Raw genomic sequence first — 72,089 nt, forward strand, 5'->3', positions numbered from 1 at the left:
GAGACCGAAATTATGTTGTTCGAATTAAAAGCTAAAAGGAAGGCCCATTTCAAGAAAAGGAAGTAAAAAGCTTATTCCTGGCTTAATGACAAAAGAAGGCAATTTTTCATCATAATCTTAAAACTGGTAAAAACTTACAAAAGAATAGTCTGAGGAAACAAATGAAAAATGATTTGAATTTCTCACAAAATTAAATTACTACAAAACATCCTTAAAATTAATTTTGTAAAATTTATAAAAATTTAACATTTTACGGAAATATAATTTAATAATAAAAAGGTCATTTTTAATTTTTAAAAGGGTGTCAAAATTATTTTCCATAATATTTTCAAAAGATGTAGCAGTTAAATCTCAAAACCTTTTTTTAAATTTATTTATACTTTTTTTTATTAACTTTTAGATTTTCAAAGGTTGATTTATTTTGAGCATGTGTAATAATGTCCATCAAGATGGAGCGAATTATTTGATTTGTTTAAAAAGACATACACACATTCATCTTTATGTATTTAAGATATTTTTCACTAAACATGTTTTATAGAGAAATTCCGTATTAATAAAATCAACAAAAATATTAATTTTTATCTTAAATTTTTTAGTACTACTCTACAACAGGAAAATATAATATTCTTTTTAGCAAAAACATTTCAAAAATATTATTATAGCATTATATTAAAAATGTTTTCAAGGAAACCAAGTACCATGACATTCAGATTAGTGAAATAAGATATTCGATAAAAGAATTGAACATTTTTTATATTTAAGCAGTTCCAAAAAAAATCTTTTAAAATATTTCTGTTCTTAATGAATGTATTTCAGTATTTTTTCAATTTTGATATTCAACATTTCTGTTAGCAAAAATTATATGTGACATTTCTTTCAAATATATTCTTTTGTTCAATATTAGACCATAAGTTTTCTTGTATGGTAATGATATTTTATGGGACACTATATATGTTATTTCTAATGACAGAAAATAATTTGGCAAGAATTAATTTGAAACAGATTTGGTTTATATCGAGATTATCGTTTTATAATTTCAAACTGGGAATTGGTGCGTTAAAACTGGGAATTGGTGCGTTAAAACTGGGAATTGGTGCGTTAAAACTGGGAATTGGTGCGTTAAAACTGGGAATTGGTGCGTTAAAACTGGGAATTGGTGCGTTAAAACTGGGAATTGGTGCGTTAAAACTGGGAATTGGTGCGTTAAAACTGGGAATTGGTGCGTTAAAACTGGGAATTGGTGCGTTAAAACTGGGAATTGGTGCGTTAAAACTGGGAATTGGTGCGTTAAAACTGGGAATTGGTGCGTTAAAACTGGGAATTGGTGCGTTAAAACTGGGAATTGGTGCGTTAAAACTGGGAATTGGTGCGTTAAAACTGGGAATTGGTGCGTTAAAACTGGGAATTGGTGCGTTAAAACTGGGAATTGGTGTGTTTGAGTATATAGCGTACTAATGACATAAAATGAACTTCTATTTTTTGTATGAATTAAGATTATGCATGAGTATTTTAATCATTTATTAATTTATGTGTGTAAGTCTAGAATTATTGCGCTTTTATCGTCGTTTTCCTTTTAATGTTTTTGTGCAGGAGCTCAATTTCTTCAATAAAATAAAACGAAAAGCCACAAATTCATTCTTTTCTCATAATATTATCTGCTATATGCAAAAATAATTCTATTTATTTTGGAACCATAGCTGTTTAATAGACAGAAATATACTTCAGCATATTTGTGTTTTAAAAACGCTAACACTTCTCGTAATAATCATTATATCTCGTAATGCCCATTTATATATGAGGTTTAACAGTATTTTAAATAACATGTCGTCAGTGGCATATGTTATTTACGCAAAAGTAACGGAAAGAAAAAGTTTTAAGTGGAAGTTTGACAATTGAAATGTAAAGCTTTCCCTCATATTTTTAGATGTACGTAACTGTCGATCAAAATTTCGATGAATTTTATGTAAGTAAAAAGTAGTTTACTGTTTAAAATGCTTTGTCTCTTACTTTCAATGAAATTGCAAATGCAAACTGAAATTCTACATTTATTAGTTCTCATTTTTCCATTTTTTATATATATTTTCTTAAATCGATCTAAATTTTTTTAAAAGGATTTCATTGAGTGAAACCATATTTATATGATTTTAATACGATAACTTTCAAAAAATCAAACTGAGAACAGCATTTACAAGGATGTATAGTTTTGGCTACATAAGAAGAACCTAACACCGATATGCATTTGGCTGATGCAGGTAAAGCAACAGGTCATGGACGTTCCTGCTTTGTTCGACTGCGCAGATTTGGAGAGTTTATTTCATCTCATTTTCCATCTTTTTACTTTAACTTGAATTAAAATTATTTTTATACAGCCTTCAGTACTAATGGTCTTCCAACATTTTAAAAATGGACAATGAATTACAAATAAAATCAATATATGCATTTTTTTTAAGAACCATCTTTATTAAATGGTATAATAATTGAAAATATCAGACCCGACAGATATCAGAAATTCTACTATTTATTTTTAGTCTGAATTCGATTGTCTCCAATATATTCATAAATAGTTATATCTTTATAATAATTATATCAACAGTTCCTTCCTTTGTATAATTGAATCTAATTCCCAGTTCCGAAATCAAAATTTTGATTTTACCAGGTTGCTATATCATTGCAGATAAATTCGTAAAAATTGAAACGTTTTTAATAGTTAATACCACTTTCATAGTCAAAAATTTTCAGAATGTTTTTGAGCACTAAGCTTGCAAAACCAGCATGAAATATTTTTAAAGATATTCAAAACTTAAAATTTTGTTAAAAAATAGAATATTATTTTAAAGGTACTGGTAGTAAGTATCTTTAGTTTTCTTTTTTTATAAAAATTAACATAAACATTTTGGAAAATTAAAGAATAGTTAAACATTTGCCTTCTGAAAAATTTAAACGGTTTTAAATCAAAGTGCACGAAAAGAAACTTCAAACAGAAACAGATATTTCTTCCGTCAACAAGGAAGCGGGGGCATTCCGGAAAACAGAGTAGCGCTGCTGGCCATTCAAGATAGAGATATCAGTGCTTTTACGATAGAGCAGTCTTCACAGAGTAAAATAAAATCTTTATCGTAAAGCGTTGTAAATTACGACTTGGTTCTTTTCTTCAAGATGGTGCCTCGCTATACTGCTTCCGCCTCAATAAACCGGTTCTACCCCCTCCCCCCCCCACCAAAAAAAAACATGCGAAAGATTTCTGTTGAGGAAATAAATCCTAAAAATTGCCTAGATATTCGTAAAAAGAACTTTAAAACATCTGTGGGGCGATTCGATGGATTCCAGGAAAGGCATGCGAAGTTGGATAATCGCCAATGTTTTGGAAGTTTTGATGAAGATTAAATAAATTAAAATTGTTCTTTTGGAATTTAAAGGTGATAAATCTCGGAGCGGGGAGGGGAAGCTCCCAAAAAGTGGCGGGAAAGCAACAAACTTTTCCAGAAATATTATGAAATTCTTAGACATATTTATAGTATCTATTCATTTCTTGATTGCTACAACATTTGGGAAAAAGATAAATGAGATCGTTTTCTAGAATTCTTTTTAAGCAATTTTGTGAAATGTAATATTCATAATATATGAATATTTTTCTTTGGGGAAAACGGTGAATATAAAAATTAGATAAATTATGTCTCAGTCTTTTCATCAGTCATTAAATAAATAAGCAGCATTCGATATTTTATGTTTGAATGGATTGATGTAAATAAAGATGTTCATTCCTGTTCAAGTGAATGTAGCTTAACGCCAAACTTGGCAATCTTAAAATTACGGCAACCCTTTACCCGCTCTTCCGGTCGAGTCTTTCAGGGGTTCATTAGAACGTTAACCCACATCAACTCCCAAGCCCCCGCAAAAGCTGTAAAAAACTTCAATTTGTAAGGCTTAACAAAGCCAACCGCAATCAGCCATGTATTATATGAACTACTCTCATTAAAAGGAGTGTATTTAGTTGTAAATAAAGAAGTTAAGTAAAAGTACAGTCCACTGCTCACACCGAATCACCCATTCCAATCGCTTATAAATAGCTAATTATTGAGCCGTTAGGGAGTGACAAACATTCACTTAATAAAATGCTTTAAATAAAACTAATAAATTGCTTCTTATATTGGCTGAGTTAATAAATAATAGAAAGTACGGAATCTTAATTTTCATAAGATTTTACAGATTCTATTAGTTATTTTTAGTAAATAAATTCTGAAAATACTAACATTTTAAACCAAAAAGAAATTTTCCCCTCTTTTCAGATAGCGATTGGCAAACTATCTTAAATCACAATATTATTTTACGGGAGTTGCATAATTGTATGCAAATTCATTTCAGAGAGTAATTATTAGCTCTCGGTAAAGTAACATGCTTAAACTAAAAAATGCCACTTCATTTATTCAAAAAAATTCGAAGCCAATAATAGGAAAATAACACAAATTCAGCATTTGCTGAAAAGAGTAGTTAATGAAATATTACTTAAAATGCAATTATAATCAATAATCTGAAAATTTGCATTTAAAATCTCTTCTTAAAATGTGCTCTTTTTTTTTTTCTTTGAAATGCAGTAAGGTTTCCGAGAAAATTTTTTTTCACTGGTGTAATATAACCGTATGTGCAACAAGCTTAACTTGTAGGCTCTTTTTCGTAGTTTCTGTTCCCTGATACATTCTTCCAAAGTAATCTGTCTAATGGATTTAAATTTAACTATCACAATGATAATCAAATAGATTTCCGTACCCTATATTATTATTACAGATATTTTGATCAGAATGTAAATTCTAATATAGAAAATTTCTATATTAGGCTCTTTCATACTGAAATTAGCAAAACAGATGCATCCTTATAACTATAGAGAATTATTTGACAAAGGATGCTTTCTACAAATGTCATTGTCAACGTCTTTATTGCAGAGTTTTTAATTCATTCAAACCTAACTTTGATCAATCGACTCAAAAATCACTCAATAAAACGACTGGAAAAGATATTTGCTCGCAACAGAACAACCAATAAGCAAATCTCTTTTCAGCAAGTAAGGAAATATGAAAGTACTTTCTGGAAATTTTTAATACCTCCTTATGCAATATAATTCAAAGCATCTGGATCTTACTACACATTTTAGCATCATTTCAATATTTTTATGTTCCTTAAGAATTGAATTAAATGTTTCGTAACCCAGTCAGTTTCAATACAAAAAAATTGGAATTTTCTTTGTTTAAATTGTTAAGAGTGCCAATGCTATTTTACTAAATATAACAATAAGACCGACGCACATTATAAAAACTTATTCTCTGTGCTTTTTTTCAATAATAGATTATTGATTCAAACAACATAAAGAAATAATTCTTTACTTAGTTCAGAATTTCTCTTTTTCACTTAGAAATCTAATATAGCTATATTGTACAACAATAGAGTGAATACTTTGCATAACAATGGCTTTATTCCACAAAAGTTGCAGGTATCATTAGCGAGAATTGTATGGACCCGAAAAAAGTCATTTTTCAAAATAAGCACAAAAGGCGCATTTTTAAAAAAAAAAAAAAAAAAGATTTTGAATATTTTGTTAAGATGAACAATACTACTTCATCTCTTGTATTCTATAATTTTTCCGAACACTTTCATTTCTATTATACTCTAAAATAATAAGTACATTATATCTGCATAACAAAGAAATACTGAGAAAATGAATTTAGCAATCTCTAAATTTATTGCAACATATATATATGAGGAATTCACCTTTTTTTTCTTCTTAAATAGTTTCTGTTACTTGTCAGTAACAATGTATCTATATCCGAACACCTCCCTTTAGCTCTTAGGTTTGAAATACGATGAATTAAATGATTACAATAATGAGTTACATTTTTCAGGATATTACCCAATTATAAAAGTCCTGAAATTAGAATTAATGGTCTAACATAACTTCAATAAACTTCGTTTCAAATAATTCCATTGTGTTTTTATAAGCACTATTTTCAGCTATTTTAAAATTTGAAAGGTAAATCTGATATGTTTTATGTCGATTACCAATCTTCTCTCATAATTAAAAAAAAAATCAAGATTTATTCGAGATGAAATTTTAGAAATCATTCTATCAATTCTTATTGAATCCAATATCTGTTGGTTTCACAAAAGAAACCTACATATATCATACTTCATATGGATTATATCATTATGGTGATAAGGATATAATCCATAAGAAATATTATACATGAAATTATCCACCGAGACATTGTGGAGAATAAAAATTTAAAGGATGTTGGGTATTTGTTGATACATTTATCTGCATGCATGTAAACAATAGCTCAAAACAACAAAAACTTTCAAAATGGGATTGTCCTTATCAAATCCCATTTCAAAAATCTACAATGTTTTTATCAGTTTGAGAATATTGTAAATATATCTAAAATACGTGTTTAATTCTTCCTGCTGTGTAATAAAACTAAACGCAAAATTTTGCCTATTATGAAGAATAGAAGAGAACATATTAATATTATTAAATGATAAAACTTACAGGCGATCCAAATCCAAATTGGGACAGTGATGGAAAAATAGGGACATCTATTTTAAACCCGATTCGGAAAGCGTTGGCCAATATCTTGTACACATTAAATCTGCCAATGCCAAACAATCGCCCACCAGAAGGGTAATGAAATTTATTCTCTTCGTTATTTTATTCAGAATTAGATGGTTGTATCAAAATTCGTTTTCCTGTAGCCAAATGCCGGTAGATTTATCTAGTTGAAAAAAACTTGTCCATGTTGATATATTATGAGGGTACGCATTTTTCTGCATTTATCATTATGTGTTAGGACCACACTTTTTAGGATGCTAATGTGGCTTGATGATACATTCTAATTTGGTTATTAAAGATCTCAGTCTGAAGCATTATTCTACTGATAAATACAACGCATATGCTTAGATTGGTACTTGTTATAGCATGATCATAAGTGCTTTAAAGTATCCTATTTCATTGTTTTCAAGCGACGATTGACTCATTTAGGAGGCTGCCATGTAATACTGTTAAAGTTTACTTCATCAAGGTCAACAGATGGACTTTTGGTTTGACTAATTATAGCGAGAATGTGGCTTTTATATCAGTAGCGTTATATTCAAATTTCGTATGCCCAAATTTGTCAAAGAATTATGTTGATACTTGTATAAATTAAATCGTTATCAAATTATTATCTATGATGTGACTTTTAAAAAAATATCTTGCATCGCTATTGGCTCCATTTGTTACGTCAAAATCCCGTACGTCATTCTACTTTTGCCTTTAGGCATACAACAATTTTATGTAATAAAGATTCGTAGATTAAATCTATCATCGCCGAACAAAGTTTCATACTCTGCCATTTTGTGAAAGTAAGTTCCCAAACAGTCATTGTGTTATAATAAATAAACCTTAATTTTAAATTCACTGATCTTATTTTAGGCGATTTTACTGAATACTAGATAGCTCACAATGCATTTTCTATGTCCAACATACTCGCACTAAGTTAACTCAAATGTTTTCCTTCCTACATCGTTAATTACTGAAACGTACACAGCAAAACTCGTTTTATGTTTGGCTTCACAGAGTAATAAAAATAAGTGAGTATACGTTTAGGCAACTCTTCTCTTTGGTTTATCGGGTAGAAGAAAGATGTATCTAAAAGATCATATATAGAATCCGATTTGTTTTACATTCTTTACGATTGATTTTCTGGAAATTTCAATTTACCTGCTCATGAATTTAGTGAAAAAGAGACGCAAATCTACTAATTTGATGTACAAATCATGCAATTAAGTTTATTATCTAATTTGATGTGTTTTTGAATAATCAAGTTCATATGTGCATTGCCAGATAATTGATTAGCTTTCGGAGGGTGCATTGCGGTCATAATTTGTCAGAAATCATTAATGTTCTTGTGAAAACTGCTACCATATTTCATCCAATTAGCTAGTTATACTTTAATTATCGTGACATTCAGATAGATATAATTCCATAAACATTCCTTTAGACCTCTGAATTCTGGAGAGTCATCAAAATTTCGCGACTATGTTAATGTATACAATATTCTCCAACTGTATACGAGAAAATAGCAATTGTTTTTACGCACCTCTGCCAATAGTTCTATTGTAGTGAAAGCTTATAAGCCAGTTAACAGCTACGCTACACGAGCAATTGCTTTTGTATTGTAGTTATGTTACTGGGTTGCGAGCCACAAGGTCCAGATTCTATCATCGTCCATCACAGATCACTACATTATCTTTTAATATAGGCCAAGTTTTAAGTAATGAAATAAGGAAAGTTCTTTAGAAATTTATACAAACTATTAAAGAGACATTTTAAACATTTACCTGATAATAAAATGATTGTTTTATTTCAGGACAGTAAAATAAACATGATTTAATTTCAAAACTCGCTGATAAAAGGAAAACAAACTTTTTGTGTTTTCCAATTCAGTGAAAAAAGTTCGGCTCTTTTATAATTGTTAATCGAACTTGAAGGGCCGATTAGAAGCAGCAGCTTCGCAAAGCAAAGAAATTATATGTTAAGGCACTGAATTAAATTATCGGTTTATTGGAAATGTTTGAAGTAAGAACAAATAAAATGCCATAACAGTGAACAACTATAATTTCTATCAACTTATTGCTTCTTAACGTTATTATCTTAAACATTCTTTATAAATCTTCTATTCTCAAAGAAGTTAATTCAATTTTCGAGTTCTTTCAACCGTCATATGGAAATGAAATTATTATTTTTTTTTAATTTTTGGTAATACTTTTTCAGAAGTGTTTGGAATAGCTTATTAATAAAATAGTTAAATGTTCGGAATATAACATTTTTCTGTACAAAAGAAAAAGAGCAGTAACTTGATATTTCTGATGCTGACACTTTTCTATGTGATTAAAAAAAAAACATGTTTATTATCAATGCAGACATTTTAGAAAATGTCTGTACTTTTCACGTTTCTTAATTTTGTTTAGTTGTACTCAAAAAGAATCATTCTTGTGACAGCATATGCTTCAAATTCGATATTTAGGAAATAATACCATATTTTAAATAAACAGTGTATAATAATTGCAAAATAAGGTGATAAAGTAAAATATAAAACAGAGGTTATAAAGTAAATAAGATAATAAGGTAAAACATAATCAATGGTTTAGATTTAACGAATTCATGTCAAATTAATAACTTACGCAAACTCGTAAGCAAACACTTCTTCGCATACTCTCTAAAAAGGCATTAATTCCCTTCCTTCCATAAAATTATGGATCTTGGATAAGGCCGCAAAAGATTTACACATATATTGATTGATCTTTGGCATGAAATTAGATTTTTTTTAAAAAAATCTATTGTGCAATCTTGGCAATTTGCTTTGGCAATTCGCTTAATATTGTCCAAAAATCGAATTTATATTTTAGGAGCATTGTTTCCAAATATTGGAACAAAATTTTGACAAAGAATTATACTTGTAGCAACAAAATCATCTATGAAATTTGATATATTTTAGTCACTGAATTTTTGAGATACCACGTTTGCATGCTTATAAAAGTAAGATCATGAAAAAGTCAATCTCTGGACAGTTTTGGTTCCAAATTTGATTAGTATCTGTATTTTAACCGCTTTACTGTTTTGCCCGAGTGTCATATGTGCATCGATTTATCGAATTTTGATAGTTGTAAGCAAAAAATAAACCATTCATAACGATTATAATTCAATATTAAAATTACTTCGAATAAATAGATAAGGCAAGTATTCAATGGATTTCCATTTGAATCAAAATAAGAAAATATTCCCAAAATAGAAGGTGGAATTTTATTAGATAAGAAAATAAAACAGTAAAGTGGTTAAATGTTGAATGTGTACTCTAAATTTCTTTTATCTAACATCCTACGTTTGTAGTTAGTTATTGTGTAACTTATATTCGGACAGCTGGACAGACTTTCCCGAACAGATTTCGCGCAAAATTAGACGGAAATCTACCAGTTTGTTGTAAAGACCATTACCAAATTCCACCCATCTTGCTTAAAGCGTTTTTGAGTTATTTTTGTCAAAGAACAGACTGACTGTAAGATAGACATACATAATGTCAATTATGTGTTTTTGGAACTCAAGATCTAAAATGTGTAGATTCGTCTGAATCTTAAGTTCAAAATTTTAAACACAATAATTTCTCAATACTCCGTTTACGACAAATTTGAAATAGGCCAGGAAAGTAATGCTGCAGAAATGATTAGGAAAATTATTCATTTTTTCTGAATAACAAACTAGTTGCATCTATTATTGTTGCTTTATCAGATTTTATCTCCTCGGAAATAATTAAATTTCACACATGCTTACTGTGCGAACTTAAAATTTTAAAATAAATATTTGTAAATATTTTAAATTCAAAAATATTATTCAACTTTTGAAAAAAAATTAAGTTCGAAGAGCTTACCGATTACATAATAATGATGAATTCTTTATTGCAATAAAAATATTATTAGACATTTTAACAACCCTACTAATATTTTATATAGCAATAAAATACTAGTACTGTTGAAATTGTGTAATATTCCTTTCTCTTAAAATTACTTCAAGACATCTGAATGTCATCCCGGTTCTTTACCCGTAAAAACCATAAAGAAATATAGAATTGGATAAACAACGAATCACAACGGCCGTAATCTGACGCTCTAAATCATTTTTCTGTCTGCTGAATCAAAAATGGCTGCACTTGGCGACTGGTGGAAATTTTCATCTTTTGTCTGATATGCTACCAACAAATAATTTGTGCTATTCAGTTTATTTTGATACCTCCAACTTCGTTCAATGTGAAAAATTGGCTGCAGATTTCTTTCAACGGATGGAAAGATTGTAATCATAACGTTTATTGTGTTATATGTAGACAATCGTTTGGTACCATTTCATTCGCTGGCACTGATTGGCTTTTACATATTTATTTGTCCATGCAAAAGCGTAGAAGAGAGATTTGAAAGAATGAGGGGACTTCATTGTACTCGGGACAAAATAGTTCCAGATGAGTTAAATTCTTGAACCTGAACCCAAGTGGCATTATTATAAATGATGACAGTCAAACTATTATTCACACTCAGCAGTCAAATAAATTTGAAATATTAAGTACTCTATACTATCAAATATTTAAATTTATTATAGATTGGGATTGTTTCCATTTCATTATATTTCTGTATCATGATCTACAATGGTTCACGATTTCATTCGGCATAAAAGTACAACACAATAAGGTTTAACAATAATGAAAACTCTTGCCCATGGATCCCATACTTTGAACTTCAAAATAGTTTAATAGTGATCTCTGGGGATGCGCATGCACTTCAATTTATGGGCTCTACTTTGTTCACGAAGGGTACCGGTTTGAATTGTTCCCCGAGTATAGTTTGTCTTCCCATTTTCGAAATATAGCATCAGTCCAGTTGGCAAACATTTTCAATCTAAAGCGCTATGTTCTATTGCTCATTTATTTTGTAGTCAGAATTGTTCAGCAATAGTTTGTTTGAATGCGCTGATCAATTTACTCACGAAACAACACTCGACTATCTATTTAACGGCAATATTGCCCAGCAAGCAAGATTTTTTTTTTTTTTTTACATATTTGTCTGATAACAAATTCTCTGTTCATTAAATAAACACAAGAGTTCTGTCTTAACTGCTCATTCAACTAATCGCATGCTTTTTTTCATTATTATTGCATTACAGCAGTGGCAAGTATTAAATAATCTAAAAAAGCTAACATTTTTCACAAATGTCACATAAAGCGATCAATTTATAAAGGAAAAAACTTATATGCATTATTATATCAGACATTCCAACATAGGTACATTTCACTTATACAAAATTAACTCATCACTGAGGCCAAATAATAAGAAATTTGTGACCCCTTCCTTAAATTCCAAAAACGGGGAAAGGAATATTTTGGATGAACGTCTGAGGATATTTAATACATTGGCTATGATATTTAAACAAATAGACTAATTTTATGGCAATGAAATTTTTTTAAACAAATTTAATTCAATGAATTCTGCATGTGAAGGTTTAAAAATGCAGAATTAATAGCTACACTTGACTAATTTACTTATTTTTTTTCTCACAGTAATTGATTATTTTTTATATGTCAAAACTATCTTGCAAAAGCTTTACCGTATGATTATCCTTGAATTTTCTTATAAACACTAAATTTTTTTCTATAATAGTTAATAATCTCAATTATTTCTCTTAAGGTGTAACTTGTATAAATCTCTAGAGCATTTTATAAAGGTCATTTTTTAAAAGGTACACACTTTATGCCCTAGAAGATTTCACGGTTTATAGGAGAAAAAAGTTTTTCCTCTGTGTATTTTTATTATTGTAGAAGGTGAATCAGTTATAATGAAAAAAATTAAGGTTCTCTGATAGCTCCTATAATGAATCTAACTTGAATTCATTAAATTCCAACCTCAAAGCACAGAATCTAATATCTGTTAACGCTCTTTCAAATTTATTCATATAAAATTGCTATCTCAATAATGTCAAGCATTTTCAAAATTTAAATATTTCAGAGAGATTCTGTATATTATATTTACAAAATTGTAAGTATAACCTTCGAAAACTATATAAGCTTTGAATGATAAATTACATTAATTTTTTTTTTACTATTACATGAAATATTGAGGGAAGTGTACTCTTTAATAAGTGTGAACTCGAGATTTTGAAGAATCTGCATGTTTTAGAACTTCCGGAGTCGAAGAAACATATTTTTGGCATTATGTTTGTCTGACAGTCAGTCTGTATATGAATGCAATAGCTTTAAAAACACCTTAAGCTGGACGACTAAAATTTGGTATACGGAATTACGCCCAATTTATATTTGTAGATTTCTATCCGATTTTGAAACAATTCCATTCTCAGGAAGTGCGACTGTTTGAGGGCAAGTGAACGCAACAACTACAAAAGGCAAAGAACTAGATAGATGAAATTTGGTACAGAGATTTCTCATCTAATATATATAAGCACCTATCAAATTTTGAATAAAATCCGTCAAACTGTTGACTGTCTGACGTTTCTGTTCTTTCGAATGCATATAAACACAATAACTCAAAAATGCAGAGACTTAAATCATTGAATTTCGGTATGGCAGCTTGTGACTACAGCTGTCACAAGAGTTACTTGACATTCGTGTCAGGTTTTGGTGTAAATCGGTTGGGGGAAAAAGGTGTCCAAAATACATATTCTCTCAATATATTCAGTAAAATTGCTGGATTAACCCCATAGATCTATATTTTGAGCCATCGTTCACCAATGGCGTGCAAGATCTTTGTGGCCTGCAATTTCATGCGAAAAATAGCAGACAAAACGACAATTGGAAAGTATGCGAGAAAGTTTCTGGGGGACCACTACCGCTGGTGTGCAGATATGAGTAGTAAAAGAAATATATAGTGTGGCCTTAAAGTAACTTGCCCTAGTTAGAAGAATTTGCATTTAAAATTTATGAGCAGAATGAAGCGAAGGCAAGAGAAACGAAACCATACAAAACAAAAGCTAAAAGTTGATAACAGAAAAGTGTACAAGCGAGATCAGCACGTTGAAGATGTCCCACAAGTCAGTAGACTCGCATTCATTAATAAAATATAGTTTTTCATGAATAGCATACAGTACAATATTAAATCTAGACCCATAATCCATGTTTCTTATAGACTGTTTTCCATATTAACATTATAATCAATCCTATCATAACTTTTGTGGCACAGTTTTTTTTTTTTTTACGGGATTCATTTTTTAAGTTTTACACAGTGTGTATTTTAAATTTCACTTCCACCCATTCCTTAGTTTTAGCTCTACTTCCACCCCCTCAAAAGTTATTTTATGACCACTCTACTCAAAAAAGTATACATCTTGAAAGAGAAATAAAGAACAGCAAAATATTTGCCTTTCTGAAAATTTAAAATGTCTTAAATCAAAGAACACAATAAACAAATTCATTGAGCCAGCAAGGAATTCGGGGCACTCTAGACGACAAAATAAAGATATTGGCGATTTCAGATAGAGATATCACTGCTTTTATGTTATGGCAAATAAAACCCATTTTCTAAAATTTAGTAACTTACGACTCGATTCTACTCTTAAGAATGGAAACCCACTTTAATGTTTCTTCTGCCTCAATACAGCTATTTTTTTTTTTTTAGATAAGCAATCAAAAGATTTCTGTTGACAAAATAACTCCTAGAAAATAGCTGGATATTTGTAAGAACGAACTTTCAAATATTTGAATGAGGTAACACAAGAGATTTTGGAGATGGCACCAAAATTTAGGCAATCGTCAAAGTTTCGTAAATTTTTATGAAGATTAGACAGTTTCAATTCCAAAAGTTCCCAGAATGTGGCGCCAAAACAATAGTCTTAATATTTTAGAAATATTATCACATACGATTCATTATTCGGACATACATTTAAAAGGGGAATTTACTTTCTCGAATAGACATGACACAACTTTATAATATAAAATAGGAATAAAATGCAAAATTACTCTTTTAAAAAAGTACAGAACTTAAACGTAGAAAAAAAAAATTCTAGCTTGCAAGTTCTTAACATTGCCGCATATTTTAGATTCTTCGTTGTGCAAGCGTTGAAAGATTGCAGCAGAGAAATCAGGTGAATTTTCTTACATCACTGTAAGAAAAAAAAAAAAAAAAACTGTCGTATTTGAATGATATAATATTGGCGCGTAGATAAACCGTGTGTTAGCTAAGATAACACTCACTAATCTCAACTCGAGACTTTATTCAAGGAAATAAACATTACATCTGTTTTTATCCACAAGACGAAATGACTCGAATCTTCCAGATTTAGAAAGATGCAGAAATTATAAGAACATTCTAGAACAAACGAGAAATAACAGAAAGTAAATTAATAACAATTTTTAGGCAATTAGCCTGCAGTCAGATACGAACTTATGAACGATCGCTTTCAGTTCACAGCATTCTATCACTGAGCCATTCAGTCACGCCAAGTTAGAAAAAGATTCGTTACACTATTTTATCAACTAGCTATCCTAAACTCGTTATTCGTTTAAACCAATCTGCACCCTTTAAATCCAAATAAATTAATGTGAACCTCATCCTATGGGAAATATAACGTTCGAATCTTTTTATAAACATAAGAAATTAGAAATTGTATGAACGTCTGTCGTGAACGCGTATTGAAAATGAAGAATTACCTGACAACATTAAACGATGTAGTAATCACACTAAACAATATTTGTGCATATTTGAATCTGTTTGTGACCGGAAGATTTTGATAGTATGAAGCGAATGATAACATTAACCGTGATCATATCAAGAAGCATTCACTGTATTTGCATATGTATACATTGAGTATAATTAGTCTTACCGTTTAATATGTTTCAAAATATTGTGGTATTTTGTGCTATACCAAAATGAATACAAGTTGAAACTTTCTATAAACTAAAACTGATAAAATTCGAGACTTTCCATACACTAACTGAATAAAAATATCAAATCTACCCACAGAAAAACAAAACAAAGGCTTTAGACCTACTTTAATTCTATTGTGGTGGAATGAAGATCAGCTTGATCCGTGAAGCAAGAGGACCCAAGTTTTCAGAAACATTTCTTAATGATCACATTTAACACAAAAAACAAGATAAGACATTAACGCAAGCAGCTTAACAGAACAGCATATCATCTCATTATTTACAATCGCAATGTACTATGGGATGCGTACCTAATCAGACATTAGGTCTGATCCATCTATTATCCAAAAGATAAGATATATTAATAGATAGATATTAATATATACAGATTTTATTGGGTAGTGACTGCTATCCCATAAAATATCAACAACACTTTAGGCATACTTTTAACCTTTAAGAATATTTCTTTTTCCTAGTTTTTGAGGAAAAAAAATTGCATGAAAATGACATGATTGTTACGGAGAACATAAAATCTATAGTTCAACGGCGATTCGAAAACCTTTAAAAATCAAATACACCCTCTCAGCATGGCAATGGGATGTGGGGGTAATCAAAAGAGAACCGATCCAGACCATTTGTCACAGCGTCGGAAGAAAAACTTCATCTCATATTATCGGAAAGTTATCGAGAAAAGAGTTCTTATTTTTGTGTGTGAGCAATCGATATGAGAAGTCTAGATCCCTTCTGTAGTGGTGTTATTAGCTCGAGACGTATAAAGTATTGATTAAGTATGAGATTGTGAAATTAGTATCATTAAAAAAGACTAATTTTGAAACGGTGTGAAATTTATATTTGAAATATTGTTTTCGGAATTTCTTTTACGGAAAAATGCGAAAATCCGATTAAATTTTTAATTAAAATTTTAAAACCTTCTTTCAGAGTTACAAATTCTCACCCTCCATCAAGGTAAATAAAAACAAAATTTTCTAACTAAGTCAAACAATCTGTCCTGTAGAGTGCCAATGCACGCAGAGATACACACATATATATTCATCTTCATTATTAGTAGGGAAAACCTTCTACATTTATATAAGAATTCTACATCTTATCTTACCAGACTCTTCATTACTAGTTTTTATAAACAATATAAAGACGTCATTAAAAAGAATGCAACATTATCAAAGGAAATTGCGCAGCTTTTGAATTGCAATAATAAGAATAATTTCCATCCCTTACTTAAATAATAATTTTATTCCTTACTGAAGCACAAATTGTAAATTTACCGTTTTGCTTCCTGATAATTTATTAGACAGCAGCTTACTGGGATTGGCTTCATTCCAAAATTCGTTAGTAGCGAAATGAGTTCCACAAACAGAAGAGTCACTTTTGTTATTCCAATAATAAACAATTATTTTTATATTTTAATTTTAAAAAGGAAGAAAGCCGCATTTTTTCTAGAAGATTTGCTATGTAGAGAAAATATTGTAGAAGACAAAAGGATATTTCGACAGGAATTTATAAACATTGCCTGCTTAGCACATTCTGAATGAATAATGAATATATGGTCAGTGTTCCTATATTAAATATCATTAGGATAACATATTTGTCATCTAATGTTTTCATTTAAAAAATACGATCTACAAATGGATTCTGTAAACCCGATTATCCTCGTTCGATGTCCTGTTCAAAACCACCGTAGACTATTATAAAATTATTTTTTTTACATGCATTACAAATATTAAAGAATGAAAGTTCCTTCAAATAAGTGTTTCTCATTATTGCCATATTGAAACATATTAAAATTTAACGTTGAATTCAGTGAAATTTGGGGGGTATTTGAGAGATCATGAAAAACTAAAATCAAATAATTCACTAATGAATGTGGGCAGAAAAGTACATTTGCAGAGAGAGTGGAAACGAATCGAGATTTTTGTCACGAAACAAAACACTATCGGCAGCATAGTTTATAGCATCGCATTACTGTTAACATTTAACAATTTCGTTTATTTGCTTCTCTTAAGATTATGTAGGTGTTCACTTTTCGAAGCAACAGACTTGAAGTAATGTCTATTTACTTGAAGCGAATCAAAATTTATACTAGGATGTAGTGTTTCGAACCATTTGGTTAACCCATTTTTTGGTGAAATACCATAATATTTCTGAATTTATTATCGCTTACTTATCAAAGTTTATACTCAAATGAAAGATCTAAACTCAATTTAATATGGCGTATTCCACCTGCGCACCAATGGTACACGGGAACATCCCCTGGCACTCTGCTGGAAATTAAATACGACAGTGTGGCTCCCATACTGCTCCTACATTAAAAAGTGTCCACCTTAAGTGTCTTCCTTTTGAAAGTGATGGAAAAATCCATCACACTTGTAAAAAATGTTGTGACCATCCAGCTTCCCTGGATCCCATTCTGAGTTGCATCGGACTTTCTAAGGGACACTTAATATCCGATCCTCTTATTATTATAGAATTTTTTGGCGGTCAACAAATCTGGAACTGATCTGACATATGTCAGATATTTTGAGGATAAGCAACAACAACAAATTATAATCATAAAGATATTCACTTCATAGAAAGCTTTAAGAAGAGCTTGCCATACAAAACTCAGTGCTTTAAAAAGAACGAATAAAATCATTGCACAGATTACAATAGATGTTACATTTAAGTCTGCCATTTCTCTCTTATTAGGAGAACCTTTGAATGAATCAGTTCAAGCCGTTGAGATCCGACAAACAGACGCTAATCAACACCATGAAGAGTTATTTAATTACGAAATTCCTCGTGAAAACATAAAAATGCATTGGGCGATCAAAGAATTTTCTTTCCTTCTCCTCCGCAACATTTTTCTTTCCACTGGAATACTTATGTACGTATTTCTGCAATTCTCATTGGTTTAAGGTGGTTTGCTAAACCAGGTTTTGTCCCAGTTTTGAACTTTGTGATGTAATAATCCTTTGCATTTTCCCAATACGTTGTATTTTCAATCTATCCCTTTAAAACGAGATTAATTTTACCCAATGTTCAGAAAATGATGCTATAGCATTACTATAGAGAGAACGGCGAATAACAAGAAAAGATAGTATAAAAAGCACGAATTTAAATTTTTACTGAAAAAAATTGAAATGGCCCATGATTTACAAAAATTATACTAAGATTTATATTAAACAGTATTCAAATCTTTTTCTTACTTTAGGGCACTAAAAAAAGAAAAATTATTAAAATAGAACTACTTTCACAGACAGTAAAAAAAAGTTTAATATGCTTTTCTAAGAAGAGTAAAAGGAGAAAAAGAATCGGGTTGAAATCGTTGCAGATTTAATAACCAGCAGGTGTGTTGTCAGATTCGAAACCGATTAATGCTTTCTGTTGCTTTAAAATCGCGTTATGCTTCAGCAGAGGGTCAAATTATAATCAAATTTTTGGGCAGAAAGTTTTTCAGAGATTTCAGATTTATTTTCGATTTCGTCTTTAAAAATATTTTATAAAATTCCTTTAAAACATACATTTACCAAATTGTTTCCGTTTGATCTATATCAGTACATAATTTTTTTATGACATGATTTGTACATTATAATTTAGTCAATATTTATCACCATGCTTATTGTTTTAACGTCACAAAAGTAGCGCATTAAGAGATATGTTTACCTAAACTGCTGACTTTCATTAATAGAACTAAATACATTCAAGAAATAGGTCAAAAGAATGAATAAAGAGGTCTCGACAAAAGAAAATGAACATTTTTTTTTCAATGTTATTAATATGAACTCTTTTTTTAACACATCCGATCTCCTTATTCAAATCACTACACTTAAAAATACTGTCTTTGAAACAACATATTAAGAACTGAATTTATTTTCAGAAAAAAATATTACTTTCCATTTTTTGCATAGAGGGATGGAAGGATATTTGGCTGTTATTCTCTAAATTTGAAAATGAAAATCCAAGCTTTTGAAAGCGATAAATTAAAGTATATTAAAGTGAAATATTAGTAGAAAATGATTCGTTTAAGGATATAATGTAAGAATTAATTTTTATATATTTCGTGTTTGATTGAATGTTTACTTAGAATGATTTAATATGTTTTGAATTTTGTCAGTAATAGAAATTTACTAATATTTTTATTATAGAATAAAAATATTAGTAAAATAATATCAGTTGAATTGTTTTTCTGATTGAAGTAAGAATTTTTTAAATAGAAATCAAATACAGTTAATAAAAATATTTTGTAAAAAATTATGCAGACACTTAATGGCATTATCATACACTATTAAAAATTTTTAAAAATTCTAAAAAACATTTTTAAATCTTCAAAAAATTGCTTTTTATTTTTGGGGGGGAGTGGAGGGAGTTCAGTAGCAGATGATCTATATATAAACAAAAAAAATATATATGAAACAATTTCAAAAAGGGTTTCGAACTATGTATCTCTAAAAAATACTTCATTTTTGCATTAAAATAATTATTTATTCATTTTAGAGAAATCGAAATTTTTTGATTGACAGAGAGTTCGGAATATTTTGTAATCAAAAAGATTTATCAATAAATTTTACAAAGGTTAATTAATAATAATAGACAGACATTTTATATACTTACCTCTAAAATTTTGCATTTTATATAATAAAACCTATTTTGTATTTATTCATTTTATTTAAACTTCTTTCTCTTCAAGATTCCGACAAATCTTTCAACTATAAATTATTTGTGATTATTATTTATAAATTATTTGCGATTAATTAAAAAACGAAACCGTTTTTCAATCAATTACATTAGAAATTGCTGAATTTTACTAATATTAAATTAATTAAAAAAATCTAATAATAATAAAAATTCTAATAATAATTAAAAAAAATCCAAATATATTTTAAGTTACATCCAACAATATTTTCAAAATGTTTCTGAATTGAAAGACATTGCCCTTTTATTTTATTATATACTATTTTCTCACGTGTACGTAATTATTATTTTTGTTGAAGAAATAAGAATTATTAATTAGGAGAAAGAGAATTATAAGCTTTTTACCGAAGTAAGGGACGCACTGTCACACTCACATGCTGAGAAAATAAATACCAATCAGCGAAAATATTTTGAGAAATATAAAACAAAATGTTACGATTCCTTTTTGCTGCCCACATTGATTTCATGTTCTCAGGAACAATATGCGTTCACATGCGTTCACCAACTCGTTTTACCTTTTTTTCTATATTTATTATTGACTTATGTATATTATATAAATTTTGGTATGAACTTATTTTACATGGGAGGCATAATTCGTACAAAGAGACGAAAGATGGAACACCTTTGTTCTCACCAGGACACAACAGCAAAAGGTGAGAGTAATGTTTCCCTTCAGTAGTTTTTACTACGAAATTTTGACAGGGATTTCTTTGACATGTGTCTCCTTAGGATAGGGAATCTTGGGTATCTTTGAAAGAAATGAGTAGTTAGGGATTTTTATCCCTTCGCTTGTAATGAAGAAAAATTAAGAATCAGCAATTTTTAGAACACGTATTAGAAATAATTTTTAAAAAATGGGGATTTTATCAGCAGTATACATGAAAGTAGAGTATCAAACTAAATACTTACTTTCTGAAATATTATACAATTTTAAATCAAAGCGCATAAAAGAAACTTCATAATGAAACAGATAATGGTAATTCAAACGAGGATACTCATACAGGCTCGAAGGCAAAAAAAGAACCTATTGGAAATGCACGATAGTGGTCTATTCTTTTCTGATGGTACAATCATCTTACGGCAAATAAAACCCTTATCGTGAAACATTGTAAATCTCCATTCAGTTTCTTCAGGTTGGAGCCTTTATCCACTGCTTGTGCCTCAATAAATCGATAATTTTTCCAAAAAGACACTTAAACAAGATTCATGTTCAGAAAGTAACTTCCAGCAGATGGTTGGTATTCGCAAAAATAAAAATTGAAAACATCTTGGGAATAATTCTTGGATACTGATAAAAGGTAATTATCTATATTTCCGGAATTCCGATGGCGATTAACAAGTTTTAAAACATTTTGTCTGAGTAAGAGAATAATAAAACGTTTTGAAGATAGTTCAAAGAAAATGTTAGTAAGTTAGTAACCTGAATGTCATGCTGTCGAATTATTATCAGATGCTATACAATCACTATCAAATTAACACGCTGCTGGAAATTAATAATAAGATATAATTTCATATAGAATCATTTTAAAGTTTTTAAAAGGTTTCTGCAATTCATCCATTCATTACTTGTTTAGACATAGATTTGAAAAGTACACTCTTTTCTGAATCATCTTTGACAGTTTTAAGAATAAAAAAAGAAATGTGTGTTTCTTGTTTTAATGTGGTTTAGTTTTTTTTTTTTTAATGGCACAAAAGTTAAGATGTTTACTATATTGCGCCAAGCAAAAAGATAAAATTATAGCAATATGAGTGTATAGAAACTTTAAGAATAGTTATAAATGAGATTTCTCAAAAAATAATCACATTTTAAATATTTTAAAATATATTTTTAAGTATTTTAAAATATTATTTAATATTCTTGTCTTAAACTTTATAGAAATTACATACAAGAATGTTTCTTTAAGTTTTTATTCTTTAAATATATTGTTTTCAAACAAATTCGTGAAATATTAAAGCTACATTTAATTACTTTTAAATTATGAAAATTATTTGAATGAAAATAAAAGAAAAAATAAATTTATATAATTTTCATTTACTGTAGTCTTTAACTTTTATATAAATATCTTCCTCAAGATTAAATTATTGTTCTTCATAGATTTATCGATATATCCAATCAGCGAGACGTTTATAGGTCATAAAAGAAGACAATTGGTATTTCTTTGGAAATGCCTGACTAATTTATCTTTGTTAGTACTGAATTACTTTCTACAAATGAAATCACAGTATAAAGAGTGCATCTTTCTTGCATGTGTGTATATAAAGAGTCCCAGAATAATTTATCGAAACTTCCATTATTTGCTTTATTGCCTCCTTCAACTATTTGTTTGGTTTTTTCTAGGAGCGGGGGGGGGGGAGAGAGTAATGCTGCCGAATATACACTTTTTTGTATAAAACATGTGATAAAAAATGGAGCCGAGTCGGAATTCAAGTATAATTTTGCTGTTAGATGTTAGCACATTAATACGGAGACTCCCAGAAATAACATTTTTTTTTGTGGTTCTTTCTAATAGAAAGATTGTCCCCCAAATTCTATTCTTATATATCTTTGTAAGTTTCACAAAGAATATTGTTACATTCTGTGTGTCTGCCTAAATTTTGCGCTATGAATTCTGAAACACTTTGCGTACATATAACTAAACCTTCTCAGTATTATATTCATTATTACTGAGCATACTTTCATCGAAGTTGGGCATGCAATAGTACAAACAGCGTTTTATATAAAATTAAAATATTGACCTTCACATTTTTCTCAAAAATCTTTAAAAAATTGGATGCCATTTTAAATTGGTTTTAGTATTCTATTAATTTTAAATTCAACGGTGTTTTTTATATAAATTTATCTCAATAATTAATTCATAGTAACATCATATGTAGTAATATTCAGAATGCATAAAGTAAAAAATTTCCACCATCGTATATCGATTACACAGAAAAATGCAGTAAAAAAATCTTCTTTATAGTTGAATGATAATACGAGATTAAAAAATTTTTCTGCCGTCCAATGGCATGACAAACGACCCGCTTCCGCAAGAGCTCCGATAACTCCTCATCTCCACAACTACTTCGAGAATTTATATTTAGCGTTTAAAAACTGCCGAATCTTTTCTGGAGAACTAGCGGCACTGAGATCACTTTCGTGTAACAATTTTCTTCCCAAGCCAGAAAAATCAAAACTTTTAAAGGTTAAAACTGCGCTTTGCGAGCTGCCGATGATTTAAAAAGGAAAAATAAGCGCTTTCATCTTGCTTAGTTCCTTAGTGGTTGATTTCGAGCATATTGCCGATTTCTGTTAGGAGTGTGGGCGTTCTATTTTGTATTCGATGCAGTTTCTTGTGAACTATAAAATAATGATAACTGTCTGATCTTTCAACGTTTAAATAGAAATTTTCAAGTAAAAATTTGAAATTCACAGAAACTAACTAGATGGCAAAGCAAAATTATGTTTTAAAATTATAAGGCTTAAATACTAAATAGTAAACAGCAACAAAAACTTCATTGCGAAGAAAAAAAGGCCAGAATAAAAACTTATTAGTGATTATCAATGTAAGATTTCTGCAAATTGGAAAAATTATTAAATTTTCATTGCTTTCCTTTATTTTGACAACCACATTAAGATGATAATCTTGCTTAGGGAGAAAACTAAATCAATACGAAACCAGGAATTTCTCGAGAGAAACGTTTCAAATTTACTTTTCTATTTCCCACGGGTTTGATTCAACGCGAGTTCTTCTCTCTCCAGCAATAAATGCTAAAGCTAAAATTGCAACATTGTCACGCTAATCGTATTTACGTGATTCTTGGTCTTTAAGGCGAAACGAGGAAAAAACAATGATTTGCTTTATGGAATTCTACTTAAAGGATAAAACAAAACTTTTTAAATCAGAAGAGGAGAATTTGAAACTAGCTGAATCATCTGCAAAGCATATAGAATAATGTGTATAATATACAGAAACGTATTCTATCTGTATATTATATGCAATCTACAAAAAAAAATATTTCCTGACATATGGGAACATTGTCGTGAGTCTTTCTTTGCCCACAGTGACAGAGCAAACAACTTTCTGTCCCCTTGTCCGTTTCACTAATTTTCGTTATTTACATTTTGAGCTGCCCTTATTAATATCGCCGTGGTATTAATCTCGGTAACAGCATCAGAGGATAGATACCCGATTCCTCAATAAATTAATCATGGGCATATGTGCGATATGGGCTTATTATGTATGGGCCTCAAAAAAGCCTTCATATTTCTTTGAAACAAGATGCACATCAATCTGAACTCAATTTGATGAACTTGTCAAATGCTGTTTAACTTTTCAACATATTATTTGGATCGCATTCTCATTTCAAAGGGTTTAAAATTTGTATTGACAGTTTTTAAAAATCCATAACTTTTTCTCCCTAAAACTTTTTTTCCATATACCGATGCAATACCAGATAACGCCACGTATAGCATTGGCGTATAATATTTAAGAACTATTAACATTTGGCGTGAATTTAACATTTTTACTAAATTTATCGTGCCATTCATGGCGAGTTATTTGACGTTTAATCCCTGGCATGCGTTTAATAGTATTCAAAATTCAAATGTGCTTTTTAGATGCGTTTTTCCTAACTGACTGAAATAAAAAAGATTCAGGCAAAATCATACATGTAGTCACAAAATTATCGAATGATATATTTAAGTCATTGTGACTTTGAGATATTGCGTTTATATATTTCTAAAAGTACATATGGTCAATCCTTTGTTAAATTCGGCTCAAAGTTTTATATGCCTAGATTATAGATGTTAATTTTGTGTATAGAATTTTATCTATGTACATCTCTTCGTTTCGTAGTTATCGTGTTCTATATTCGAACAGCCAGACAAACAGACCTCTTCAGAGCGGATTTTGTTCTAAATTAGACAGAAATCTACAAATTTGGTATAACAAAAGTATACTAAATTTCATCTGTCTACATTAAAGCGTTTTCTACTTACTTTTATCAGCCAGGCAGACTTCCAAAAGTGTGCTTTTCGAACTCGGAGAGGTCTCAAACGTGGCGATTCGTCAAAATCTCGAGTTCGAATTTTTTGACGATTACTATACTTATACTATACTTTTGACGATACATAAACAAGAAAGCAAAATTACTTGTTTCTTACTATTGGCAGCAAGAATTCAACCGAAAAATAAATCCAAACCAAAAAATCTTTAAAAATACTTCTTATATCTTAACGTTCAAAATTAGACAATAGAATTAAAATTATTCAGAATTTTAAAAACAAAAAATGTACCTTTATGGAAAAAGCTGATACAACTATAGGACAGTAGAATGATAATCAATGCATTTCATGTCTCTTATAAAATGAAACAAAACTTTTTCCACTTTCAAACTCAATAAAAGAAAGTTCCTCTGAAAGTGAGTATAATTGGTAACTAGTATAAAATATCGATAAAAAAAGGCGAACACATGCAGGCAGATACATTCAAAAAATTATATGGTGGCATCGGATTAAATTATCGGTTTATTGGAAACGGTCAAAGTAAAAATAAATAAAATATCATAACCATTGAATTCCTATAAATTTTTTACAACGTATTGTTTCTAAAGTCAAAGTTATTATCTCAAACTTTCTAATTTATCTTTTCTTCTCAAGTAAATTAAAAGAATTATTGAATTCTCAGCTTTTCTATGAAGATGCAATAATTTGTACACTTTGTACCCGCTCTTCAGCTGCAGAGTTTTGAGAAAAATGTTAATAAAATATTTCTCAATTTGAAAGTTTCTAAAACGATATTTATTATTCATTATTTCTTTTAATGTTAAAAAAAAGGTGATTTGATAGTTTTATTAAGGGAACAGTGGACTTTGAAATAAACAAAAAGAGACGAAACTCTGAGATTTTTTATTATTTCATCATGAAACTATATATTTAAATTCAACTAAAATAGTGTTCAATAAAATAAAAATTTGAAGACCATAGTGGAAAAAAGTAAATTTAATGACTTCTCATTAATTATATTTAAATATCTTTGAAATGTTGCAGGTGTCTTAATTTTTGAAGAAATTAAATGAAATAGATAATAAAGATTTTGGTCAAACTTTAAAAGTAGATAGGATATGCATTTTATATTTTGAGGGTTTTTTTTAGATAGTTATAAGTCAATTTTAGTTAAGAAAAACAAAATTCCTATAAAAATTCAGAAACTGTGCATGAAAATATTTATAAAAAACTAGCATGGAATTACAAAATCATACAAAGTAATTTTCAAAAATAAATTTATAGTGGGTAATAAGGAAAAAATTAAAAATTAAATTGCTTAGAATATTTTAAAAATTTAAAAAATTATATTCTTTAATTAAAAAAATCGTTTATTTGTTTGTTTTAAAGCGATTTTTAAAGAAATTTGAAATATTTATATTGTAATACATATGCATAAAATATTTCATAATCCTTAGTGAATTATTTGCAAAAGTGCCTAACAGAGTACACCGTCACCTTAAACACTTTTCAATCTTTGTAGGTGGAAGACGTTTACGCTCAAATTTCATACATTTATGCATCTGTTATTGCATTTATGTTTATTTCATTCGTCAATTCCAATGTATCTTTCGGAAAAAATTCCCAAGGTTCAAATTATATAGAACATAGGCATTCCGTGGGAACTAAATCTCAGAATATAGATTGTACTGCTATAAAATGACCGCGCAATCATACTTTCAATAGTTTGGAATCATATAAAAGATTCTAATTTCAGTTCTAAAATGTTACATTTCAAAAGAATTACTAACAATTCCAAAAGAGTCTCGAAACTGCATCTTAAAAAAATGTGTCAGCTTATATGAGACAATATTTTAAATCCAGGCTAAAAAGAATCTCAGCATGATTTATAAGCGATCAACTTTTAAATATATATGTACATAACAACATAACACAAATTTTGAGTGAAGAATGACCAATTTTTAATACTTTAAAGTGGTTGAATAAATATCCAATCAATAATATGATAGTTCTAGAATATATTGATATAGGAAGTAAACTCTCTCTCTGGCTGTAATAAATCATAACAATAAATCCAGACAAAGCTATTCTGACGCACAAAACGGCTGCGTCGAAACAACATGTATGGAAAGGCGGTCATTCGAGAATCCTCATAAAACTCATTCTTATACGATACAGGACGCTGAGAAAAGAATCCTTACATTATCAAATTATACCTCGCAATGAAATTGGATTACTCAATAGAAGTTATATGAAAGGACTTTATTTAAGGTCTTCATTTCCTAATAAGGCATAAGAACTTTGTTAAAGTGAAAAGAAATTTTTATTGGAGGGGACATTTTTTTTGTGCCACTTTGATTGTATGAGAATGTTTTCGTATAATGTTAAAATATACAATATTTTGAACAAGACAGTATTCATGTTTTGCGATAGTGATTACACAATAGAACTCAAGATTCAAACGTTTGCTTATTAATGGTATAGCTGCCGCACTAGTTGATTTGTTTTTCTCTTTAAATGGAATGATACAGATTCTTATCCACAAAGACGATAGAATTTCGCAACTGTCTGTTATCCAATACGTCTATCATCCATTTAATCTTCGTATCCCATTGCATTATCCCACACCTGATTATTGGGATGATACAATGAGGATGACGGGTAATTGGGAAATGATAACGGGTAATCCGAGGATATTTAAAAAGAACAAGGTTGTATCTTCCAGCAACATTTAAAAAGAAAAGTCAAACAATTTCGTTCCTTTTATCTACATGTTAATTTTTTTCAATTTTACTCATTTTAATCCCTTGCAATATATGTTAACGATTCATTCGGGGATTACTCTATAAAGGGAATTATGTGGATATTTCTTAATTATAATAGATAAAAATACATCTACGAAATAGTAGAAGCCATTGATTTTTTTCTTTTTCGAAAAAATGAATATACTACTTCCAGAAATACTTTCCCGGATCAGATCTCTAATGATTTCACACACAAAAATGCATGATAAATAAAAGTAGAAACGAATATGTTAACCAGAATCTAAAAGGAAATGTGTTTAATAACGACATTATTATCAAGGGAATCCATATCAAATCAAATTAAAATATACGGATCGGAGGAAAGCAGTAAAAGGGTACTTTTCATCACATACCGGGGGGACATAATTTGGTGCCCTCTTAGTTTCAAAAATAAAGATAGGTCATATGCGTGATCGGACTGCAAGTTAATTCTAGAATGTAATATTGGTCGATTAGTATTGATCTCAAGAGGACTGAAACCAGTAAAAAGTATCCTCTGATTTACGACCAAAGATCAGATTGTTTATTCTACGCATTGAATTGTTAGCTACTAAATATCTTCTACGATGGAAGCTCTGTGTAATCTAGCTTTATCCTCTAAATAAATTTATTAATATAATAATGCATAAAAAATGAAAGTTAAAAGAAAGCATTCAAATTTTTGAACACTGTTCTTAGGCTAGTATACTTCCTGTAAACTGCGTAAAGCAAAAATCGCCCAGAACACTACACAGTGAAGACCTCTGGACGGAATGTTACCAATGTAGGCATGTAACTTTTTGTTGGATAATAGACTTTCACTAATCAAGAACTCTTAATTATTAAATATATTTTTAATTTTTAAAAAGTCAAACGAGATTTTAATAATTTTTTCTTAATACTTTTTAAACTAATTCATGGCAAAAAAATAATTTTGCAACATTTTAAGATTTAAAAAAATTAACTTTTTAATTATACGAATTTTATTTCTGAATAGCTCTGTAATTTTAATTTTTCTCTAAATTATTTTCAAATGCAATTTTTTACCACGCTTTTTTTTCCTTAATGAAATTTAAAATCAATTTCACTATTTTATTGAAATCTTTCACTCCTATACTTTTGCAAATGTCAATGAATTATAATTTTTTTTTAAATCCTTTCTTTGTGCGTTAACTTCAAGTCAGATCTTTAACTTTCCCTTTTAACAACTTCATAATGCTTTCAGGCTGTCTTTCTATCTGTAAATTAAGAAATGCGAAAATAGTTACGAACGAAGTCCAAAACTTCACGTAAGCAAACCTGACAAAGACTAAACAGATTAATCGAGCCTAAAATATCTGTTGCAAACACGTTTCAGACTACAGTCAAAACACGCATAATGAGTGACTTCCATAAAGAGCAAAACAAAATATAATTCGCTTAACGAGTGATGTTCCACAGAACGAATGACAAGACATCGTGACGTCACATGCTGAGTTAGACCATCAGTCTGTGTTGAGTTGAAAAGAGCACTTTTATCTATTTGCATTGATGAAATTTTGGTCCGATTGTCGAACGCCAATCCAACGGGTTTAAGTGAATACCTGAGGAATTTTAATCGACGAGATTTTGCCTCTGGCCAAAATTATGGGGTTATAGGTGGATAGTAACGATTTCTACATGTAGCTCGTGGAGTTTAGTTGTATTAACGTCCCGTTTTAAAACAACACTAGTACTATTTTGGGATGGAACTCGTAATTTTGAACCACAGTCAAGTGGCGAGGACGACACCTGAACTGTAACCCTTCTCTAAAACTCCACATCACACAGGCAGAGGCCCTTTGGCCCTGACGGATTTAACACACATCAGACCCGCTTACACTACGGTTATTCGGTGGAATCGGATCTTGAACCTGAAACCCACCGGTTTTGAAGCCGAGATCTCACCACCAGACCATCGCAGCCAACTCGTGGAAGAACATAGCCAGAACAACCAAAAACTTATGGAGCTGCATTCTGTGTTACGGCAAATGCTGCAGAGGAGGTTTGGTCTGGAGAGGAAAAAATAGATGCAACAGAGTAACAACCTTCCAAACAGCGAAATAAGAAAGATGCTGAAAGTGTAGGAAATTATTATAGAAATAGTTGGTATGTAGTTATTTTAATATAACCATGCAAAGAAGTGATAGAATTTCAAATGAACTTTATAATAAATTCATTTATAAATTTTGTACTGGCAAATCATGTAAGGCAATATTCATCTAGCTCAAGATGTTAAAAATATATGCACATTTTCATCCAAATTAATACATTGTTCGCTTGTCTAAAATTTGAAATTCCTTTGAGGTAGAATTTTCCTACGACTATGCTATTTTTTTATGCTTCATTTAAGATACTGACCTCCATATGCTTCGCATTCCCGACGTCCCTCTTGCAAAAGATTTTTGAGATAATATTCACGAATTAATCATTTTATAGGAGCATATAAGAGTATTAAACATCTTTTGTGGTTGAAAACATTGACAACAATGGGTATAAGCATCCATTAAATATTTAAATAATACATGATCATGCATAAACAACAGATTGCTATAATCCTATTGGAAATCGTTTACTTTCATTTGTTTGGGAAGATTCAATTTTTCTGAGCAAATAATCCATCACTTTATAATAAAACTGCCTGAGCACTGGAACATAGGCTTATGAGAAATTTTTTATTGCCTTGTTTCGTGAGCTTCAATCTCGATATAAAGAATCAATAACACATTTACTATTTCTGGTTCTGCAAATGGAAATATCTGTCCCAAATATTTCCATCACGTTTACTTTTCCTCTAGAGGTAAAAACTTTATTCTACGAAGCTTTCATGAATTCGTGATGTTCTAAATCTAATCTCTAGTTTTCCGACACAAACGCTTCTGTTTTTGTTATTTTTTTTATGATATTTCCTAGAAAAAAATGGCATGGATTCGTATATCATTACTTTTTCACTGATTTATGAACTTCTTTACTTGAGTTTTCTCTTTCGGGAACAGATGGTATAGAAATTTACTGAAACATTGTTTTCGATTTTGGCAGGAGTATGTTCGAAATAAACTGCCATATAATTTAAATAAAAAAAATGTTCAAAATATATTCTTTTATAGTTTAATGAAAAATTAAATTTTAAAATATATATATAAAATTACTTAATTTTGAGATGGATATCAGAACAAAACTGTTTGATATACTTTAGAAGTTTGAAATATAGAGAAACCATTCACATTTTGGTCAGCAATATCTCTCGATCTACTGATAATATAAAATATAAATAATCTTAACACCAAAATAAATACGATCGCCTTACGCGCGAATGTCGTGGATGATGAATTTTCTTGAGTATAACCTGAATATAGTTTCCTTCGGTTCAGGTTTAAATTTTGCTGTGTGTGTGTGTGTGTGTGTGTGTGTGTGTGTGTGTGTGTGTGTGTGTTCTATTTTCGGGGTGATTTTTTTATATTTACCAATTCTCTCTTTATTTCTGTATATGATACATTTATTGGAACTTTTTATTATCAATAAAAGCGCAAATAATTATCCAAAAGGTGAATTAAATAATGCAATAATATGTGCTTAACTGAGCAAGTGCATAGTTTTGTACCTCGACCACCATTTAACAACACAAAATATCAAACCGACATTTCACTCTATTTTGTGGTAAATAAGCGCAAAGAATTATATGGGAGTTCTTAAAGTAGTACATCATAAAGAATTCGCATTCATATTTGTAGAGTCAGATATTGAATTTTTCAATATAAGAATTATATATGTTGTAGAGTTTCTCCGTTAATTTATCACCAAATCTAAAAGAAAAAAAAATCAATTTTGTAAACTGTAACATTTTTAGCTTAGTCTTTTCCTTAATTCGAAGAATGTTCTCTTTTGTATCTTTTCAAACGGAATTTGCTTTGTTTTATTGACAACATGATTTTTCTTTTTTAAAGTCTCCTCCCCCTCCTTTAAGACTAGCAAGTTTCATTTTTTGTCCAAATGGATTTTTAACTCATTAATAAATAAATTGCGTTTCAGAGAATAAAACTTTCTTACTAATTACTAATATATTTTTATCAAAGCCAATTTCATATTTCAAATATAATATTTTTAATAATCACATATTGTGCAATGATGATGAAAATGTTAATTTTGCATAAATTAATTTCCACTTGAAAAGCTTGAAAATTTTATTTTTGCATAAATTTTAATTTTTACTTGATAGTATCACATTTTATTGTATTAAGAGCTTGAAGTTGTATTATTACTACGCAAATTACTAATTTAGAAAAACAGAAAAATGAAAGATTTAGAAAAGGCATATATCGGTTCTAAGATTCGCAAAACGTTTGGATTTAAACACAATTGGATATATTTTTAATGTAGTCATGAAAGGATTCGGCCTACAGATTGATTAATCTCCATGTTCAGAGTACGAAAAGCACATCTTTGGAATTATGTCTACATGTCGTCTGTCTATGAGCGCTTTGAGCTGTAAAGATGAAATTTGAATATCACTTCTTCAACAAATTTGTAGATATCTTTCAAATTTTAGGTACATTTCCTTAGACTGAATATTATCTAAATATAGGTTAACTGTCCAAATACAATAAATGCAAAATGAAACGAGATATATGAATGAAATTTGATGCACAGATTTGATATCTAGATAATTCGGAACCAAATACATCGAGAGATACGCCATCTGTCAGTTTGTTATTTCACAAACATGTAAATGCGTTAAGTCAGAAAAACAATGATTTAAATGTATGAAATTTAGTATGTGATTTTGTGACTACAATTATAGTTCTGTGTGAATTTTTGGTTTTAGTAGGTCGAAAAAAAGCTTCCAAAATACTTATTTAATTTTCTGGTTCTTGTTTGTTAAGTAGCATAGCAGTGATTCATTTCCAAAGCAATTGCCAAAAATCAGATGCTGAAAGGTTCTTTTGTAATTATCGTTCTTCAATAGCATGCTGTTAATAATAGACAAATACATTTATTGGAGAATTCGGAGAACTATTCTGGCTGATTTTAAATAAAAATTTGAGAATAATGAAAACTACGTTTTGGTAATTTTCTATTTGATCATGTTATGATGTAAAAGATAGTATTAAACGAATAAATTGTAAAAAAATAACAAATATATAAATATTAATAAACTATTTATGAGGAGCATTTACAAAATAATGTGCTGTTTTATACATCATATCTAAGAGCAAAGTAGTTGTTATAGTTATTGCTAAAGTTGCAAGTTAAGCAATCCCATAATGATCGACTATCAATCGCGTTATTGGTGGACTGGGTAAACAAGTGACCTCAATTACATCACTGAGCTTTTCAACCGATGATATTCATATCCGTAAATATATATATATTCATATAAATATTCAATATATATCATTTGAGTGGATAAATAGAATCTCACATGACTGCCATCTCGATGGAGCCATTTGTAATAGCGGGAATTTTGTTGAAATAAAAAAAAATAGAGAAATGAAATAAACTTATCATTATCTATAAAAGTTTTGTCAGTGTTAATAAAAAGTTACTTTTGTTAATGTGCTAAAAAGATTGCTTTTATTTAATCTCTAAAACTGCTGATTTATTTATTGTGCTTAAGTTTATACATTTTCAATTTAATTACTCTCTTCTTAGTCATTAATTTAAATTGTTTAAATAATATGAAATCTTTAAAGGAGTTTAACCTTTTTTTTATTACCAAGTGACATCACTGGTTCGAAACCTAAATTAAATAAAATTAATAAGACAACATTAATGTGTTTTTTTACATAAGTATATAAGTATTATATAAGTATTTTATTAAGTATATATATTACATATATGTAAAAAATGCACTGAAATGCACGAAATTTCAGAACTTTAACCAATTAGGAAGCGTTTACTGAATCCATATTTGCATGTACGAAAAACATAAAATTGGGCAAATGTGTTAATTGTGTAAAAAGGTATTTACTAAAAACCATCCTTTCAGTCACTTTACTAAAGTTCGTGACTGAAGTTTGTGTAGGCGATTGATTTTTGCATTTGTAGATGCCATAATTTTGTTGCGAATGAATTAATATTTTATAATTCATCCAGCTATTTAATGAAGCTCGAAGAATTAAAAAAATTCGAAAGCGAAAACTTAATTGAAAATAATAAGAATAAATCCTAAAAATTTAAAGACGGATCAATGCGATTTTTTCCCGGACTGTCTCTGTAAAGTAATTCATTTTTATCCTAAGCATTATCCAATTTTCTTAGTGTAGAAGTGTTTACTTTAAAAATTATGTCAGTATTTAAAAGAGGAAATAATTCAAAACGAAAGTTTGAATTTTTCCTCCTTCCGCAGTTTGAGGAGAAACCGCAGCAAAGTGACGAAAAGCTATATTTGTTAAAACAAAGTCTAAATTGGAAAAACGAGCGCAATGACGCTATGATTATTAAGAATTTTTTTTCTATTTCCAAAAAATAATTCTTTGACGCTGTAAAAACAATAACTGGGATGCACTGACTCACCAAATAATAAGGTTCAAAATAAATTAAACAATCTAAAGCAGAAAGATTTGTAAGTATTAAAAATTATTAATTGAATTAATAAACGGACCAATATTATATTTAATTGAAGGAATAAACATATTGTATTTCAAGTAATTAATGTCTGTTTTTACTAGTCTAAGATCAAATATAGTTAAACAAAATTGTTTATTCACGCGAAAGCATCACGCATACAAATAGAAAAAAAATAGATCTAATCTAGTTTTAAACAAATTCCTCCTACGAAAAATATAGTAGACATTAAAGATCGCTAATTGAGTATAAGTTCTTACAGAATTTTTGAAAATTTTTAATTTATGTATTAAATATTGTATTCATCAACAAAAAAATATTCCATTTTTTCTCTTTCAGCTTCGAATTACCAATATTAAAATTAGTATCTTTAACAACTAGCACTCTTGATTATTTGTAAACAATTTTTTAAATAATTCATCAGATTATAAGTATTGATTTCAGCAATGCCGTTTAGATTATTATGGAGATTATGAGAGATTAACATATTAATCAATTCTTTGGAGTTAAAAATGCTCAATATTTTGTGAAGCATTAATTCATTTTTTCCATCGAATATGAACACATAAAAAAGACCACAAATTTTAGCTAAATCATTTAAAGATGCATATCATATTTTACTAAAACAAATTCCTATATTTTGTTAAAAGACGCTCTGAAGTTTTCCGTACATGACATCAAAACAGAAAACTTCAATTGTGTACTCGTATTATTTTTTAACAATCCCATGAGAGATGAAGTGATCTCGCAAATATCAAGCAGTTTCAGAAAGATTACAGTAACTGAAAATAGTTACTATTTGGAACAATTTTCCAGGAAAAAGAATAAGCTTATAAACATCTGCTTGGAAGCCAGCCATGGTCGGAGTTCAAAGAAACCATTACCATGATATTATAAATGAATCAAAAATTTAGGCTCTCGGAATTGAAAAGATCTTAATGGCATAAGATCAAAATATTTATCCAGAGCAAGTTGAACAATATGAACTTGGATGTTGAATATAATATAAATGGATTCTAATATAAATGTTTAAAAATTATTTTTAATGAGCTTTTTTTAAAAATAGGATTCTTCTTACAATTCTGCATTGTTATAATAGCCATAAAACTCGAAGAATTGGTGCATAGCCGAATTTTACAAATCTCACTTCTTTTCTTGGAATTCGAAGAAAAAAAGCTCCGAATTTCATTTTCATTAAATTAAACACTGCGTTGCAAGCAAAGAATATTAAAAAAAAATACTTTAATTTCACCATCATAGCTTAAAAATGAAAATTTAACAAAGCACGTGGAATTTAATGGCAACTGCTGAGATAATAATTGGAAGATGGTTTCATACTCCTAAAACAAAAACGCATCATTTTAAAGCTTTTTAAAATAATAGATTATTGATGTTTGTTTCTCTGTTATGCGATACCTTGATGATAGAGTAATTTCCTACATGCGTCCTTGTCCGTTTTACAAAACCTACTCTTTACCTACTCTTGGTCATTAGAATTCTTCATCTGCCTATGTTTGAAGCATATTAACTCTGCCCATGAAAAATATTTTCTTTGCATAGGGAAATTTGGAAGTAAAATTGACTTTGTCAAATGAACGTGTTTCAAACTTAAAAAGTTCGGTCACTAATGGAGTTTCATCTGGTTTCAAATTGTGAGATAATATAATACACAATGCTTCCTTCAGTCATTCGTTATATTATCACAGACAAAATCCAGTATGTTTTCCCAGTTTGTGTTTTATACATATAAATATACTGATACCTCAAAATGTTAAAATTTATTGTGACATTTCTTCTGGCTTTAATCATCTACCATTTTTACGAAATACTGAACATCTAAAGCTACATTTCAAATTCTGCCGAATTCCGAATAGTAACCAACAAACTTTACACTGACACATTGCTAGTCCGATTCCGCTCCAACTTCCAAGAGAAAATATTGACCAAAACGGTCGGTGTTTATTAATCCGGTAATGAAGCATCGCGGGAAATATGTGTACAATATCCAACAGTGTACTTCTAGCCAATAATGACCATTTATTAGTTGAAATAAGACATGTACACATTGAAATATCTTAAGACTTCTTGGTTATGTTACCATGTAAAACTATTTTTGCTTACCAAAAATATAAAATAATGTATATGCTTAGGAAGAAATATTATGCAGATTTCAAACCGTAATACAGAAATGAAATAATCCTTGACAAGTTTTGGGATACAAATTTCTTAGGTTTTATTTAAGATATTATACTAATGTTACAAAATGCTTCATAGTAAATACATGAAAGATTACCTTCCGGTTTCATAAATGTATTGAATTAAAACAAAAGAATAAGATCGTCTATCACCAATTCCATAGATTTAATTGAACAGAAAATAGATAGCGAGAAGAAATTAGAAACTAAAAAATTTATTTTGATGCCAATATATTTTAAAATATCAATCATTTAAAAAATATTTTCTACTTTCTACATTCGGATTTAGAACTAAAATCAAGAAATATACTTGTTTGCCAAAGAAGAGTAAAAAACTATTGTAGATTTATTTAATTAGATTAATGTATAGTTTTAAAGCAAAATTAAGGCTACTCTAGAGCACACTAACGTGTTTTGAATCTTTATCAGAGGGCGCCTTTCAAGCTTTCGCACCATACACATATGGAAAAGTTTTGCCCTCAACTCGGATTTAACCTCCATCATGCTCGATGAAAAAGGATTCCAAACCTGGAACTTAATGATCATGAGATGGTAATTCCAAGCTATCGTAGAAGCTGAATGTCGATAGAAAGGTTAAGTATAATGGACAGCTATCTGTTAAAAGAAAACCAAATTCAGTTAGGAATAATCAGTCTCCCTCCAAAATAAAGTGCATGAAATTCTGCATAACGTTTAACTTATTTACTTATAAAAAATACAGAGTATTTATATAATTCAAAAAATACTGATTCTTCTTTAGATTAAGGTATAAATTAGAATAATGAATTTTGTATTTTATGTTCATTATTAATGAAATGATCAAAATTTCTGAATTCATGTGATTTTTTTTTATTTAAAAAATTTCTTATACTATTCGAAACGTCTTTCGAAATTCTTAAGCTTGGTTATGATTTCAGTGAATAGAAAAATGTTTTGAACTTATCTTATTGTTTCTTTATTTTGAGCTTATTTTCGTTAAACGTATTGTTACTTAATTTTTAGCTTATTTTCATTAAACTCATCGTTTCTTAATTTTGAGCTTATTTTCATTAAACTCATCGTTTCTTAATCTTGAGCTTATTTTCATTAAATTTATTGCTACTTAATTTTTAGCTTATTTTCATTAAATTTATTGCTACTTAATTTTTAGCTTATTTTCATTAAATTTATTGCTACTTAATTTTTAGCTTATTTTCATTAAATTTATTGCTACTTAATTTTTAGCTTATTTTCATTAAATTTATTGCTACTTAATTTTTAGCTTATTTTCATTAAATTTATTGCTACTTAATTTTGAACTTATTACTAATTCACTAATTTTGATCAGTAAAAGTTATCCTTCTCTACATATTTATTGTATATTGAGGAATTATCCATTTCAAAATAAAAATTCGGATTGCTTTTTCCCATATAGAAATAAACGCTTCAATTATTTTTAAATTATAAAAGGTGGAAATAAAAAATTAAATATCAATTTTTTTATTCTTTCATTCAAATGATTTTAATGCTTTAATTTATAATAGTGTATTAAATACTTTAAGTTTTATGCTTCATTAAATGTTATGTAGAAAATAATTTTGTTAATAGCAGATCATGTATGATGAATCCAGAAATTGATTCAACTTACATTGTAATATACATATGCGATTGCAATTGCAAAATTATCAATTAAATAAACTAATTTTAAAATAACAAAGTAACGATTCATAAAAACAATGAAGTAAAAAATAAATAAAATTAGTTTCTCTTTAATGTTGGAGACATTTAATTATTAGATTCCTTTTATTATGCCAACTTATTGCATTAACTATTCTTATGACACAACTTCCCGAAAATTTATGCATATCATCTGCACTCATGGTGCTTAGAAACCATAATTTAAATAGCGATAATTAAAGGAGTCATTTTGATTGGACTTTAATCTTCAAGGGATGTATTATTGGGACGATGAAAATCGAGGAAAATTATTAGATGGGCATTCAACTCAAGGAAGGAGAAAATGATGCGGGATTGAAATTTGCATCTTATAATATTGGAGATGAAAAGATTATTCAAATTAAATCAATAAGTGCTTCAATATATACAGCAAAATTAACTGCAAACTGCAAAGCACGCTGAGAAGAAAATGCAAATAGAGTCAATACAAAGTAATGCAAAGTGCATTAATTCAATAAATATAAAGTAAATATAACCTACAATTCCCATATTTTCACACATTTTTACCCATGCAATAAATCCACTGGAAACTTCAAATTTATTTACTAACAATAAGTCATTATATAATCAAATACATTCATTGAAGCTGCAATTCAGCCCAAATAAACACTTACCATAATTTTATATGCTATCAATAAATTATCACATATATAGCTACATACAATATTAGAATAATTGCTGAGCATCAATAACACGAAAGGAAATCATTACGAATGTAGGGTGTTGTGGTGAAGTGAAATGACTATTTTCGAGAGAGAAAAATAAATAGCGAGAGAAAGATGCCCCAATACCGAGAAAACAAAACTATGAAATTTGAGTTATGCAATTATTATGAGTGTTCATGTCATTCAGCAAACAAAGATGTTTATGTTGAATTTTCTCAATTCATTTCTACAAACTCGTCCCGGAATCTTTAGGGCGTGAATTCGCACGTTATTATAAAAATAACAAAAGGTGCTGAGATTTAGATACATCAGAATAACATCCTATCCAAAGACAACTTTCTAATGAAAATTTCAGGGTTAATTATCTTGCAATATAATAATAACAAGATCCATAATTCCAAGGATAACAAAAATCGTCAAAATATATGTAGTTCTTATAACGTTTGAACATGTTACATCTATAGACGTTCTGGATAATTTTATCTTTATCGATTTCACAACCACGGCCTCATCTTTTTTAAAAATATGTATTTTTGATAGATACGAAAGCTTCCATAATCATTGAGTAATTGGTTTAAGTAAAAATACCCATAACAACTTTTTAAGTCTCACTTTTGGAAGCAGATCAAAAGTATGTCTTACTTCCATTATCGTCTTCCAGTGCTGCTGCCATTTTCTTAAAAGAGATCCCTTAAGTTTAAGCTTAATTTAGGTTCTTGGTATCCCAACATTAAAAAATATTTTTTGTTTATAAAGTTTAAAAGTTGTCAGTTTAAATACCTCACTAATCAACGATATTTCTATTACAGTTCTTTTATATCTACCATGCTTTTAAAAGTTAAAATTCAATAATTATACTCACGGATAAAAGCATCCTGATATACGTTTGAAGTTTGTTTTGATAGCTCGGCGGAGAGACGGTGTCCTCGTGGTCGTGCCATAACAGAAATGTCGGAGGATTGGAAACTAAAGAATATGCTTCTATAAAGATTATGATATATGCCAGTAATATATTTGCAATTGTATAGGCGAAGGCAGAATCTACATTTGTCATCCACCTTGTCGATAAAAATATTTTAATATATAATAATTGGAAATTTAAAATGTACAAGTACATACGCACATTGTTTTCAGTCCCAAAAGAAGCGTCGAGGACTCCAAAAAAGAAATTCTTCTTTGGTATCTCCACGACATATAAATTTGATTTAGATGGCAGCATATTCTACCAATTACCTACAATGTATGCTCGAAATCGCATTGAGGAGATGGCAGAATATTTCTTATGGAAGAAATAAGGGGACGTTTCATTTCCTTAACTTGGGAACTCGCTGTTCATCCTTAATCAATATTGCAAACTTGTATTTTCTGTTTGTTTTTCTCTCTTCACTGTCTTTACTTCAAATGTTTTTCTTGGCGTTATTTATTGTTTTTCATCATTTCGAATAATTAATTCCTTTTTATTAAACATTAATACCAGAATATAATGCTTTTAATAATTTTATATTTTTCATTATTTCTCTTGTAATAATTCATCTATTTTGCCTTATTTAACATGCGAGAGTGATTTCAGAGTATTTTTTTATGGGGGTGGGGGGATCAACGATTTTTCTAACTTCTTTATCTACATGAACAGCATATCATAGTACTGATATCTTAAACACTGAACTCTAACAACAAGGGGAAGGGTTTACAACTATATAAAACTCTCCTATTAATGTGTAATGAATAAAATTAAACACTTATCAGGTTATTATTTCATTCCCTATCATCATCATTAAATGGAAACTCGATTATAATTATGTACCCTCTTGCAAAACAATCTGTAATGCATTCGTTGAAAAGAAAAATCCCTTAATGCAATAACTACATTAAATGAATAGTAAATGTCATTTCTTTCTTTTTAACAATATTAAGTATCTGTCAATGAAAATAAATTTAGTTTTAAATCAGTGGGAAAGATCACCCTAAATGTTCTCGGATGGTTATCCTTTGTTGGATATGGTTCCTAATCCGATACACTTTTACACTTTAAATGTTAAATCTATGTAGCGATTTTATCATCGATCCGACTTCGCTTTGTAATCATAGTATTAACTTATGTTTATACAACCGGACATTCTTTTGAATAGAATTTGACAGAAATCTAAAAATAACGAGTAGAGATCATATACCAAATTTTATTAATCCTCCTAAAAGCGATTTTGTGTTATCTTTATCAGACATAACGTCAAAAACAAAACGTTTTCGTACACAAGGCCTTAAACGTAAGGTCTAAATCGTCAAAATTTCGAGTTAGAATATTTTGACAATTACAGTACTACGTTTAAAAGAACGTAGAGTAACTACGTTTACGAGAAAATAAAATGTTAAGATATAGTTGACTTCAGTTTTCAGTCTTTAAAAAGTCCCCTCATTCATTGGAGAATTTCGAGTTCATGAGCCGTCACTGAAGTTTTCACTAGCCTTAAAGTACAGTTCAGTGTTTTATATCTAGAGTTAAAAAAATTATGTTTAATCTTTGAAGGGAAATATTAATAACTGCTGTAATTTCTTGAATTTATTATTCGGCTTTTCACCCATTTTTTCAATACAGTAAATGTCTTTGAATGAGCAACTTTCACCTTCTCTCCAATCATTTTGTGAATAGCAAAATGGCGCAAAAACATTGCTGGGTTTTTTTCCAGATTTACAATAGCTGGAAATTGCACTGCCTATTCAAGGAGCATTCATAAAAGTTTTGCAACATTTTAATTTCATTTTGAACAGGATTTCATATCAAAGCAAAATCACGAAGCAGGCGCAAATAATAATCTCAGTTTACGATCTCTTGTGAACTATAAATCGTAAATTATTGCCTGTGCACAATTATTCTTTTTCTTAAATGTATGTTTCTAATAAAGCTGTCATAAATCAAAATACTTCCAAATCGTAAACTTTTTTTCATCCGAACTGAAATGTAAAACCATTTGATAAGAAAAACTCTTTCTTGTTCTGACCTTTACTTTCTTAAGCTGGATACATCATTAACCTTTTGAGCCCGGATTCATTTCGTAGAACACTGGGATCAGGTGTTCGCATTTTACGCGCCATCCTGCTTTTTTCAACTATGCACTTATTTAACGATGCATCATTTTTTTACGATATATGATTAGAGGTTAAATAAATAATTATATAAATGTAAAGTAATACGTTTTGTTCTAAAAATTCAAAGCACTTAAAATGCAAGCAAAATAATTCTTAAATCTATATAATTTCCTTCTTGGCAAAAAATGCATACATAATTTCACCCATAATACATTTCTAATAAAAAAAAATATTGTAAAATACAAGTTCTTTAAACTTTATATTATTTTCGAAACAATAAACCGTACATAGAAGATAAAGAGTTAACATAATTTACAAGTCTTTTAAAAATGCAAGTCAAATAAACGAATACATAATATTAAATAGGTGACAAAATAACACGAGATAAAATCTGGGAACTTATAAATTTTTCAAACTTGCTGAATTATCAATAATGAGAAACAAAAGACATGCGAATTTTTCACTGATGAAAGGGTTTAAATTAGCATATCTTTCATATTCAGTCTTCGTCACTTTCCATTTACGTTTTACTATATTTCTTACACATACTTACACAAATATTTCGCATGGGCTTTAAAAATAAATTATAGCCATTCCAAACAAGTTAGAATAATTTAATTGTTAGTTTTAATTAGAAACAGAGTATAGTCCAATCTTTTATTTTTCTTTATGTTCAATAGCTTGGAATATTCCGTGTAAGGGTAGTGCTTTCCATACGCAAGCTTTATTGCAGAAGAAATATTTCCTTCTCAGATGTTGAAGTTAATACATTAAATGAAATTTCTACGTTAAAAAAACCGCTTACGATTTAGAGACAAATTTGTTCCCTTCCAATCTAATAAATCTAAATGGCATCACTAATCAAAAGAGCATAAGATCACTATTGGCCTTCTGCTTATCCTGCATAATAACCATCGTAAACCTTCACCGAATTGATATATTACATCAATTTTTACTTCTGATATAATCCATATTAAGTTTTTGAGTCAGTGCGTTTTTTCTGTTTTTGTCTCAAGAATATGACATACTCCTTTGGATCAATCATTTAACAAGCTTAATGAATCACTTTCCTGAAATCAAACTTAATTCCAAAAATATTTTAATATATCATTTCTTGAAAAATATGGTCTTTAAAAATTTCAGTTCTTCTAAGCATTTGCTCTGGAGATAATTTTCAGATGTCTCACGAGAGACAATTTGACTTATGGAATGCGCCACAGAGCATATTACGCATTTGCATATGCAACCTATAAAACTAATTCTTCAAGTTAATGGAAGTCATTAAAACAAGTAGGAACAATAATAATTAGAGGTTAAAGGGGTGGTGAACTTTCCAACTTCGTCAGTGTTTATTTGGCTTAACAATACATAATCACTGGAATAGAGTTATATGCCATTGCTGAGCCTGAAACATGAAACAAATTTTTAATTTTTTAAAAATTTAATGTTAAATTAAATTTTAATTTTTTTTCTCTGCGCCACTATATAATATTTAATGTAATAAACACATAAAATTTCTCAAAAATAAATAAAATAAAAAAGCGCACAATTTTTTTTTAATGAGCGTCTAAACAAATATCTACAAATTCAAAAAAAAAAGGGAAGAATAATTTTATGGCAAAACGAATCTTGAATTACATTAAATATTAATACTTAAATATTTTTATAAAAATTATACTTTAAATATTAATATAAAAACATTTCCTTTTTATATACTTTAAGAGTTTCTTTCATGTTTTGTAAAAATAAAAATATTTTTTAAGAACTTTAAAATAAACAAATAAAAGTATTTAGTTCTTTTGAATTTTTACTGAAAAACAAAATTTTAAACTCCATTTTAGAAAGTATTAACACTTTAATGGCCTCTGGCACCACATTGTGATAGAAGTAACACTGAAGTGTCTGCTCTTGCAACAAGTGTGTGATACTACCGCTAAAAGTTACTACCGTTAAAGGCTTGGCCGGTACTACACTCTCTGCGAGATTAAAATGTTATTGCAAATATAGTTTCTATGCAAACTTTATTTATAGAGAGGAGCTGTGAATTCCACAATACCCTGTATATATTTTTATGTCATTTTAAGAGCTGGACGATTATTTCTCATGAATTTTGTTAGAAAAAGTATCACAAATTTAAAATATTTCATTAACTTATTCTATTTTAATTCTATTGCAAATGTATTCTAAACTTGCATGAATACATTTGCAATAGCTCAACATCAGAAACTTTGTTTAATTTAGGCATTTAAAACTCAAATCTTATGGGGAAAAAAACATAATTCATTTTTATAACTGTGTGTACCCGCAATTATATAAGAAAACGTACTCAAGAAACTTAGCTACAAGATGATTCACATTTGGCATAATGTACTAACAAAAAAAATAAGTGTTGGTTTCAAAATTTAAAACAATAAGTATTTACCTTGAGCACAGAATCATTTTTTTTTCAATGACATTTTCTAACTTGCGTAAATGATCTCAAAAGTTTCTAGCATATTTTCTCATAAAGCATCATAAAGTGTCGGACCTTAGGCAAAGTAAGGCTTAATGTTTATTTTCTCTTGTACGAAACATTGAGAAATTATTTTATTCTTCAAAAAATTCGAACTCGAGATTTTGACGAATCTCTACATTTCAGAATTCCCTGAAATCGAAAAACACATTTTTGACATTATGTCTGTATCTGTCTCTATTTGTAAACACGGCGTTTTAAAAGCGTTCAAAATTCATTTTCACACTACAGATAAAAATAAAACCGTTGGCTTCACACCAAACAAGAATATTTCGTAATTATAAATCGATTATGCCGCGCAACATTGTCTTTTCCCAAAGTCAGTAATTTTATGTAGGGAAGGAGCACGAAACCTTGATTGGAGAGTATGGTGAAAGTTTCAGGGTGACCACTCCCGCCGATTTATTTTCCAACTCCCATACAGAAGAGCATGGGCTTCATAATATAGTGAAGAAAACTTGTGCTTGTTTATTAATGAGTGAGTACACATTCCGAAATATCGATCCTTGCTTTCAACCCAAAGTTTTACGTGAATCTTCTGACACCACTGGCATGCAATTAGCACACAAGTACCAAAAAAAAATCAAATATGAATTTTGGTAGCCTTTTTTCTCCAACCAAATTGAAACAAACATGAGATTATATATGAATTATATGAATTATAAATGAAGTCAAGATCAAATATCAAATTTTATTTAAATCATTGCGTTTTCGAGTTATTATGTTTACATGCATTTAAAAATACAAATCAGTAGATGTTCTTGACGAAGTCATTCCAAATTTTATGCGTAACTACATTTTAAATGTTAAATTAATATGCCAAATTTTAACTATCTAGTTCTTTACGTATTGCAATTATAAAATTTCTTGTAGTCAACAGGCAGATAGGTAGAAAGAGTCCTCTCATTGGATATCGTTTAAAATTTTATAAAAATATATAAATATAGAGCTAAATTCAAAAATCAAACTTCATTCATCTAGCTCAAAGCGTTTTTGAATCATCGTGAATGAGGAATGATGAATTTACAGACAGAGACAGAATGACTGACTGACAACCATAATTCCAAAAATGCTTTCTTTGGACTCAGAGTTTTGAACATCTCATTCGAATTTTTTGACAGTTACAATATTTTTTCTTTGCATGCTTCATATATGAGAAAAAAAAAGTCCAATACTGACAAAGAGTTCACCAATCAGTCATACACAATGAAAAATAAAATTATATGTACTTTTAATTAATTTGTACATTTACCAGACTACTGACTACCTCTTTCGCGTTTAGTTTATTATAGTAACGTCCCGTTTAAAAGTAACACTAGGCCTATTTTATGACGTACCACATAATTTAGAACCACGGTCAGATGACGAGGACGACACCTGAACTGGATCCCCCTCTACAAACTTCCACACCACACCAGAGGGAAGACGTTCGATTTAGACGAATTTAACGCGCACCAGACTCTCGTATACAATGGTTCTTCGGTGAAATTCCTCCGTTTCCCAAGCCGAGACCTTAACACCAAGCCACAGCGGCCACTATCTCTTTCGAAGAAAATACACATTTTAAATGAAATCCTTTAATTTTTTTTATGTTTAAAAAAATGATTTTATTACCGATTTTTAACTTAATTTCTAATGAAATCTGAATTTCGCAAGATGTAAATTGTTTTTTTTACATCAAAATGTCAATTTTTAAATTTTTTTTTTAGAATTTGGCTGTCAATTAGATGATTTAATGATTTTCATTCAACAAATATAGCGCCATCTGGTGATAAATTTTAGAGAGAAAAAAATTGAGTTTGAGTATTAATAATATTACTACATTGTGAATTATAAATCAGAATAAAATGTATAGAAAATTAAAATAAAGATAATTTCATTTTTATATATTAGAATTTCTAAAGCACGTGTTCTAAAATTGTTTATTTTAAAAAAATGTTTTAAAAGAAATATTTGAAAATAAAAGTTAATAAATTCAAAGCTTTATACTGATATTCTCTTGAATAAAAGTAATTTTAAAAGATTTATCAAATACAAATATTTCAGCATCAGATAAGATTTTTTGCCCATTTATCATGCAAACCAGAGCAAAAGAAATTAAAAATATCACTAGTTCTTCACAAATCTGAAATACATCAGTCAGGCCTTCCAGACAGCACATTAAAATTCATCCTTCAATATGGGATTGCGAAACAAAATGCGTTTGTAAACATGTATCACTTATATCCTGGCCTCAAAAATAAATATCTATAAAATCAAAACTCACCTAAAACTTCCGTCAGACAGCTTCAATTTTCAGCCAGACCGAAATAAAGTAAAACATTCTAAAAACCATTAAGGCGGAAATCGTCGAGAGGTTAAAATTTCCTATTTCCGTCATTTCCTGTAACTTCACCTTGCTTTTATTTTATACTATTTTTCTTATCCTATCTCGATATTTTATCCAACACTGCCCAACATTCCGAGTCCGTTAAAGAAACAACTATTCAATTTCTATCATAAAACAACACGGTTCTAAAATTTTTCAACTATGTTATTTACTATGGCCTCAAGGTACGAGAGAAATGGAATTTGGAACCTGAGCGTAATACTCCGTTTCCTGCTTTCCTTCCGAATAACATTTTTATAATTCCTCTAACAAAACATACATGCTTTACATTGCTTTTACATGGTTCGTGTTTTTCTTTTCGTTTTCAAGAAATTGCTAAAAATCATTTGAGCAGAAATTGGATATATTATCACTCCGAATAAATCATTGTTGAATTGTATCTGTATAATCGTGAGGGAAATAGGAGCCACCCTCTTATTCCGCTGTCGGTCCTTTATGTAGAAATTAAAATTTTCATTTTAAAAATAATAAACACTGAAAGATTATTTGCTTAAAATGCTCATAAGGAATTGCCTACTTACTTAAAATTGTACAAACTTAAAAAAATTCCCCACAGCAACATCCTTTTTTTGATGTCATTAATAGATTCCTTTTAGAAAAATTAATCGAGTACAGATTTTGGTTAATAATTTCGTCGATATTTCATGGAGATATTTGACCCTTTCTGTTAAGGGATTGTTTCCGTATTTAGATATATAAGATTTATAAGTCGTTTAAACGTCGTTAGTAATATTTATACTTTGGTAGTGTTTTTAATATTTTTACTTACACTTCAAAAGCATCTGTAAACTTACTATGTATATGCTATAAGCGATTTCTACTTGATGCAATAAAATATTTTGCTTTGCAAAGTAATGTAAGTAAAAGTAAAGTATTTTATGTTTGCGTCAGAACTGCGGCTTGATGGGATTAGACACTAAAGTCATCAGGTATTCTGCTTTATATCATGAAACTTAAAAATAAAATTAAAGATAGATAAATTATCAATAGTTGAGGCTGTATAGGGTTATAATGAACTTTTGTTCAATTTATCATTGACACTATTGAAAGCATTTAAGTACAAGTTTTTCATAATGAAAAATAATATTCTTTGGAGGGTTTCTGGTTAGATTATAGAATAATTGTGAAATCATAGCTATCTAGATTTCCCTAAAGTGAAGGTCAAAAGAAGATGAAATGTTACCTAAATCATGGAAAAAAATTTAATAGAATGTGTTATTGCATTTTATTTTCTGATTTAGCGTAGGTCTCATAATCAATTCCATCAGGTAGCCGAAATCAAGTAGAAAGAGAACCAGTAAAAAAAAAATCGAATAAATCTTAATGTAACTTTTGGACTGCTCTGTATGCAAAAAAGATTAATCGCATCCATCTTAAAGGAGATACAGCAAATTTGATAATAAATTAATGTTTTCAGCATGGTATGCCATTGGGATTTAATAATGAACCAAAAAATTCTGTCACAAAATTTTAAAACTTTTGTTTTACTGCTGTATATCATAGCTAGCTTATACGCAATTTCAATCTCAATTTCCCAACGTTACAAGGAAAAAAACTAATTTTTTTTAAACCAATTACTGAATATCTCTAAAAAAGTTTCACATTCGATAAACACCATTTCATGCTTATAGTAAATGAAAAAATATTAGTTATTGGTTGATAAAATTTCGGAAATTGTTTTTCTTACAAAACTTTGGAAATTGAGTTAAGTAATATCTTTTGTTTTCATTGATTATATGTATCGCACTAAATTCAGCATATTTAGAATATTTCCATGTTCCATTTGATATACAACGCCAGATCTCAAAATCCTCATCAAAAACATGAAAAATAACAAACACTGGTTGCATTTTAAACACGATACAATCAGACATTGTCAAACAGTTTCTGCTTTTAAAGTAGAATGTAAACAAGGCGGCAGTAACCGTAACAGCTGCAAACTTAAACAAATGACCGGGTAAGTTTCCTGTGAGATAAGACAGAGCTTTTAATTTCCTCTCGAATGTTGACTGAACCACTTCACTGTATTTTCAGAAGAGCCGTCAGCCTCATTTGGCGAAAGAGACGTTTTTTGTTATTTAATGAAATTTCTAGAGTTTCTTTGGTGTACGAAATTATATTTAAGCTTATTATGCAAGCGGATTAATGCATTTTGACATGAAGATGGAAGTCTTATTCCCTCAAACCAGTTTTCTTCTATTAAGTAAACCATAAATTTTAATACATTATTCGAAAACCATAAATATAAAAATTAATATAAAAGTATATTAAAGATAATCTATATTAACAGCTTAGGTAAAATTTGAACCAACTTAAAGATACTTACAGTTCTTCTTTAACGTTAAATATAACTTGCTTCCTTCGATGGGAAATTCATAGAATTCCTGAAGTTCTGTCGATGGTTCCGTTGGAACAGTTTTTCATTAAAAAAATATCTAGGAATGCCTGGTAATGAATGCCACGAAGTAATTCCTTCCGCCATATCAAATCATATCAAAAAGTCAGGTCATAATCATTGGCAAAGCTACTCTCAGCATCAGAAAACAAAATTAATATGCCGTCTTCTACCGAACTATTCTAGAGCATTTAAAATGATGTATCGTTTCATCTGAATCATCAAACGAATTGATTCAACTTCAAATATTCTAGAACATCGTCATAGCTGGTAATAATTTATATTCAACGGTTATGGTTACATCAAAAGGGTGAGCGCAATGTCTTGGTGGTAAGGTCTAGGTTTTGAGATGGAAGGTTTCAGATTTGAAGCCGGATTCTTCTAAAGATATGTCTTGTCGCGTAGAGGGGAGTGGCTGGTGTATTAAATATGACGTCGAGTGACACATGTCCTTGCATAGATGTGACGCAGAAATTTGGAGAAGGTTTCCAGTTTAAGTATCGCCCTAGTCATTTACCCAGGTTTGAAATATTATGCATCTTAAAATAGCCTTGGTGCTGCTTTTGGATGCGACGTTAATGTTGTGAAATTAAGCTATATCAAAAAGCTGAGCGCATTTTAAACCATTATGATTGCTGTATAAACGCGGAACAACATAAATAAGTATTAATGCTGTTGACTTAGTTTAAATACGCGGGTCATTATTAAATTTCCAACTTGCATACAACTTTATAAAAAAATTCTATAATTGCAATATTTTTTAATACGAAGATCGCAAAAAAGAATTGCTATCATTGCTCCAAGAAGTATGAATAGAAATTTGTCTAACAATCACAACAACGAAAAAAATTCTTTAAAAAATGAACAAAAGTTCGCATCTCATTAGATATAATATCGCATCAGTAATTACATGCGCAACAATATGTCAGTATTAATGCTGTAATTACACGTAAATCAATGTAAGTCAGTATTAATTCTGTAATTATACGTGGATCATTATTAAATTTCCAACTCACATACAACTTTACAAAAAAAAAGAAATTCTATAATAGTAATACTTCTTTTTTAACACAAAAATCACAGAAAAAAATTATCATAGCATTATGTCTTCAAGCAATATGAATAAGAATTTGTATACCAATCGCATCAAGAGAGAAAATTCTTCCAAAAAATTAACCAAAGTGTTTCACAATTAATTTGCTTCTTCACATCTGATTAACTGTGACATCAAATCAGTAATTATATGAACAGCATTTGAAGTCAGTATTAACGCATATTATACTCGAAACGATGCGAGCGTGTATTAATGTTGTAATTAAATCAATGTAAGTCAGCATTAATGATGTAATCATACATGGATCATTATTAAATTTCCAACTCACGTACAACTTTATTATAAAAAGCATTTTTATAATAGTAATATTTATTTTTTAATACGAAACTTTCAAAAATATAATGGGTATCATTGCCTCCAAACAGCATCAATAAGATCTTGTCTACCAATCACATTAACCAAAAAAAAAAATTATTTAAAAAAACAAAAATTTTCCAGAATTGATTTGTTTCTTCACATATGATTAGGTGCTTAACGTCCCTCGTGTTATTCCTTCTCAAACAAATGACGTGATTCCATGATTCGAAGCAAGTCACGTCGGTTGCATTGAAATTCTGTGGAAAGTAGGTCAAAGAAGAGATCCAGTTCTTATTTCAAAGAATCTTCCACACCAAGACAGCTTTCAAAATTCCTTTGCCGAGAGATTTTGGACTGATTCAATAATGTTTCATAAATACTTTTCCTTCTCTGGTTATCCTGCATTTCTGTTCTACACACGGCACGTAGGCCAGAAAAAAAAATTTTTTTTCATTTCTTTTACGCTGTAAAATATTTTGTTTTTTGCATTAATTCAGATTATTGTATGCATTGCTTGCTTTATGTACAAGACAAAAAAAAAAGGGTTTAGTTTAGTTATATTAACATCCCGTTTTAAAGCAGCGCTAGAGCGTTTTGGGACGGACCTAGTAATTTTGAACTGTGGTGAAATGAGAGGACGATCTCTGAGCTAGCACTCCCCTGTCCAAACTTTCGCACCATACGAGGACGTTTGGCCCTGACGGATTTAGCCTGCACGAGATCCGTGCATACCGTCCTTACGAGATCTGCACGAGATCCGTACTTACACGATGATTTTTCAATGGAATCGGGTCTCGAACCTGAAACCCTGCAGTTCCGAAGACAAGCCTTACCACCAGGTTACCACAGCCTCCAAACAATAAAAAAAATGTATTGTGATCACCAAACAAAAATCGATTTCGAGATTTTAACGAATTTTCATGTTTCAGATCTCCGATAAGCGCATTTTTTAAAATTCCGTCTACATAGTATGAACATAGCAACTCAATTTCAATGAGTCTATACGATCTTTGCAATTAAATGATGGTTTTCTATTATTGTTTGAACGAAATTGATATGCGGATAATTTATTTGTCTATCCATAGGAACATGAATAGGAAAAGGGAAAAAACACAAATAACTAGATGGGTTAAATTTAGCATACAGTTCATTTATGAGAATTATAGATCTCTATCCAACATCAATCTATTTGATCCAATCCTTCATAGGCTTCACCATCTATCTTTATATTAAATGTGTAGTGAATTCCTTAAAGGACTATTTATTTAAACGATTTCCATTGAGTAGTGGGAATATATATATATATATATATATATATATATATATATATATATATATATATATATATATATATATATATATATATATATATATATATATATATATATGTAAGTATGTTGTCTCTTCCCCGCTGAGTATAGTAGTAATGTGGGACTATGCTGCCTCCATACCGATGTCGGATCATACCCACTTCTTAAAGGGGGAGGATTTGCTAACATCTCCTAATGGGGACCACTTTACATTCATCTAAATGCCTGGATAAGTTGTTGCAATAACTCTATTTTCTCAATGCCCTGGATGCTTGGTCATGGCGGGAGCAGCCAGTTTTGTAGTTCCGTGATTACTTATGTAAATGAAATTTGATTACAGAAAATTGTAGACCTTTCCAAAGACTTCGATCCGATCAATCGAAGGAAAGGTATTCAACAAAGAAGTACTGAATGTGCAACAATGAGTTAATATGCAATAAAATCGGGAGAATAACACTCGCGCTGGTTGTTCATAGTTATAAAATGGCTCTTTTAAACCGATTAGTAGATTTTTGCAAGTCGCTATGTGTTAAAATCATCAAATATTGTAATTCGATATTCTGTTGTTGGTGTTTTTTCTAATGGCACTTGTCATAGACAAGCCTGCTGACTTTTTAAGCAAAGGGTGTGTATCTTGTTTTTCAGTAGCGCTATCTAGGGTCAAGAGTACAACTTAGCTACACACACACGTCACAACCCTTTTCACGGGGTGGACTTCATTCGTGCATTTCATCCACAGTTCGTAATTTAGACCTGAGAGAGATCAGAGAACAGAAAAATTAGATCAGAGAACGAACACTTCTGCTCCAGTACCCCCACTGGTATTACTCTCGACATGGAGGACTTTGTGACCACGATAGATTTATGCGTGTGGCAACGACCACACACACACACGAGGAGTCTTCTTCCGACGGGGTTAAGACTCGCAACCAAAGGAACGCGAATCCAAAGTCCTACCCACCAGGCTATCCCGGCCCGAAGTTCTGGAGCTTTCCTTATCAAATATTTTAGAAAAGATAAAAACCTTATTAAAAATTAGAGATCTTTCTCCTGTCTTCTTTCTCGAAACCTGCCATTTGAGAATAACCATCGGAAGGCTGATTAAGAGTATCTATTCTAGCGCTTTTCACAATCAAACGTTCTCGATTGAAATGAATAATTATTAAGATTACTTGTTAGTACAAAATTTCCGTTTTTTATTTGTTTGTCTGATTTATTTTGTAATTTTTCGCTTTAGGTTACAAGCTGATTCGCCGGATGTATTAGCAAAAAATTTTTATTTCACTTAAGTCATTTTTATAACACCATGTTCATAATTCTGCCAAATTATCTGACATTAAAGGCGTGTAATTTTAATTGTCTTATTTAAGTTCTGTTCATCGTTAACTTGTTCCTTTTTAAAGGAGATACGTGAATAACATTTAAGAATTATTGAAAAGTGAATAACAGATTCATCTATCTTCTAAATTTCACGATATTATAACTCCCCTTATTTATTTGTCTTATAAACTATACAACAATTTTACAGAATCTTTCGTCAATAGCTTTCAATAATTGTGGAAAAGCATGTGATAACGTATTTGCTGAAACAATCAAAACGATTTGAATTTCAAGGTGTAATAAATCGTTAATCAATTATGTAAATAATAGAAATAATACAGTCAATAATTTAATCAATTTATTTTACAGAATCTTTCGTCAATAGCTGTCAATGATGGAAGAAAAGCATGCGATATCGTATTTGCTGAAACAATCAAAACGATTGGAATTTTAAGGGGTAATAAATTGTTAATCAATTATGTAAATAATAGAAATAAATCAGTCCATAATGTAATCAATTGTTGAAAATAAGGCAAAAAAAATTTTTTTTTAATCTACTAAAAATTTAACAAAAGTTTGCACGATTATTAAATAGATTTCATTAAAAAGGCAATATTTTAAAATTTTGAAAAAGTGTAAAGTTTATTTTTGTGTAGTAATATTATTAAAAGTTATCGCAGAAAAACATCATAATTCAGCTTAATTTTTAATTAATTAAAATTTCAAATAAAAGTCACTCCGAGTTGCACATCATGCTTCAATGTATACAGGTTCCAAATTTCATAGCTGTAAGTCAAACGGTCTGGCTTGTAGACATTTACAATTATTTTTTTTCGCTTTGACGAGACCTGGTACTCGATTCTCCTGTTTTAACTAAGAAATTATCTTTTTAATTATATCAATTTCCTTTTTGTTCGTTTCCTTTTTTTATTTTTAATATTTTTTCTTTGATTTCACATCGAAATCATGTTATGATGAAATTCAAACTCATCCTTTAAAACAAAAAATCGCGTCCTTTAGCTACAGTTAAAATTAATCTTAAAAATTGCTTTTTTGGACAATAGCTCTGAAGTAAGATTTTCACTTCCACTTTTATTTTGGAGTATATACACTTCTAATTTGCATCCCAGTAAATTGTAGAGATTCATTTAATTAAATTTATATCTTTCAGTAGTATTAAACTGCATGTTGATTTTTTTTTGAACATGCATTCCATATTAATCGTTTCAATGCTTAAAATGCAATAATTTGTGTTAACAAACAGTCGTCAAAAGCGGCTAGTATATTTTTAAAACATTCAAAATTTTATTATTAACAACAAATTTATTATTATTTTATGGTAACATTTATTAAAAACATTTTATACATAATTATGTTTGTAAATAAAATGTGAAAACAATCTATATAACAGTTCTTTTTTAAAGCGTTCAAAATTTTTATGATTTCTCCTATTCTATAAAAAAATTAGAAATCAATCCGTTTTAAATTATTTTATCTTGGAGAATGAATTGATAAATTCTTATCACTTTATAAAATGACAAAAGTGTGTCAACAAAGCATCAGTTCTACTGTTTAAAAACACCGAAAGATGGAAATTAATTAGCAAATATCTGTTCCTTAGTCAAGAATCACTTTTAACATTAAAATTTCTTTCATTTACTGTTTTTGAAGCCATGAAAATAACAAGAATAAGTTCCGCCTTTTCTCTGGTCGTGGACACTAAAAACTTTTAATTTTTGTACAAAGATAATTATTTTTTGAAGGTAATAATTATTTTAATGGAATTCTTTTTTTATTTATTTTTTCTTACATCTCTGAAAACTCGTATCATTTTATTACTTAGTATAACGTGGAAACATATTTGTAATAAGTAATTATGTTTTTTTTAATCCCATGTGCATTTCCTCTGTAAATTAAAAACTGCAGCCTCCATTTGCACGAATGCTCATTAATTTTTTGTAAAGATTTTAATCTATTTTGACAAGTTTAATGAGAGTTTTTAACAAAAAGCGTTTGCAAAAAGAATTAAATAAAATAAGTAAACAAGAGATGATTATATTTAAGCCTTGGTAATTAATAACTGAAAACATATGATTTGTAATGTCTATTTTAAAACTTAAATCACGTCGAAGTAGGAAAGATAATAATTTTTTTCCATGAAAATTATTATTTTTTACGTATTGCATAGTTTAATTTTCAAAAAATTATAAAAGGCAAATAAAAATAAAAATAGTAAAATTTGAATTTATTTGAATATATAATTGTGACACACTTTATTAAAAGAAACAATTTTTCCTTCATTTACTGATAAAAAAGATGACGATTAATATTTCATATTTCGATATAAAATATGCTGGAAAACGTTTTATTAACTTTTAATTAACCCTTTAAAGCGCCATTTTTTTCTAGTCCTATTATGTTTAAATATTTTAGACTTGAAATTGGAATAAGAAAAGGGATTCATTTAGCTTATTAGATAAATTTAATTTGATTAATTATTTAATTTGGTTAATTAATAATTAAGTGACAAATCAAGACACATCATTTTGTGTGAGATAAAGAACTGAAGTATCTAAGTTTCTATCTTTCTAAAAAAATTTGTCAGAACTTATGCTAACCTACATAATTTCATACAAAGATTGATAAATTTGGTGGAAAGCATACTTCCCACGGTCCTAGAAAGGGTTAAAGCATTTTTCAAAAACAAAGATTTTAAAATACTCCAATGCATTCAATTTTATGATTAAATTTTTCATAATTTATATTACAAAATTGTGACAAAAATGGCTATGAATTCGATTTTAGATGGTGATGAATTTCCTGTTATAGTTTTCAGGCAGTTGTCTCAAATTCAAGAAGTGGAAGTAGCTTGTTTAATTTCTGATTCAAACGACGTACTATGTGCGGAGAACTAGCAGCTAGGGTGTCGCCTTGTCATCTGGATGCAATTTGAAATTTCTCGATTTCTCGAAATTTCGATACATCCTTCATGCTGCTTCAAAATGGAGTATCACTCATCAATCTTAATCTTGCTTAGGTTCCGTTCGTTTTATTTTTCTGATTGTCTCGTGTTAAGCATAAAAAAAGGAGATATTCTTTTCCTTTTTTTCTATGTGTATTTCAAGAGTATCCACTCTAATCATGATCCAATTATTAATTTCTAAACCTTAGAAATGTCTCAATATATCAAAAGAAATTTCATAAATGATGTTTAATAAAATAAAATAATATCACAATAAAGATTCGCAAATAAAATAAATTATGCTTTATATTAGCCCAATAAACATACTATTTTATAAATCCCGAAATTTAAATTTTCATGCAGTCCTCTAATTATATAATATTTTTTTAAATAAAAGTAATTCTGACACACTGATATTTTAAACAAGAAAAAAGTCTTATTTCTGTGATTAAAACTGACTGAATTATGATGCTTTGAATTTCATGATTTGAAGCCAATCAATGACTTCTTCTATTAAGTTTTTTATCCTTATTTGGCGAATCTTTCTCAAGATGACCATTTGAATGGTATAGAACTACCAAAACAATGAAATTCAAATCTTCATAATTTTTGTTAGTAGTGGTTATAAAAGATGAAACCACTTTCTTAAAATATTAGTAAACCAATAATATTTTTTTCAATATGATTGCTAATATTGAGGGAATATAGAAAATTTTAGACTTAATAAGATTTTTAATAAGACATTTATCGATTCAAAATATACAAAATGTAATTATTTATATCATATAAAAAATTTCTGAATTGGTGTTTCTCTACAGCGTTAAAAATCAATCATTACTCTATGAATAGAACTTATATTCTGCATATTTATTCTGAATTATACTTTATTTTGCTTAGAATATTTCCTTTTTTTCAAGACGAAATTTTGTACTAGAATTTATAAATCTTACTTATTCTTTGAAAATACACTCTTTCAATATTTTTACAATTAATTATATTTTTTCAATTAATTTAATTATTATTTCAACAATTTTACAATTATTATTAATTTTTTTTAGAATTTCCTAATATTTAAAATAGCCTATTAAAAATTAATTACTAAAAAGTAAGAAATATTTCAAATAAAACAATAAAAATTTCGAGTGATAATAAATTTATTCGAAATAATAAAAAAAATATGTTTCGAAAAATAATAATAATTTGGAATAATAATAAATTTATTCGAAATAATAAAAAAAATATGTTTCGAAAAATAATAATAATTTGGAATAATAATAAAATTTAATACAAATGTAAAAACTGTTTGTATTAAATGCATTTCTTTATTTATTCAGGAAAATAAGTCATATATCCAGATGCGAATTCATGCCCTTACTTAAAAACATTTACGAAACTTTTTATTCATAGTAGTCCAATAAGATTTAATTTTCAGTCCCACAAAGGTCGCTTGGCTGAATCCTTGATTCATTTCATTTGAAACTCATTATGACACATCTAGGTTCGAAAAGAAAAGGGATCTCATGGAAGACGCAAGGGATAGATGCTTTAAAAGAAATACAATCCCCCTCTAAAAAATTTGAGTCGGGGAAGCTATCTGAAACGCTGTCCTGGATTTTTGACTCTCCTCGGGTGATGTGACGGCAAAAACAATACAAATAAAAAGAACAGCGCGTCAAAGATCACTTCGTCGGCAAAGAATAGCACTCTTGACGCCCATTTCGCTTACCCTCACAAGCATCTCCTTCCTTGCAAAGATATCGCTTTTTAAATAAAAAATGAACCCATGGTTTCCTGTTAACAAATGTATTTTTACATTTTTTTACTTTCTCTTATACGAAGTATAGAAAAAGTATTGTAATCGTCAAAAAATTCGATCTCAAGATTTTGACGAATCTCCAAGTTTCGGACCTCTCCGAGTTCGAAAAACACATTTTTGGCATTATGTCTGCATGTCCGTATGGGATAAAACTATCTAAAAATCAGTTTGAGCTGAATGAATGAAATTTGGTGCACTTCCTTTACACCAAATTAGTATATTACTATCAAATCTTGCTTAAAACCAGTTCAAAATAAGATTATCTGTCCGGATGTTTGAATAAATGTTAACATCATAACTAAACGATAAACTGATGCTGTTCATTTATTGCTCTTTCGTAATTTATTTTGTTATCAATTGAGAAATGTCAGTTTTTTTTATCAAAGATTCATTAAGCACTCAACAATAGAAACTAAACTTGATTCCTATGCTTTGGGTCAAGCAAAATTTATAATAAAGAATTATCCAAAATATTTTATTTAGATATTTTACAGATTTCATATCATTCTTCATAATCATGCACAGAAAGAAAGATTCACTTCATAATTAATCTAAAATAATAATCTGATGTTAAATAATGTAATAAATGTTACCGAATGTATTTTATTTTGATATACTATGAACTTTATATCAGTTCCTTAGAATCAGATAGAAAGATTCACTTCATAATTTTGAGGCTCAAAATTCATACCTAGCAATTAAAGATAATTAGAATTGGCCAAAAAGTCAAAAGCTCATAGAAACTCCACCAAGTGACGTTATAGGATTAATATTCCATTAAACATCATAATTAATTTTAGAAACCGTTCATGTAAGAATATAAAAGAATCTTTGTCAAATATCCAATGGAAGTTAAGGAGCGTTAGGTACAATTTTCTGCTATAATTAAAGTTACTGATGTTATTGAGAGCAAGTAATTAAATCATTCTACGAGAAAGAATTATTTTTATTGATTTTAAATGTCTGATAAAGTGTTTTCAAATATGTTATTTTATGCTTTTAATATTTATCATATGATATATGAAATAACATTTTTATGATCTTGCAAAAAGTGCACAACATGAAAATATTGTAATTGTCAAAAATCGACCCGGAAATTTTGGTGCATCTGTACACTTCAGACAACAATGATTCTAAAATTAAATTTTTTTTTTGTTTCCTAACACAATGACTCAAACGCAACCAGCCAACTAGAAAGATAAAATTAAACAATTTTTCTCTGTATCTTAAATATGTATAATATTTAGGTAATACTGGTAAATAATGCCATTTATCTTTTCCATTAAAAATTTAAAAATGGTACAATAAAAACTAAGTATGTTCCTTTTTTAATAAAATATATATACTTTATTTTGAAATGTATGTGAACGGCACCCATGCATCGGTTCTAAAATGAACATTCATTAAAAGTTCATTCCATTTATCTAGAATTTCATTTATGCCGGCGTCCTGGCATAGGGGTAGCGTTTCTTCCCCGTGATCTGGATACCCTGGGTTCGAGTTCCGGTTCAGGCATGGTTGTTCTTCTGTTCTATCTGTGAGATGTGTAAATGTGCCCCCCTTTAAAAAGGGCTGTGAATGTGATGCGTGAGTAGCTAAGACGTACTCTTGGCCCTAGTTGGCGCTACTAAAAAACAAGAGACGCTCCCTTGGCTTAAAATCGCTGACTTCGTCAGCGAGCTTGTCCATGGCAAGTGCCATTATAAACAACAACAGAATTTCATTTATAATTATGCTCTTTTCAAATATTGAATATTGGCATTTTTCAATATGAATTATTCCTATGCAAATAGTATTGTAACGTTTCCCATTTTCCTCACAGGGTAACTGGAATTCCGGCCAGATGTAACGTCACCCTTTCTTCACACATAGTTAAGTGCCTACGGACTGCCAAATGGGATCCTCTTCACTATTAGAGTCATTTGTTATATCCAGATAAAATGTCATAAAGATGTGTTTCGTCGTTTCAAATAGATCCATCATGTCTTCAAGAGAAAAGAACGTCAAAACATCCAGATGTCAAACATTTTTTTCGATTATGAAGGGACTCTTCAAATCTTCAAGAAACGATCAATCACCAGCAGCCGTTGTCATTTAGTGTCGAAGTCAGGTGGACTTTAGCCAGTGTTATCTGTAAATTGATTACAATTAACATGTGTTCGAGAGGGGTCGGATACAAAGATGGATCATTAAGAGACATTCCCACGATCGACTGGAGACCATTGGGGAAGCACTGCTGAGCAGATATTGGGTGATAAGGAACTAAAATTCACCAATAATAAGGTCAGAGGCGGAGATCAAACAAAAATAAAATGCGTTTTTTTTTGTTGTTGTTGTTTTTGAGAGAGAGAGAGAGAAGAAAAGAGAGCAGCGAGAGGTTTCTAAGGAGATTCGAAGAAACGTCGGTGTGCAAAGAAGGTGTTCCTGATTTTGTGAAAAGTTCCGTGTGATTTGAGTTTCTGTGTTAGGATCCATCCGATAAAGATCGGTGGATTTCCGGAGCTGCCTCTAGAGTAGCTGTTTGAGCTAATAGCTTGTTAGCGTTTTTTTGTGTGTGTGTGTGTATGTGTGTGTGTGTGTGTGTGTGTGTGTATGTGTGTGTGTGTGTGTGTGTGTGTATGTGTGTGTGTGTGTGTGTGTCTATTCTCCGATTTGATTGAGGAACTATTTCAGGATTAAACTTTCAACTGTTCTGTGAATTTTGTAAATAATAATAACCTAGATTAGAACAAGTGTACATATATATTTTTTGTGTGCATATATAAGGCTGTAAATAAAAGAATTGTTTCTCTCATTGCTATTCTTGCTACTCTCATATTTGATCGGTCAGGATCAAGATATTACAGCATTCACTATAACAAACGAATATTTTGACTTGATTTGTATTTTGACTTGATTTGAAATTAGTTTTAACAAAAAAAGTGTTGAATTTTTTTAAAAAACATTAAGAGAAGTTCAATATTGTATTCTGATGCGGAGATGAATATTTAGGGCCTTTTAATTTCTATCAAATAAGCATGAATAACTCAGAATAATAACCGTTATTTAAGAATCTTATTACAAAGAGGTTAGCAATTCCATCATCGAAGAGTGACTTCAAGAAGTAAACATTGATTACAGTGATAAGAAATAGATTTCCCTTTACAATACTTCAACTAATACTCCTATTAACTCATAAAAAAGCTATTTTTTCTAAAAATGATTTCTGTCTCTTCACATTTGATTTGATGCTTACGGTCCCTCGTGTTATTGCTTACTAAACAAACGACGTGATGCCACATCTTGAATCAAGTCACGTCGGTTCAAAATTTGAGGAAAATAGGTCAAAGAAGAGGACCAGATTTTATTTCCCGGAATTCCCATCAGCTGGACAGCCAGTAAAGTTCCTTCTAACAAGATTTGCTGAAAGCTTTTGCAGTTCAATAATGCTTATATTGCATAAATACTTTTCCTGTTCTGATTATACTGTATTTTATGTATAAAAACATCAAACAGAAAGAATTCGAAAAATGTTTTGAATGCTGTCTTTATTTAGCCTTCAAGTTAGATAACTTTGCTTTTACTATAAATCATAACCAGATATTTCATTTATTTTTAATGTCATGAGTTGGTTTTTTATTATTATTATTATTAATGTTTCTTTAAAATGACAACTAGATCCTACATTATTATACTTATCCATTATCTTCTATGTGCTTTAGATCAAACCATTACCTTCTATGATTTCAACTACTTAGTACTAGCCATATTTGGCAGCAAGTTGGTTCATACGAAATATTGCTTATAATAATTAAACTATTGATATGAAACAGCAACTACATAAAATTACACTTTTATTGTTTCATAAGGTTAAAAAATATGAATTTAAGGAAAACTGAAATTTTTGGAAAAGGGCCTTTTTCTACATATTTGTTTCTGAAATGAAACGGATATAATTGTTATATCTTAAAAGGTTTTCAATCCAAGGCTATATTGGACAAATCATTACATGAAAAATTCATTTTTTCTTTACCTTATCATATTTTTAAATCTAGCCAAAATCTCATTTAAAGAGAACTGCAGAATTTTTTGAATAATATATGTGTTAAAGATCACACTTTTCTTTTGAATTATTTCTTAGTTAAAATGTTTAAAAGAAGAAAAAAAATATAATGAATTCAAAATTGTAATGGAGCATAAAATCTTTAATTAGGTCAAATGTCTATTATCAGTAATAAAAAATGTCTTTTAATGGTGGTAGAAAACATTTCAATACGTAACACTTATAAAATAAAATTTTAAAAAAAACAAAAAAATTCAGGAAATTCAGGGTAGGAAAAAATTCAGGGTAAGAATTAAAACACAGATTTTTTTTTAATTTAAATAAAATCTATCAGTTTTAGAGGGAAAATTAAAACTAAAAAGTTCCATTTGTAAAATCCTATATAATGAGCTATAAAACATAATGATAATAAATTAATACTTTAAAAATACTAAATTTGAATAAAAATATTTTTTAATCTGAGCAAAATGTTTGAAATGTTGCTGAAATATATATTTTATAAAAGGAAATATTGTAACTGTCAAAAATTTCACATCAATTATTTTTAACTGATCTGAAATTTAACATTTTTTCCCCCCATGTTTGATTGTTATGAATTTACAATTAGTTTTTTTTTTTTTTCCTAAGAATTATTTTTTTGAAAAGATCAACTTCCATTAGAAAAATAGGGTAGCAAAAGCAACCTATAATTACTTATTTATCAGTTCGAATTCGAGGACTGAAGAAGTCTTCTAATAATCTAATAATCTAAAAATGTTACCCTTTAATTTCAAGTGGTATCATAATGGTTGGGTTTCTTAACAAACTGGTAAAAATTAAATTTGAAAAAAAAATCTTATTTTGTAGCGACTGAAAATCTTGTAAAGCATTAAAACGTAGAATTCGTAAGCGTAATAGTCTTTTAGAAAATAATTCAGGCTTGATAGTTGAGAAAATTGTTAAATTAAAATTTAATTTTCACCACTTTTTTAAAACCCGATTGTTATATACTTGAAATCATAACACAACATTTTTAGAATAAGATTTTTGAAGATTAGATTAGATTTAGATAAGATTTTTTTCAGGTCTTTGGATTCTGTTTCATAAAGAAGTGCTTTTAGACATCTTTTGATAATCCTTTCATATAATTCATGATACTGTGGTATTTATAAAATTTCACGAATCTTGTGGAGAATGTAATCTCACAGATCAACATTACAAATCTATAAAATTGATTCGATATTATTGCATGGAAAAAATTACTGAAAAACATAGAAATATATATATATTTTAAATTTCAAAAATGGAGAAAATTTGTAAAAACTGGTTCATTTCAAAGTTCTAAATTTTTAGATGGTGTAAAAACTATTTTTCTGAGAAATTTTCGGAAGATATCGAAGAAAGCCATTAAAACCCTGTTTTAATTAAATTTAATGCTTTGAAATTTTGATAATAATTTTTTTTTGTAGTTTAGTAGATCATGCGAACCAAATTTCAATAAGATTGAGCAAAGACTGTAGAAATGTACGAAAAACATACACAGAGAGTTTCTGTCTTATAGGAAAAAAATAGTTGTTTTTCTTTATAAAAAAGAAAAGTTTTTTTCACAGTTCTCTAGAGCACTTTATTTATGATCAAAAATTGATTGGCATAAACTAAAAGCGGAAAAAGAGATTTAAAATGTGGAATAGTTATACAAAAAACTACTGATTCCAAAACGAACAGCCTGAGACATATAGCTGCTTTAGAAAAAATAATAAAAGAATTGTTTAATGCTATACGTTTCAAAATTACTAAATGTGAATCTTCTGTTGTACTACGAATGACATTTGATTCAGTTTTAATGTAAACTACATTCTAAAACAGTGCTCGATAAAAATCCGTTAAAATTATTTAGTTTCCATTTATATAAATGCCAACTATCTTTTCATGTGATATTTTAATAAAGTAAATTTAGAATTTTTAATATAAATATATTGAAGAGAAATTGGAAATATTAATAAAGCAACTTAAAATTTAAAAAGGCGTTCAATTTTTTTCAATGTAATTGACCTTATTTCAAATAAACTAGCCAAAAGTGTGGCAACGTTCGTACAAATAAGCAGGAAAAATATACATATATTTCTTTAATTTTATAAGGCAATACACAAGTAAATAAAATCGATAATTAAAAATATAGCTATGCAATATTCGATTTATACTTGTCGTACAAATCGAATATTTTGATACCTACATTATCATTTCATTTAAAAACAATGGTTATAAAGATTATATACAATATACCATTTATATGGAAAAACTTCATGGGAAAACAATAGGAAAATAACTTCTCTGTAATAAATTTGACTCCATCCAAAGAACATCTACGATTTCGGTATATAAAACTCATGCTGAATATAATCAATTTAATTCATAACGACTTCAAATTATCTCATTCAGAGACACATGGACAAACTGACAAACATTCACTCTCTTTCAGACGAGGAGAAGTCTAAAAAGTTGAAATTCATCAACAGCAAGATTCATTTTTTTTTTTTTTTTTTTTTTTACTACCGCAACATTTATTTTAGAAAGTAAAAATATATTGGTGATCATTTCTAGCAAACGATTTAAAATGAAATGTCATTCAGCAAGAATTTAGAACCGGATCTATAAAGGAAAATTTGAATAGTTCCTGTTTGATCAATTCGGCAACGTCAGAATAATTTTCATTATTTCTTGTTACAAATTAAAATCGTTGCAAAGTTTGTAGTTAAATTATATTAATAAAAGACGATAATATAATGTTAATTACATCATAATTATTAAATACGTAATGGTTTTCTGAAAATATCGATTTAACTCTTCACCAAAGTGACACATTCAGCTGATCGACTTTTCTCAATGACAATAGTAATAGCAACTAAAATTGTAATATATTATTTCGTTTCTGAGCTTTCAGAATTGTTTGCATCCCTTTTTTTGTGTGTGTGTTTATAAAATTAGAGACACACAAACATCGGAAAGGACTATGTTATCGATGCATTAATTTTATCACTCACAATTATAATTTAAATCAGAATAAAGGAGAATTAAATTCTTTTCTAAAATAATTACTTCTATAATCGTACAATTTTTTTTACGGTGATACTTTCAATAATCTAAACAGCAATAAATATGAAGCATTATAACAATTTTTGCTACTATTTGATAAAACCTCAGTCAATACAAGGTTTGTAAAAAAAAAACGACAGGTTTTTCTGTTGTTGCTGATAAAATCAATATTAATAATAGTTTTTTGTTTGTTTGTTTTTATATGAGCACATGTATATTGAACATAAATGTCAGATGAACTTACTGAGTTCATCTGACATAAAAAAAACTGTATACAACTATCCGAAATTTATATAGTTTTATTTTCCATGTTGCATAAAACTTCAGGAACTTTCAGTTTTATTAGAAAAAAATTTCAACGGTAACTTTAAATCATAAAATACGAGGTAAAAATATGTATTTATTTTTATTCCAGAATTTTAAGTACTTCAAATGCAACATAAATGCTTCTTATTATTTTTTGAAGGGAAAAAAACACGAAGTCTTTAAAATTTACTTCAAATATTGCAGCTTTTGTAATTTACTAGCTTTCAAACAAAATTTAAAAAAATAATAATGAGTACCGCTTCCTCAATAGTCGCGTTCATTATTTTACAACTGCAAAAACTTTCCACTTTCAGACAAGGTAATCATTTTTTGAAAGTTATATTTTTAAAGCTCGCGACTTTCTTCAGTACTAAAAGAGACATTTAGTTTTAATAATTTGTAGAAAAACTTAACCACAGCAAGCAACTTCTTTTTCTCTTTCCACATGCACTTTTTCATTGCAATTTAACAGCCGCAACTTCCGTCTACATAAAGGTTCATTTCCGTTTTCTGTACAAACTTCAATCTTTCTGACAATTTTAAATGAAATGTTGCACTAAAAAGGCGTGTTTTCCGAAAGAGCAGAAAAATGAAATTGGGGTTGCTTAGAAATGATTGATTATAATTTCTTCTGTAATGATTGATTATAATTTTCATGAGAGAGTGGTGCCAAAACAAATATTTAAAGCATTTGGAAAAAGATCTTGATATGGCATTTATATTCAATTGTTTTCGTCAGAATAGTCATAAAAAAGAAGAATTCGCATGGCTTTAACTTTTGAAATTATTGTATCAAAATATAAAGTCATTACTTAATCCATTCATTGATTCTTCATTTTAGTTTTCTTTTTCAGTGTTTTTATTTCACATTATGTTTCAATAATTACATTCAATATAATTTACTAATCATGCAAGCGATTTTTCTCTAAGTAAAGATCGCCATTCAGATAATATTTCCTTAGCATTTACTTTAAATCCGCAGAATCAGATCTGTATTAATTAATTCATTAATTCGGTTTTTGTATTCGCCTATATTCAAATAAATGGACTCTTAATAATTAAGATAACTGTCTCTCACTCTTTGTGTGTGTGTGTGTGTGTGTGTGTGTGTGTGTGTGTGTGTGTGTGTGTGTGTGTGTGTGTGTGTGTGTGTGTGTGTGTGTGTGTGTGTGTGTGTGTGTGTGTGTGTGTGTGTGTGTGTTTGCGTGCGCGCGCGCGTGCATATATTGGTGCTCTACTGACCAAATTGTTTGATTTACAGATATTCAATTTGGCACATGAATACCTTGGAGGTCAAGAATGTGATCTCGTAGCAATTTGTTGAAATTTTGATTAGAATTTTAATTAATTAAAAATTAAATGGTATTTTTTCGCAATACAGGAAATAATATTGCACAAAAATAAATTTTATACTGTTTGAAAATTTATATTATTGCTTTTTTTAACTATACCAATTTAATAGTAATGAAAGTGTTCCGAAATTTTGGCAATTTTTTTAAATATATATTTTTCTAATTCAAACTACAAATCTGCCTTTTTACTCTGAAATTCAAATAATATTCATTATTTCATCAAATATGTATATCACGTGATTTTCTTCCATTGTTGTTCCAAAGCAAAAGAAGAACGGTACTTTTTAATACCTGTGTAGTTACAAGACATGTAAAAAGAGTGAAGTTACAATATCACGAAATTGAGCAGAACTGGATGTATACTTCTTGTATCTATGAGGACATGGAACTGGTCACATAAGTCTTTAAAATAGTTCACTTGCACGATAAATAAAATTTAAGTGAGTCAGTTAAAGTAACATGGCTTTAACATCCAATTGTTTTGGACGGCATCATGGACATGGATCATAAATTATTTTTCTGAAAATAAATATAACCACTATTCCGAGGGAACTATGTTGGTCGCCAGAGGCAATTAATATGAAATATAAATTAATACTTAATAGTGAGAGTTATTATTTTTTATAGAAATCTCGCCATATGAGTTAGAATAAAATTTGAATGTTAACTTGGGGTAACTGATTTCCACTACACAATATATCACATAAAGATCGTAAAAAGTGCAACAAACCATAATTTCTAGAATAATAATATTTAGGAGAATCTTTTTCTTAGTCTAGATTTACAAGAAATACAAAATAACTGATTCTTTCCAAATTTGTAAATACCAAGACAACTTTTAGCGCAAGTTTATATACATGTGAATTAGATATTTGTTTATTTCATTGTAATTAAATTTATCATTCCTCATAATAATACATTTCCCAATGAAAAAGAGAAAGCAATTAAATTTAAGGAAATTGTCGATTTTCCCACTCATCAAATATTTAAAGTAAAAAATTTTTATTTCAAAAGCTTTGGTTCGTTAAATATTCGACGAATCCAATTTAGTAAAAGACTGTGTTTAGTCTGACGATAATGAGTTAAACATTTTAACTGCTTTGACTTAATCAACATTTTAACTGCTTTGACTTAATCATTAAAAAGGTTTCCGTTTTATATTTATGAGCCACAATCATTTAGCTTAACAATTGTAACTAACTTAATCGAAACAGTTAAAAGCATTTGAAAACATTAAGGAAATGGTATAAAATCATTGATATTTTGTTAAATGCTAACCTTTTTTAGAAGACATTTCTTTAAAAAAATAACATTTCAACATCAATTAATTCCATAAAAAAAAATTATGCTTCATTCTCCGACTCAACTGCAATTTAAGTTAGCGTTCATATTTTATGTTAATCGTTTTGATGGAAGATACTATTTCTCTTTAATTCTGAACTTCAAATAAAATGTCTTTGCACATTGGTGTAATGACACTTTAATTTAATCTTTTCTTTACAGGTAGTATAAGAACTATAAGAGCAGAATATTTTCTTCAGCCTACGTATACTCACATTTGGCGCCTTACTAAATAATTTCCATATCATTCATTCTGCTTAATTAATATGAAGCAGGAGATAAATCTTTCAACTCATACCATTAATAAATTCCTTACTCTCAAACCATGTGTGATGGTTGATTTTATCATAATTATCTCACTATGGAGACTAACTGATTCATATGAAATTTTAATGTGTTTATTTTCAATACAAACTCTTATTTATAACATGATGTTCATGGTTCTATCACTGTAGAATTTTTAATCTTCATACAAAAACAGAAATTAAGTAGCATTATTTTAGTTATCATACGACTTCTCAGTTCTTTTTGTACCTGAAAGAACTTAACCTAGTCAAGTCACTGTCAAAATTGCATGAAAATCGTAACTGCCCACATTGTTTATGCCTTGTTTGGTGCTGTAATTTCACATTCTCATTCGTGAGCTGTTGATTCCAATATAAAATTGATACTATGTCGGTAGCTTGTATTACGTGACCAAATCTAACAATATGTCAGATAGATTGAAACATGCTGATATAAAAGTTAATTGAATAGCGAGAACAACCACTTAACATACCTGGTTTGTCTTCTAATATACTTAAAACTAAGTTTCAATTACAAGACAATGCTTATAATAAAATTAGAAAGATAAATTTCAGCACGTAACTGTCAAAGAATATAAACAGAATTTCAAAGTTTAAAATAAACAAGTGATTAAATAACTGATAAAAACAATGGAGACGATTTGAATTTGATTTCAAATGTAAAATATCAAAAATTATAGAAATAATTATTCTGTAAAATAAGATACCAAAATCCAGGAAAACATTCTTCAACTAAATAGGCATATCACCAAAGAGACAATTTTTTTCCATTTAAAATTAATTTTACGACATGAATATTTTTAAAAGTTATAGTAAGTATAACATAGAATTTCGCTTAATTTTTAATTAATTAAAAGTTTACGCGTGCGCATGTGTGTGTGGCTTCTACAATAGTATGACTTATATGACTTGACACAATTTTAAGCTTAAAATTATTTTGTTGGGAAATATTTTGCTTTTAACAATATTTCGATGAACCAGTTGGTCACCAAAGGTGACTAGTTACTAATAAAAATGAGGAAAACTAAGAATATGGTGATTGTAAACAACGACAGATTTTTTTTCCTTCTAACACCAAGAAAAAAAAGGAAAAAAAAATTTTTGTACATATTTTGTTTTACAAATTTCTGGCGTTTCATTCAAAAGAATTTGAAAAACAGTTTGGAATAAGTATTTTCACAAAAGAATTTTGTTAAAATTGCATACATCAAACTGTGTATATCACTGTCAGTATCCCTTCCAAGTCGTAATGAATGGATTAAGACTCTAATATAGAATAAATTTAATATAAAAAAAATATTTTTGACAGAAAATTTTAAATGGAGTAAAGAATAAGAAACACTTTGCACTTTGTGAAAAGAAACACTTAAGCGGCACTTTTCACTTATTAATTTATAATTTATTCTTATAAGAACATTAAAATATTTTTTCCAGATTATGCCATTTTAACTTAATAACAATTTAAATAAATTAATCAATTAACTCATGATTAAGTTTCAGAAAATATTAAAACATTATTTTAAATTATTATCTAGAGCTCACAGCTATTTAAAATGTTACAAAGAAGGATTACGGAAAAGATCGATTCCGGAAATCCATCTTTAGAAATATGAAATAAACGTAATAAAATTGCTTAATAAATATCTTTTCCTAAATAATTAAATTTGAATTCGAGCATTTAAAACTGTGAATAATTTTGTTGATTTCTTTAAAAAGAAACCTATATATATATTTCATTCTTTTTTGTACAGTTTAAACAGTCTGCTTAATGTTATTAATTCTATTAAGTAAATAAATAAGTGAATATATTGCAGCAACAAAAAACAACACAAGCAATATAAATGTGAGGTGACCCATTTTCATTATGCATCGAAGAACGATGTTATGTAACAAAATTAAAAAAAGCGCGATTTGTTTATATAATGCCCACCTTTCTTAAAAGGAAATTTTTAGAACTTTCCAACACATCCTTTCAGTTTACTTGGTAATTCAAACGTAAAGTAATTATAAATGAGATTCGTTAATTCCCCTGAAGCATAGTTCTTTTTAAAAGTTTAAGTTGTGATACTAACTCAAGAAATATTGGCCAAGATCTCAAAATATTTGTAATGATTGAGTAATTTCTCCAAGCTTTAATCAGAAAGATGTCTCCAAGGAAATTTCTTTTTTGATCTTGTATTAAAATGCAAACTAATCGGCTTTGTATACAAAATACATAACATTTTCTATTAAAATCTGAAGAAAACATTATTACTATTCAGAAAAAAATGAATTCATCATGAAATTAATTTAATTAGTAAATATTTACTAGAAAGCTATACTGATAAATAATATTGATTCATTTCATTTTATATAATGATAATTTTGTTATATTAAGTATTTAATGAAAAGCATTTTCAAAGAATTCTATTCAACTCTTAGGATTTTCGGTAATCGTTATGAGAGACTATTTTGTATATTTATTTTTAAAGTATGAAGGTATGAAATTAATTTTAATATTTTTAGAACGTTTTTTTTTTTTTTTGATATTCTCAATACTTTTCTTTTAAATTGCATTTTTAATTAGTTATGTAAATCAATTGATTAGGAATTCCTTTCACCATACAAAGAAATAATAACGAATACAAAGGCCGTGTTATTTTTTGATAAATAAAATGTATCTCCAATCGGTTTTTTTTTAATTCCCAGAACTCAAATGTGTGTTCTGCCTGTGTAGTAAATAAGTTGCAACTTGAAAGTTTTGCTTTTTAATTGAATAAATTTCTTTCAGAAATTCAGAGACTATCCTAGTCAGAAAAAAGACGGGACCTTACATAGAATAAAAAATTAATCATCTGATAGTTAAATATATCATCACTAATCTAATGACTTCATCTTTGTATGGCGTGAAATTTTCGTTTCGAAATCACATTATATAATTTTAAGCAATAACCTTTATTTTAAAAAAATATGAGAAAAAAATTCGTGACACAATATTTCAAAAAATCTTGTTTCATAAAGGCCTAGTCATCCGTAAGTTTATTGTTATTATTATTATTTTAAAAAATGACATTGTATTATAGCGCCGGATCACATTATTATTATTTTAAAAAATGACATTGTATTATAGCGACGGATCACATTATTATTATTTTAAAAAATGACATTGTATTATAGCGACGGATCACATTATTATTATTTTAAAAAATGACATTGTATTATAGCGACGGATCACATTATTATTATTTTAAAAAATGACATTGTATTATAGCGACGGATCACATTATTCTTATTTTAAAAAATGACATTTTATTATAGCGACGGATCACATTATTATTATTTTAAAAAATGACATTGTATTATGGCGACGGATCAAAGCGATTTCTTCTTCCATGTACTCGAGACATTTATATGTATATATAAAACTTTTAATAAAGTACTT

The sequence above is a fragment of the Argiope bruennichi genome, chromosome 9 (assembly GCF_947563725.1).
Source record: "Argiope bruennichi chromosome 9, qqArgBrue1.1, whole genome shotgun sequence".
NCBI lineage: Eukaryota > Metazoa > Arthropoda > Arachnida > Araneae > Araneidae > Argiope > Argiope bruennichi.